The sequence below is a fragment of the Lissotriton vulgaris genome, chromosome 6, assembly GCF_964263255.1.
Source record: "Lissotriton vulgaris chromosome 6, aLisVul1.2, whole genome shotgun sequence".
Lineage (NCBI taxonomy): Eukaryota > Metazoa > Chordata > Amphibia > Caudata > Salamandridae > Lissotriton > Lissotriton vulgaris.
The window spans coordinates 1,175,317,520-1,175,389,608 of NC_141694.1; the positions used below are offsets into that span (position 1 = coordinate 1,175,317,520).

A 72,089-nucleotide genomic window follows, 5' to 3' on the forward strand; every position below is an offset into this window, starting at 1 on the left:
ATCTTTCAGGTCTAGGAAGGCTCTGATGCACTCCTTATCCTAGCAAATTGGATCAACCTCAAGAGAGGCTTTGCCAGATAGTGAACTTCTTTGTGACAGTACTGTAGTTAACCTGGAGACAATTTATGTTAGTTTTCTTCCAGGTGATTCAATAATGCAATTGTGTCTATTTGCTTGCTTCTTGTGATTCTGAAGCAACAATGAATCATCAATATATTGTACAGGTGCAGAGACACATCGCATTTGCAAAGACTCAAGATTTTTCTTTAGGATCTGATTAAAAATTAGAAGATCACTCAGTATACCCTTGAGGAACACAACACCATGTGATTGTTCTCTGTTGGAACACAAATGAAAATGCAAATTGGCTATCTTCATGCAGGGACACTGAGAAGAAAGTTTGGAACAAATCAATGTCTGTAAACCATTCAGCAGTACATGGAATTTGGAAAAGCACAGTAACAGGATTTGGCACAACTAGACAATATGGAACCACTATCTCATTCAATTTGCACAAATCCCATACAATTCTATACTTTCCATTCGAATTTTTAATTCCCCTCATAGGAGAATTACATGGACTGCCAATTAATTCTCTTAATATACCTTTCTGAAGAATATCATTAATTACAGGTTGTATTCCAGCAATCGTTTCAGAGGGCAATGGATACATGGACTGGTTCTACACCTTTTATGAGAGCAATGTCTTTTCCTGAAAAAAACAGCTTTCAGTATTCACTGTATCTCTGAGACTCTCCGGTAATTCAGCAAATGTTAACAAGCTAAACATTCCTGCTTCAAAATGTAATTTCATTAGTTTGAAATCAACATCCTCCTCATGAGTCAAACAGGCAACACCATCCAGTGTGCAAAAAATTAGTTAGTTTAATTTGCACAACAAATCCCTTCCAAATAAATTTACTGGTCTGGAATCACAAACCACAAATAGGTGTTTTTCTTCAAATGTCCCAATTCTGACTGGAATCTCTTCTGAAATTGGATATGGCATTTGTTTATTTGTAGCCGTTAACTACTTGGATTGTTCTTCCTGAGAGAGGTAAGTCTGGAACTTCCACTGTTCTAACTGTGGATCGGGTAGCTCCTGTATCAATCAATAACGATACGTTGTGACCATATACATTTGCATCTACATTTTTTTGAACACATAGGGGGTTATTAGGATTGCGGATTTTCCGCATCCTCTGGGCCGGCAGAAGCCACCGCCGGCCCGGAGGATGCGGGAAATCCGCAGCGGACCCCCCAAAGACCCACCGGCACATTAGGATGGCTGGTGGGTCCTGGTTTCCGTCCGCAGCTTTTCCGCCGCGGCTGGCTTACAACTGCGGTGGAAAAGCTCTAATATGGTGACGGTGTCTGTCAGACACCGTCCGCCATATTAGGATGGCCTGTTTCAGATGCTTTTCCGCGGCGGGTTTTCCGCCGTGGAAAAGCATGTGTAACTTCACTGCGGGGGTCCGTTGCGGGCCCCCTAGGTGAAGGGGGTGGGGGGTGCACATGGGCGGTACCTATGGTACCCCCCTGCATTTGTATGCGGAAAGCTGCAGGCACCGCGCGGTGCCTGCCTCCTTCTGCATACAAATGCAACACCTGCATTTTTAACATTGCCGCGGGTGCAGCTTGAAGCCGCACCCGCCGCAACGTTAAAAATAGAGGATGTGACCGCCAGGGTGGCGGTCACATCCTAATTGCACAGGAGGGAACTCCGCATGCCATGCGGAGGTTCCCTCCTGCTCTGGGGTCGCGGACGGACGCAAGTTCGTCCGCAATCAAAATGAGGCCCTTAGTTTTTATTAATCTTCTGGGTTTGCAGGCGTTTTGTACATTCTTGAAATAACTTTTTGTACATTTTATATAAAATAGTATACATGTACATTTATATTTACTTACAGGTACAGTAGTTTTTGAATTAGCAGTAGCCAAAGCTTGTTTACCGCCAAGTTAGATAAGTTCTCACAAACCAATCTTTGTGAAACAGTGAACATAGATGTGCTTTTCAGTAGATGTTTGCATCTACATATGGGCTACTTTGGTTTACCGCTAGGATTGTGCTATAAACACAATCCTCATCCTCTCTCGGGTGCCGTCGTTGTAAATTTTTCTGAACCAAACTCATCCATTTTAAACAAGGGAAAATGCCCTAACACATCCTGATTCAAATGTAAGACTGTGGCATGACATTTTAATTTGGATTCAGGTTTAATTATGGTAACTGGTTTATATTCCCAAGTCTCCTGGTCCAACTGGTGTCATCTGATTCTGACCATGCATTTGATTTTAAAACTGGGGTATCTGCATTCTTTTATCAGTCATTCCCTATGAATTTTGGGCTTGCCATGCAATATTTTCAGTATTAAATCAACATTCTTGCTTCCAATGCCCCACCCTATTGCAAATGTGACAGGCAGTAACTTTCTTTAAAGCTGAGACACTGCCATTTCATTTGGATTTGCCTTTGGGGCAAGAACTTGCTGCATCATACCCTGACTTTCAGTCAATGACGGAACTCGAAAGACTGAGCCAACTTTGTCTGAGCCTACATGAATTTCACATTAATCTTTCTCTGCTTCATGTCCAATTCATCACTGCAATAATTAGCATATCACAGGATTTCATCTTCCGATTTTGACTGCCAGCAGATGATATTATGAGTGATGTGTGAACTAATCTCAGGCTTCAATCCCGGAACAAACTATGACACAAAAATCCCCATATTCTTCTCTTCAGGATATTCACTTCCGCTATGCTGTTTGAAAGGATCACTGACAGAACATCGACAGACAAAATATCGAGAGGACAAAATATCGAGGTCAAAATATCGACTGCAAAAATATCGACTTCCTATCTTCAAACAGGTAAGTACAAAAATATCGACTCCAAAATATCGAGTGTAAAAAATATAGACTGTCAAAATATCGAATTTTTTAAATGTCTTAAAAGTAAATTAAAAGTAATATATTGATACATTAAATTAATTTAAACATATTTAAAATACTTAAATAAACGTAAAATTGAGAAATAATAAATGTAACTTTTAAAAAATATATATATTCTTAATACATATATATATATATATATACATATTATTTAAAAAACATATACAATATTTGTACCGTAGGATAGCGAAAGGGTTACATTTACTGTAACGACTCCAGTGAGTGCAACAGTAGGGAAAGCATTGAATAGCGTAGGGGTAAAAATTACTATTCCCACTCCAGAGAGAGCAACAGTTGGGAAAGCGTTGGATAGCGTAGGGGTAAAAAATACTATTCCCACTCTAGAGAGTGCTACACTAGGGAAAGGGTTGGATAGCGTAGGGGTAAAAATTACTATTCCCACTCCAGAGAGTGCAACAGTAGGTAAAGTGTTAGATAGCGCAGGGGTAAAAATTACTATTCCAACTCCAGTGAGTGCAACAGTAGGGAAAGCGTTGGATAGCGTAGGGGTAAAAATTACTATTCCAACTCCAGAGAGTGCAACAGTAGAGAAAACATTGGATAGCGTAGGGGTAAAAATCACTATTACCACACCAGAGAGTGCAACAGTAGGGAAAGCGTTGGATAGCGTAGGGGTTTAAATTACTATTCCAACTCCAGTGACTGTAACAGTAGGGTAAGTGTTGGATAGCGTAGGGGTAAAATTTACTATTCCCACTCCAGTGAGTGCAACAGTAGGGAAAGCGTTGGATAGTGTAGGGATAACAATTACTATTCCCAATCCAGTGAGTGCAACAGTAGGAAAAGCGTTGGATAGCATAAGGGTAAAAATTACTATTCCCACTCAAGTGAGTGCAACAGTAGGGAAAATGTTAGATCCAGTGAGTGCAACAGTAGGGAAAACGTTGGATAGCGAAGGTGTAAAAATTACTTTTCCAACTCCAGTGAGTGCAACAGTAGGGAAAGCGTTGGATAGCGTAGGGGAAAATTACTATTCCAACTACAGTGCAATAGTAGGGCGAGTAAATAATTCTTATTTAAATATAAATATTATAAATAATAACACCAATTACAAATTAATTAAAATATTTTAAAATTGTGTAAAATATATTAAACCATCAATTTAAAATACAAATAAAAATTATTTAATAATAAATATTACCTACTCATAGTAATGATTTACCTATTAAAAATAAAATATTTAACAATTTAAAAGTATTTTTAAAAATTAACTCAATACATTGACAATTAACTCTCAATAAATACCAAAAAATTAAATTACATATTTAATTAATTATAATACAATTACTTCCCACCCTATTCCCCTATAAACCCACAACCCGCTACATAAAAAAAATTAATAACATTAACATATTTATCAATTAATCAATTAAAATTAATTACCAATTATATTTTAATTAATTGCCAATTTTCAATTAATTAACAAATAATTCTAAATAAATACTAATAACTAAAATAACATTTTTAATTTATTATAATTAAATTACTTCCCGCCCTATTCCCCTATAAACCCACAACCCGCTACAGAAAATAAATTACAAAAAATAAAATATTAATCAATTAATCAATTAAACTTAATCAGCAAATATATTTTAATTAATTACCAATTAATAATTATTTAACAATTAATTCTAACTAAATACCAATAAATAAAATAACATATTTAATTAATTATAATTAAATTACTTCCCACCCTATTCCCCTATAAACCCACAACCCGCTACAGAGTTATATTACACAAAAATTAAACATTAATATTAACTTACCTTAAATTCGATATTTTTGTTGTCTATATTCTGTCTAGTCGATATTATGTCCATTCTATATTTTTGATTCGATTTTATTGCTATTCTAGTCGATATTAATTTTTTCTAGTCGATCTTTTTGTAGTCTATATTATGTCTAGTCGATATTATGTCTATTCTATATTTTTGACTCGATATTATGTCTAGTCAAAATTAAAAACTCGATATTTTGACTAGTTATCATTTGGAAATCTACAACAACCTTTCATGCTGTTCATGAACAGTTTAGTTTGGTTCCTGAGTGCTATTAATTTTCGACCAGTCTATGACTTTAGGAGGAAATTTCCCCTTCAGAAAATGTATTACTGATTTGTATTGCTCCATCACTACAGGTGATGGGGCACCTGTTCCCTTTTCTTTCAGTAGATCTGCTTTTGGCCATTATACAGAAATTTTACACTCAGGCCACAAATCTGCTGGAACCAAAATGCCAAATAATGTATCCAGAAATTGTCACAACACCTTTGAAATTTTAATAAATCTTTCCACCTGATCATCCCACTGTACCGGCTTGTCTCTCAGCTCTCAGAATTAGTTTTTTAAATGCAGTGAAATCACCTTTATTCCATGGAACATGTACCTAAGTACCCCCAAGTACTTCTCTCAATGGATATTCTGCCGCATCTCCCACGTCATCCTGTCTTGCTTCTGTTTTCCTCTTTTTCTTTTCATGCTTCCTTGCTTCTCCACATCCTTCCACCTACAGATGCATTTTATAAATTTTGTAATATGAGCTTGCATCACTAAAATCCTCAAATTCTCAATAGCTTGGTCATCCAATTCAACTCGATCATTTTTATTCAAATTCACATTATTTGTAAGATCCACATCATATTTCTTTGCTATCCCGGCTAAATAACTGTGTGTATTAGCTCCTCTGCAGGTAGTTTCTTTATAGAAAAGGATAAGTTTAGGTCTTTCCTGTTGATCTAAATGATCAAAATCCAAACATCCACTAATTAATTTCTCTAAATCAATTTTTTATTTTGGAATGTATAAACGTTTATCCTTTTTAATTTCTGCACCCTTTGGTGCTTCTGCTCTTCTTTCTCTGGTCAGTGCCTCAATCCAAGCTGGTAATCCACCATTTCTACTTCCAGGTAACTCGCTAGACCCTAAAGGGGTCATAAAAACCCCTTTGTTGAGGTCTCCACACCACTAGCTGTGTATTCTGTGTAGTTGGTACTTTGACAGCTGGGGTTGACTTAACCTGTAGGCTTCATTCGATTGGGGGTAGTGCAGTAGGGATTACTTGTGGCATATCTAGATAAGTGTCAAATGAAACAACAGTTATTGTTGCCTCTTTGCTGATGAAGCAATTTGTAGAACCTGGGTCGCTCAATTGAAAGTAGTTCTAATTGTACAGGCACAATTAGCACAGTCTGATTCGCACTAATGCTTATCTCTCCTGGATCAGTATAGGTCACATGAGTTGGTCGGGATAACAGTATTTCATCCAGTATCTCATCTCCTAAATCAGTATCTGATTCTTCCCCTTCTTGCTTAACTGCATCTGTGTCCTTCTCCTTAACTTCTTCATAAGAATCGGATACAGTCAAGTTCCCTCGATAATTCCCTTTCTCCATCTACACTATTCTTCATCCCATTGGGCATTTGCATAATTCTTCATTGCTCTACCTGCTCTCCTGTGATATGTTTCCTTTTCGTTCTCTCTTGGAATCAATTCCCAAATTTGTAAAGCTTTATATTGCATGAGTCGAGGTGGTGGCTACATCTCATACAATTTTCCCTTCAAATGGTCTAAAATTCTGAAGTAAAAGTTCTCTACCTCTATTTCACTATTTCAACCACGAACACAAATTTAATCCATGCTCGATAATTCATTATGTAAGCTGGGGTACTCTCAGGAGGCATCTCCTTGCCTTTCCAAACAGGTATGGCAACATCTCCCTTCACAAATTTCTTACAATCATTTAAACATAAAATTTTTGTAATTCAATTGACCAAATTGATATTTGTGAAACCATATGTTTTGATTTTCTTCCGTATTTGTCAAATTTCAATAACCAATCTAATAACAGTTTTAAATTTCAGTAGCCCTTTATCCAATCCATGATCCAAACTTACAATGTCAGCCCAACTTGAAACACCAACTGCACAATACCAGCACAAAACACACCAACCAGCCAATCCCAGGGCGAACAGTATAACGTCAACCTCTCACCGTTTGCAGCCTCAACTCTCCTTCACAATTTTCTCAGTTATTTTGAGCAACAATTTTTGATCAATCATGTGTGCGTAGTTCATTATTAACAGAAAGTATTTATACTACATTCCATTAGCAAGATTTCACAATCTCAAGTGACTTCAAAAGCAAAACTTTACACTAATTAATGCAGCTGCACCCTAGTGCACAATAAGGTTTCCACCAGCATAAACAAAGTTAATCATTCGCCAACACTTGTCCCTACTGTTACTGGTGGAAGTGACGGTACCTCACACTCCACATCTACTGATCTCTTTGAAAAACAAGATTAATATCCCACAACCTTTTGACTTCGTGGAGCCTTAAATCAACTTCTTCACAACACAACTATTTAATACTAGTCCTGTAAATATTGATTCATCCAATTATAGCACACCCACTCTACTCCCACAATCACAACAATATTCTCCCTATTGATACTCACAACTCCAAACCACAATCGCCAAGACTGTAACTGCTCGTCACGCCATCTGGATTTGTGCTTTGGAAACTGGAAGTGGGACTATTAAAATATAGTTTGAGTAATACTTTGAAGATCTATTCTGGGTGTTTAACCATCAATGTACCACGAGAAACTGCTGGAGCCCAAAGGTACTCTCCAAGAGGGTTCAGACCTTTTACATACACCCACTTACAAATGTCACCACGGAGAACCCTAAAGGCTCCGGAGAGGTCAATGGACCTTTTCCACCATTTGGAGAATTAAAGCTTCCTTGAACAAAGTCATTAAAACATCGTGGAAATTTAGAATTTTCAATCAGTCAATGATAAGAGATTGGAATACTTTTATACCCATTATTCATCATGAGGATAGAAATTCTAATTGTCTTTGTACAGTTTAATAATGTACAGAAATTAAAGACAGAGTTAGAAATCAGCTTCAGAGATGCATTCTGTAAAGAAACCCAGGAAACTAGCCAAAGAGACCTATTCTAAACAAGAACCCATGAAGATTTCCATTGGAAAAGAGCGGAAAGTGAGGAATAAACCTGTCTTGAAGAGCAGTACTGGGAAACTCAGCCAAGTTTCGTACAATTGCAATATCAACTGTATTTAGAGTAGCTATCTGTGCAGTAGCATTAATCATAAATTATAGAGGCAAATCACCTCAAGAATATCTACAGGACTCAAATCTCCATAAAAAAGAGTCTTGGGCAGAAGAGAAATCCAGCAGCAGGACCACCAGTCGGGTAAATGAAATGTAGAGGTGTGTCTAACTAGCTAGTTAGTTTTCTCACACAAGTATCAATTTCTGAAGGAGTCTTCACTCGATGTCCAATCAGAACAGTCAGCAAGGTGGTGTTGTCGGTCATCCTATGCATCTTCTTCCGATTTCCACAGTCTGCACTCTTGTCATCTGGATTGATACACTTTTCTAGCGTAAATGTTACTTGAGGAAAGCTTCCCATGAGATCTCTTTTCTAAGCTAAAAGATGCATTATAAGTAAGGCTCCCTGTTTTCTGTTTTTACAGATTTTTACAGATAAATACAGTCAGGAAAACATGTATTTTCCTGTCTGTATTTATTTCTAAATGTGGATAAAAATGGAAATTGGATTCGTTTTTAAGTGAATCGAAATGTTGTTAATCATGACTGCCATGCTAAAAGCTGTGTAGATTAGCAGGCAAGGGGATTACAAAATATATAGGGATTTTAGGAAGGAGCATTAAACAGCAATAGATTTGAAGATCCTTGATACTAAAATTACATTTTTTTTATAAGTGCACATTTTACCATCTGAGTGTGTATATGTCAGGCGTTTAGGCACGAGTGTATATTAACTGGTTAAATAAATGCAGAAATATACACATTTCAGCTTCTTTTTTTCCCAAAACATGAAATAAATATGGATAAATACAGGTAAAATTTGAAAAAAATAAATATGGATAAATACAGACGAATACTACAAAAATATAAATACCATAAAACCGGGAGCCCTAATTATAGATGTATTGCCTGGCCACAGTCTTGTCAGTAATGTGAAAGCCTATATCAAGTTATTCGGAAGCAACATTTATAAAATCTTTTTCACCATTTATTCTTTACAGTTTTAAAAAGTCTATAATATTTTATTCAGATGATCTAACATGGGGCGGCATATTTACAAGCCCCTTGCACTGCCGGTGCATCACATTGCGTGATGCACCGTGGCGCAGCCGGCTAAGTGATATTTACAAGAACAGGTAAAGTCACCCTGCGTGACTTAACCTGTGCTTGTAAATATCCCCCCTGTTCACGCAACACTGCATGTTAGGGTTCTGACATGGGTGTTGCTGTGGGTGTTCCCACGCACCACTCATGTCCACTTATGCATTTCCAGACTTATGAGAAATTGTAAATCTGGAAATGCGTCAGAATGCTACGCCACACTAGGGGTGGCCTAGCGAGGTTTTCTCCTGTTTTTTGCCTCGTTCAATGCGTGCTGCATTCTACAGCACACATTGAAAGAGGAAATCACCTCAATTGATTGTTTTTGTGCAGGAAGGTGCCCCTTCCTGCACAAAAACAATCTCCCCACAACGCAGGCATACTTGCACTATGGTGCAAGGGTGCCTGCACCGGCGCATGGCAGCAGTTTTTGCGCCAGGACAGGGGGAAGCACAGAGATGCGACATATTGTTGTAAATATGTCACATCCCTATGCTTCGAAACTAGCGCCGTGCAGCAAAATGACTTGCGGCACTGCACTGCGTTAGTTTCTTGTAGACCTGCCCCGGGCGAGGTACTAAATGAACATGATATGAGAGTCAGCACGTTTCTAAAGACGATATCAAATGTTCAGTAGTGGCAAAGAATTCTTTACTATGTGCAAAGGCTGGAAAGAAAGTTTTGGGAATAGTTACCGCAGAGGTCAAAGTATAGTTGCTTGGTGCAATATTTTGAAAAAACACGCATTTATAAACAAAGGGCCTCATTTATGAGGCCTTGCGTCAGTTTTGCGCTGCTGATGCGTCATTTTTTGTGACACATTGGCGGCGTAAAACATGCGCCTTGTTGCGCCATATTTAAAAAGTGACGCATCTAGGTAGATGCGTCACTTTTTAAACCCCTGCGCCACATTATACCTGCGTCAGGTATAATGTATGCAGAGGGGGCGTTCCCCCGCAAAAAGCCTCGTAATAGTGACACAGTGAAATCTATGAGATTTCACTGCGTCACTTTTAGGACGCTGTTGCGTCAAAATCTTGCGCCTGCCTCACAGCAGGCGTAAGACTGACGCAAGCCCTTTCACATGGGGCTTTCCCCATGTGAAAGGACTCATTGCTGGAGTTGCGTCACTTTTGTGACACACTTTAGCAATGCGTCACTTTTGCGCTTACAGATACGTCAGAAATACTGACGTATCTGTAACTCCTTACGACATGATGCGTCATACATTAAATATGACGCATCATTGGTGTCACAAGGAGGGCGCAGTGAAAAGTGACGCATCGCTGTTTTCACGCAGCGATGCGTCACTTTTCATAAATGAGGCCCAAAGCGTTTCTAATGACATCTGTAACATCTACCCTAATTATAATGCAATATAATGTATATACTCATTAATATTCTAGCAAAGTGATTAAATTTTTATGTGTCCGTTATTTTCTAAAACGAGCATTTTGATAGTATTTAAACGTGTTCTAAAATAAATTTCTAACATAGTAAGTACATCGATGTTCTAAATGTATGGACATTTTTCACAACTTCTTGAGGCCCCAAATGGTTATTTGTCATACACAAATGGAGGACGTATTTCATATATGTCCTAGACTCCAATGGAGCTCGAAATGGGCAAACCCAGAGACAAGCTTTTAAGGCTAATGATGCAGGATTGCCTGTCCCAGGATAAGCAGTATCCCTTAGATTTTTTACATCAAACAAACTTTGAGTTTATTGGACTTCCTGGAACTGTTCACTAGTACTGAGCTAATTAAGGCTGCCTCAAGGGATATGGCTTTTTTAATCATTTCGAGAACATCACAGGAAAATGTAAAAGCCAATGCGAAAGCCCATCGTGTGCTCATGACCTCTGCAAAACTCCAGCACTCCAGCACATAAAATCTATGTTGGCGGTTACTTAGAAGTAGATTCTAAGAAACAGCCAACATAGATTTTATGTTGGCGGTTGGCTGGTGTCAGACCCGCAGAACTCCCCAAGCTGCCCGTTAAGTAATAAACACAAAGCACACTGCACTTTATACTCGTCCGTAAATTTGATACTGCGCCGAGAAAGCGTTATTAATGAAATTTGTAACATCTACCTTAATTATAATGCAATATAATGTATATACTCATTAATATTCTAGCAAAGTGCCATTACATTTTTATGTGTATGTTATTTTCTAAAACGAGCATTTTGATAGTATTTAAACGTGTTCTAAAATTAATTTCTAACATAGTAAGTAAGTCGATTTTCTAAATGTATGGACATTTTTCCCAACTTCTTGCGGCCCCACATGGTTATTTGTCCTACACAAATGGAGGACATACTTCATATATGTCCCATACTCCAATGGTGCTCGCTAGTTCTGAGCTAATTAAGGCTGCCTCAAAGGTTAAGATGGTGCTAATCATTTTGAGAACATGAGAACATCACAGGAAAATGTAAAAGCCAATGCGCAAGCCCACCTGTGCTCATGACCTCTGCAACTCTAGCACTCCAGCACATAAAATCTATGTTGGCGGTTACTTAGAAGTGGATTCTAAGAAACACCCAACATAGATTTTATGTTGGCGGTTGGCTGGTGTCAGACCCGCAGAACTCCCCAAGCTGCCCGTTAAATAATAAACACAAAGCACTCTGCACTTTATACTCGTCTGTAAATTTGATACTGCACAGAGAAAGCGTTATTTATTACCAGTATCTCCTTCTTCTAATACGAATCTGTGCAGACCGGCATTGTTTTAATTACAAGTCCTTACGTCTGAGGCTACTTGCATCGCTGTAATAAACTTTATGTGGAGTGCAAATAAAACAGGAAAGAGTAGAATTGATGTCTTGTAATGACTACCTGTCGCTTTAGCATATTATGTTTTGCAAATTCCGTTTGTGGTTTTATTGATTGCTATTTTATAAAATGATGAGTTGTACCACTAAACATATGTCTATGTGACTCTTTTATAGTCAAATTAAACCGAATAAAGATCTTAGAGAAGAAGATGAAGTGTCCATAAGCCCAAACAAGGTAAAAGGGCTTTTTCATGCTTTCTCAGTTTTCTGTGAGTATCCTGTGTGCATTAGAGACAAATTGGAAGGTGGCACTGTTCTGTCAAAACTGCGGTTGGATAGGACCTAGGCCTACTTGACCTTCAAAAATGTACAATCAGTGCATAGACTGCAAAATAATTCATGTTTCTTGCCTCTGACCTGTTTTCTTTTTTTTTTTGCAGTTTCATATACTGCAAACTCGCCCCGAAGGTATCAGTGCGTTTCATAACAGACAGACACATTTCTTTTATTCTTAGGCAAAGGGAGATTTAGGGGCATATTATCAAGGACGGCGTTAAAATTATCGCCGGTTTAGCGGCAGAAAACTGCTGCTAAAGCAGCGAAATTGGGCTTGATAATATGCCCTTGAGAATTCCAATAGAAGTCCATGTTCTGGTGTGAACATGGGCTTCTATTGGAATTCTCCAGGGCATATTATCAAGCCCATTATTGTCGCTTTAGCAGCAGTTTTCTGCAGCTAAACCAGCGATAATTTTAATGCTGTCCTTGATAATATGCCCCTAAATCTCCCTTTGCCTAAGAATAAAAGAAATGTGTCTGTCTGTTATGAAGTGCACTGATACCTTCGGGGCGATACAGCTAGAGCCCTATTACCAAGGGCACTTTAAAGCCTGGGCCGAGCCGACTTTGCATGTCTGCGATAAACATCGCTAATGACATGCAAAGTGGGCGTTCCCACGTCCAACCAAATGTAAAATGTGGTTGAAGGTGGGAACACCCTAATACCAAGGCAGGCGTTGGGAGACAAAAACCTGCGATAAACTTATTTATCACAGGTCTCCCAACGCCTGCTCCGACCAGGCGTTACGCATTGTTAACATGGGGGTGTGGGTCATTAAGCTGAATCCAACCCCCCATATTATCAAGGCCCACATTAGCGAATGAAAACAATGTTTGTTTTCATGCGCTAATGTGCCATATCGCCGACTATCGCCGGATTTCTAATTGCCTGCCTGATGCGCACTGATAATTGCGCGCTAATTAGGCGAAGAAATCCGGCGATAGCCGGCGATACGGAGATGTGCGTTGTGCGTTTTGCAACGCACACCTCGGTAATATGCCCCACTATCCTGGTTAATTTCTTTTACAATGAATCTTAAGATCCAAACTCCACTAGTTTGATCTGCATAAATGATAACTTCCTGCAGTTCCTAAATTAGTAGGTCCAACAATAAAAGAATAAAACAGAAGACCTGGAAATTGCAAGCCACCCTTTTCTTATTTTCTATTCATCTTTATTTAAGACAACCACATACCATTAGAACCCCAGATAAAGCTCACTAGTTTGTCCTGGATTTTCGCCACTTATAAAGCTCTAGGGTATAGTTTTAAACAAAAAGGTAATTTTGAGAAGAATAGTCATTTGAACCAAGTTGATTCTTCCATAGATTGTAAAGGAAAGGTTCAGCTACTTTTGTAATAGTGGTTCGATTTCTCTGGCGATTTGATCCAAATTTCAAGATGTGATTTTGCTAATTTCTTGAGTTATTAAAATTCAGAAGATACTTCATTTTATTTAAATTAGTCTGTAAAGATGCCTCAGGGTGAATCCTCCATTCCATAACCTCTGTTTTAATTTCATTTGGTTAAGATAACCCACAAAATTCCGGTGCTAGTTCTCAATTAGTGTTTCCACACTTTTTGGATCTGCTGTATATATAATGATATCATCTGTAGAGAATGCACCTTTCCTTTTGCAATCCTAGTATTTGAAAGGAGAAATAGTTGTCGCTTTTCCTAATCTCTGAGTGAAAGTCTGTGCATACAGATTAAAGAGCAGGGGTGAAAATATCAAGGGGCTTTACTTATTAGAAACTTGTTAGACAAAGACCTATTTACTAAGTTCTCGCAGTAGGTGACCTTATAAACATTTTGAATCATCCTAAAGACCTTAGAGGGGATATCAAATTTGAATAAGCATTCTCAGAGAAAGGCCTAGTTGACCTGGCAAAAGTGATTGCTGCATCCAGAGTTATGACTGGTAATGGAGTTTCATACACAACTGCCAGATCAATGGTGGCAATTAGCAGATCAGTTCAATCGTGCAGATACCTGCCCTTTATAAAACCTTTCTGATTCTTGTCAGAAACCCTTTCAGAGGGCTAAGGGGCACGCAGGGGCATCTAGGCCCAATCATGGGGGCGGAGGCATTTTACTCTTGTTGTCCCAGGGCCCGATTTACTATGAATTCTGAACAACTAGGCCACTTACCCCTTCTGCACTTGACTCTCAGGGTTAGCATGGTCCGAGCAGTCCAAGGCTCCCTCGAGGGGGCGACAGTTACAGTGAAGTAGACATGAGTTCACAACTCAAATTGTGCACAGCAGCAGCACTACATCATTGTCCAGCCAAACACTCACTATTCTAAAAAAAGAGAAGTATTTTATTTCTATTACTAATAACATCTAGGAAAAAACGACATGCACACACAACTTCACAGCCCCTTGAGATCAGGGCTCTAGTGTCTTGTTAGGTGGTCCCCCCAGGTCCCACTCCTTCTTCACTCCTAGCGATAGTGGTTATTCCCCATCCACTATAGGCAACATCCAGGGTATGCCCCACTAATAATCTGAGTCTGAAGAGTCCACTTTGACTCTAATTTAAAGTCAATAATGTTCCAGCACTGCACTGCTAACCAGCACCAAGTTTCCCCATGGCTGACAGGCCTGAAATCAGTCCTATTCGCAATGGTGGGCATGAAACATCTAGAGTTCCTGAGCGTGCCCTGTCTGTGGGCACTTGGAGTGGCAGCAGCTGAGTTTAGGTGAGCTCACCTATGCATTAAATAAAATGACCTGAAAATGACCTGCCCACAGTGAGAGGACCTCATCCTTTCATAGACTGATTGGGGTAGTGGGAAGTGGACCCCTACGTTTTCTATTTTCCATGAGGCACTGTGCGCACGATGCCAGAGGTATAAAGCGAGCACGCTTTGCCTATCAGATGATTATCTTCGACCTTGAGTACCCTAGTAGCTCCGTGCAAGAATTGAGTTAAGTGCTCAAAGAACAGATTGGATTTCTTTTGAACCTTAACATTAGGACTACACACTATCTATCCTGTTTGTCCTGAAGAAGACCCACGTTTGATTCTTACTTGTAGCACAGATTCATACGGGTTGAAACATCGACGCAGAATTAAGAGCATCACATTCCACTTTGACTATTACAAATCGATCAGAATTAATTTCTAGGTCATTGAGAGAATATATATGTTTTTACTCTGTACTTGATAGTTTATGTCATCTATGTATGTATCCAATGCATTTGTTTAGATTTATGTACATTATACACTTTACTTCACCTTGTCTCACTTATTTGCACCATAAATGTGTGTAGGACCTGTTTTTTCAGACAACAAAAACACCTTTGCTTAAAATAAGGTATTGAATGACACAATTAGTTTGCGCCTTTTTCTATGAATATGTGTTTGGACAGTTTTGAGTAAACATTTAAGGTTATACCAACGGCGAAAGGAATAAACAAAACTTACAAATCATTTAGCTTTTAAAAGTGTGCTGTGGCAGAACAACTGTTTGTTTCTTGCAATTGCCCCCAGGTTCGGCACTATACCGGGTATCTCCATTGATTAATATTGTATTTCAAAATGAGCGGTAGGCGAGACCTCTGCTGGTCAGCCTCAAATGTCTTTGGTTGTTGTTCCTACTGGGGCGTTTGTGCGCACTCCCCTGTGGAAAACCGATCAGAGCCTCCTGGCTGATAGTAACCAGTTGTAGCCCTGTGTTCTCAATCGGCTGTGATGGTCTTTTGCGACCTGTCTACAAGGGCTCAACTGTTTTCCTTCCATTTGGAGGGCGTCTGGGAGAGCCCCTCAAGTTGCAGACTAACAGTGTTTGTAGGTGCCTCCAATTGGATTGCATTCCTTGATCCGATACTTCTCTTAATGTTCCTGTGAGTCCCATGGGACCAGTTGTTTCACTACCGATTGTGGTGGGAGGAGCAACTTGTCCAGTTACTGCACTTACCAAGAGGTCCATAGGGGGTACTACACTGGAAATTAGGGGCAGAGATTTTGACTTGATGAGTGCGGCAAAAAATAGGAAATCTTTAAGTGAAATCGTATCCTCCTGGACATTGGAGGTTATATGTATGTATGTATGGAATTTATAGAGCACCAGAATCACCCCTATAGGGGTATCTCCACACTACCAGAAAGAGAGTGTACAGGACAAGCACAAATCAGTCCCGAAATAGTTCAGTCTTCAGGAGTTTCCTGAATCAAAGAAGACTGGGGCATTTGATCAGGACCTCTGGCAGAGTGTTCCAATACTTCGAGGCAAGGTATGCAACAGTTCTGCCACCTGTTCCTAATTTCCTGTAGCGGGGGCCACAAGTAGCCCTTTACCTTCAGATCCAAGCAGTCTGCTCAAACAGTAAACTTTAAACTTGTCCACCAGATAGCTAGGACTCATACCATAAAGTGCTTTATGGGCAAGGCAGCAAAGTTTGAATTTAATTTTCTGGTGGATATGAAGCCAATCAAGCCATTTCAGTAATGGCCCAGAGGAGGTTGGAGGCAGCTTTTTGAGAGCCAGGCGTGCTGCAACCATCTGGACTATCTGCAGTCTACTCAGAAGAGATTTGTTTGCTGATGCTAACAGAGCATTGCAGTAATCAAGACAACCAATGCCTGAATCAAAGTTCTTCGGACAGATAGGGGCAGAAACTGGAACACTCTGCGCAAAAGACACAGGGTGTGGTAGCTGGTCCCTGGTGTTTTCAAGACTTCATCCCTCATAGACAATGAGACATCCAGATGGACCACTAGATTTTTTGCCAAAGATAAGGAGGTTGGGGCGGGGCCTAAACCACCGACCACCAACTAGGGGACCAGGTTTGAGCTGAGCCAATCAGCAGGATTTCGGTCTTGGCCACATTCAATTGGAAAAACAATTCAGTCATTCAAGCTGATATGGCTAGCATGCCCTTGGCAAAATGATGTTTAAAAAACTCTATATCCTTATCAAAGGATAAGAGTAGTTGCGTATCATCAGCATAAGAGTAAGGAGTAAATCCGTACTCCCTAATAATTTTGGCAAGGGGGGGCCACCTAGACATTAAACAAGGTGGGACTCAAACAAGAGCCCTGGGGCACCCCCTTAGTAAGCTTCAAAGTTTGAGAACGAAAGGGACCTAGATTGATCGTCCGGGTGCTCTGATCTAGAAAGCTAGTAAGCCAGTTAAGTGCCTGTCCCTGAAAACCAGACGCTCCAATTTAATTAATCAATTTCTGATGAGACACAGGATCGAAGGTTGCTGTCAGATCCAATAAAACAAGCAGCACTGCCTTATTGTTATCCAAAGCCATTTTTATATAATCTGTGAAACCAATGAGGTTAGTTTCTGTAGAATGGTTGAGCCTAAACCCAGACTGGGAAGGGTCAAGGGTACCTAGAGATTCAAGATAGCCCATCAGCTGAGTGTTGACATATCCTTCCACAATTTTGTTCATTAGCGGCAGAAGCAAATTGGGGCGATAGTTGGCAATCACTTCGGCGGGTAACTGAACTTTCTTCTTAATTGGTAGAACTTGAGTGGCCTTCCAATCAAGAGGGAGTACCTCTTCAAGCAGAGACATGTTAAGCATGTCACAGATGGAGGGGGCCAGGAGAGGAGCTAGTAGGGCAAATACATGAGCTGGCATAACATCTAGAGGGGATCCAGATCTCGCTGCTCTTAGCATGGATTCAGTCTGAGATGTCTGAATCGCATTAAAATGCTGAAGGCCTTCATCATAACTTCTTAGAGTTGAGTGTCATGAATTTTAAAGAGCCAAGGAATTGGGCTCCTGATGAAAATAATTGTAGATTAAGTTTGTTTTTTCATCGAAATAATTAGCTATACTGTCACATAGTCCCTGGGAGGGGATAATCTGCTGGGAACAGGCAATAGAATTGGCGGAGGTTTTGAGAATTTTAAGAGTTTCTTAGTTGAATTACCTGCCTGATTGAGCTTTAATATAACATTGGTATAGGTTGTTTGTGCATAATTGAGCATCTTTCTAGTAAGCGCTGTTTCTTGGTTTACTTCTTTAACCTTATTTTTGCCCTCCTTGATGGAATAGAAAATGATTGAGAAATGAGGACTGATGTATTAATGGAGTCCGCATGTGGTCCCCTTGCTTCGGAAGGCTCTTTTGTGTAATATTGGGATGCCCTCCTCTTGCTGCTCCCTGGCTATCTCTCGAGTTAGGGACTAGCAGATTGCAAGTTCCCTGTTCAAAAATGTGCAGAGATAACATTGTGAGTTTATGACAGTTTGTGATGTATCGGTGCTAGGGAAGATTGGATTATGGGCCTCGGGAGAGGGAGGGCTTAATGTATTGGCCTGTAGCTCTGTTCTCCATGCATTTGCCTTCATTCTACCAACTAATGCTCCTAGTATCTCTGGCAAGGAGCTTAGCTTGTTAATGAATGAGGAGAATGAGCATGGTTGTTCCTTCTCGATGGCTTTTACTTGGGAATCCAGGCATTTTAGCTTACCCCAACTTCTACTAGGGGATGGCCAATGACTGCTTCAGGTCCCTTTGTAGTTCCATTTTGTTTAACTGCCAGAGAAGGGCCCTAGCTATAGTGTCCTTTTAGGCTCTTATTGTGACCAATGCTTGTGTGTTAGGTGTGGGCAGTATGCCAGGGGCTGACCCGTCAACCTTTTCTCCTGTTCTTCACCCCACTAACAGAGTTTGCTCAAGGGTTTCATTTATTTGCACTTTTATCTTGGAAAGGAATCGATCTGACAGGTGCGTTATGGTATGTTAATATAGCTTATTGAGCGCACAAATGTAAGCCCAAAAAAGATCATGCATTAATTCTGAAGTAGCAATGTCTTAAGACTCTTTCTAAAGGAGGCTAGTGAACTTGCCGACCTGATATGCATAGGAAGTGTATTCCTTAGTTTTTCCGTGCCATAGCCAATGCTTCGTACCCCCCAGCTAGAGGTGTGAATCCTTGGAACCATCATGAGTTTGGTACCAGTAGAGCAAAGCTGTCTACCTGGAAGATACCAGGAAAAGATGTTTCTTAGGAATACAGATCCTGTATTCAAGGCCTTAAAAGCTAGGCATAGCGTCTTAAACTTCATACGACTTGCTAAAGGAAGCCAGTGCAGTCTTCTGATTTTAGTTGAAACTGATTCGTACTTGGGCAGGTTTTGGAGGAGTCTTGCGGCTGCATTTTGCACCATGTGCAGTTTTTTTAGCTGTTGTTTCTTCATGTTCAAGTACAATCCATTGCAGTAATCTAATTTTGATAGTACCAGAACAGTCACCACTGTCTTCCTAGAATCTATTGGGATATAAGAAAGGACCTTCCTCAATTTCTTGAGAAAGTAAAACGTGGTAGAAACGGAAGCATTGGTTTGCTGGGAAAACGTACATTTCTTGTCAATCCAAATACCAAGATGTTATTGCTTTTTCTACTGGTTTTGTCAATTCTCACATCTCTGTAGGCCACCAAATGCCATCCCATCTGGGTTGGAGGTTGTCAAAGATCACTATTTCGTTTTTCTCCAAATTAAATTTGAAGACACTGCTTGCCCATCCAGCTGTTAATTTCCCGGATATCGTTTTGAAATAGCAATATAGGGGAGGCTTACTCTTTATACGCAGCTACCACAATCTGAGTGTCATCGGCATATGATGTTAAGCTAAAGCCAAAATGCTGGATAAGCGAAGCCAGCTCTGACACATGGATATTAAAAAGGGATAGGTTAAATGATGTGACCTGTGGGACCCCACATGGCAGAAAATAGGGTACTGAATTAAAGGGATCCAGGGTCCCTGTTTGTCTTCTTTCTGTTAAAAAAATGAAAACAAGTACAGGGCCAGACCCTTTACCCCTAACTTTTCCAGGCGTGATCGCAGCAGGTGATGATTAACAGTGTCAAACGCCACCAACAGATCCAAAAGGTTTAGGGCAGCGGCGCCACCACTGTCCATCACAGTCCTGATCTCTTCAGTAGCCTTTATCAAGGCCGTCTCCGTACTATGTTCTGGACGAAATCCGAATTGAGAGGAGTCAAGTAGGTAATTTTCTTGTACAAAATTGAGCCAATTGTTTATTTATGATTTTCTCTACAATCTTAGCAAGAAAGGGCAGCTTGTCGATAGGTCGGTAATTACAAGGATCTGATGCATCCAGGCTTGGTTTTTTTCAATGGAAGGATTGATGCATCCTTCCAAAAGACGGAAAAAATTCCTGTGCAAAACATGGTATTAAAAATTTCTGTGAGAATAGGGCCGACCTCATATATAGTGCTGCGGGAAGTGGCACATGAGGAGCTCACCCAGGCAGCAATCGGCACCTAGGGGGATGCTTCTGTGGACCTTGGGCTCCACCTCTCTCATGGAACCTAGCCCACAATACCCGCTGTTCCCCACCTACATAAGCAGCAGGGGATAAAGATTTCCAATGCTAGATTTAGTGGGCTACCTGTTCCAGTAACACTTAGGTCCTTCTTGTTTTAATGTTGTACCCCTTGTCCCTTGTGGCTTCAGCAGGGGCTTTCCTCTCCCCCTTCAAAATCAGTTCTTGTCACGCAAAAAACAGGCAGTTAAACTGCTTTTCATGATAATGACTCCATGTCTCTCAAGTGCTCAGTTTGCTTTGCAGCTGTGCTAGCATTGCCTAAGCAGCCCCGGAAGTCGAGCCCTTGTGCAGACTTACTGTCCTGTGTAGGAACTGAGCTACTCTAGGCTAGCTTACCAGCTGCATGTCACATTGGGGATCCCTCTCCTCGTGGGCAGACATGCAGGGCAGAAGTGAGTCAGAAGGTAAAAGTAAAGTATGTTAGGTGCAGTACGGTTGCTTTCGAGATGTCCACATCATAGAGACCGCTAATCTATTTTCCCAGATAGACGGGGGCATAGCTCAGTCTCTGCAGGACTCTTAGTCTGCCACACGACCCCCCCAACAGGCCGGTTAGTAGTTTTGTTTCATACAGTCACCTTAACTGGGCACATGCCCTTTTCAGAGAACATGTGTTCATAGATGTTTATCTATGTTTGGTAGAATTAACATTTATCTGAGTTACTTAGGAGATGGGCGTCTTGCAGTCCCTGACATACCTTTTCAGGGCTTTGTCATGCTCTTCATATTCTGCTCTGAAGATGAAACTGTCATCAGGTCAATTGAAAGCTCTGTCCAGTCTCTTCTGCCCAGCCTCAATAGAGTTTTGAACTCTCGAATCCTGTGTCTGTTCCCTCCCACAGGCCACTGAGTGACTTTCTAGTGTCCACAAGGGTGACTACTTCCTTCATGCGACCTGAAAGCTCTATCAAATTAAACACTGTCATGCTAAATGTTAATATTTTCAATAGTATAGTCTAATATCTCAGTCTCAAGAGCTGCTGCACTCAAAAACGGGCACAATACTTGCCTTATTGCTAAAACTGCCCTCCAACCTTCTAATCTTTATCTCAGGAAACTTGATTTTCTGCGTTCAACACTGGCACAAGACTTGAAATGCAATGCCCCATTCCCAGCATCATTCGGTAATATTTTAAATTTTTCCCAGAAACAGTTCACAAATTGTACGAATGGGGGGCATTTACGGTTCATTTATGACTTTTACTTGTTTTTTTATAAACGCCTTCAAGACAAACTGCAGTACGAGAACACGCGTTTATCTCTCTGCCCCTCAAATCTCAGATGAGCTTCAATTCCCTTACTGAACTAGACAACACAGGTCTCTTATTTATTATAGATAAAACTGTCAGCATGTCCTTCTGTCCTAACAAAAACATCCAAAGGTACAGAGATGGTGAAAGCAGCTTACGTCATTTAACCAAAGTGACATTTAGAGGGCACATAAGGTAGAGAATGTTCATCATATTTGTATTGGCAAGATTTTAAGGCAGGAAGCACACATTGTTTACTCTCCCTTGTCAGGTCCAATCCATCTTCAAATTCAATTATTTTACTCTAAAACGATGACTGTCCAAGGATTACTACTTGCTAAGAGATGTGACTCCTTCATAGGTAAATTTAAAAAATCCACAGGCAATATTTAAAGGATTGTATAGTATAATAACTGCATTGGCAACTCCAGCTAGTGGGCCTAAAAGGAATTTAAAAAACCTCCAGAAATAGTTAAATTGTAAATTAGCTCTCACTGGAAAGTAATTAAATTATGATTTCATGGTCAAGACTGAGAACTATTTTATCAACACAAGACAAGTGTATTAGAACGTATTTAAAATTTAAATTGTATGAGGATTAGTAATCAAGGTTGAACCAGCAACTGATATACTGAAAGCAGAAAGGAATATGCATTTTGAAAAAATATCGCAATCTACAAGCGTTTTCTACATTTTGCAAAATATCTATGCAAAGGTATGATCTCCAATTAGTTTCCTACCAAGGAATAAGTAATCCCATAGCATCTAAGAGGTTCTTAGTACATGAATAGGATTTGTCCTGGGGGGACCTATGTGAGCAAAGTTAGCCTTCTTCAATTCTTCAATTTCCATGCGACTTGGGATTCACATAAAGGTTTTCAGATGTTTGGGTGAAAAGTTAATGCATTTAAAAAGACAATACGTCCCAGCACTAAGAGAAATGTTATAGAGGAATATTTGCGAGTGTGTTATTCATCCTGGCAGAGATCGCCATTTTAGACTCAGCTTTAATAATAATAATGATACTTGGATTTGTAGAGCACGCTTATCACCCATGAGGGTATCCAGGGTTGTCCATAGGCACGGGGAGATTAAGTGATTTCCTCAGAATCACAGGAAGTTGAGGAGACCCCGAGACTCGGATGTGGATCCCCAGTGCCACAGTTAGCAGCTCTTGTCATTATGGCACACCCTCTCCCCTCTTTAATGATTCCCTACCTTTATATATTTTCTGTAGAGTGAACATTCCGCTGGTGACTGCTTCCGCCCGCCACCCCGGTTGACTGTCCCTTTTATAATATTTACTTTCTTAATCTATCATAAATATGTGAACACGGCTATCAAGTGTATTTTCCTCAGTTTTTTGTTGTATCAGAGCGGAGAAAAGGACATCTGCAAGTGAAAAGGAAGTAGACCATTCTTATTTGGAGGAGGCCAATGACATGGAACTGAAGCATAGTGTGGCACTATGACCTTTCCCTAAGGCAATGGGGGTGTCTCCTTTTGTCCTGCCCAAGCCTGTCACTCTTTCTCCTGTGTGATAACTCCTTGGCAGAGGCTTTTTGTTGTTATGGGGTGTCCTGCAAACTTCCTGCTTTTCAATTGCCACCGCTCAGGTCGACTCACCCCCTCCTATTGTAAGGTGGCAGCAGTTATGGTGCTAGTATATGGAGTGACCTGACAACAGTAGAATCTTCCACGTGCTGTAAGGAACTGACCACACATATATGTGGCAGTTAAACTATAGCCTTATAGCCCGTCGTAGCGGGCTATACCAGCTATTAAAGGGCCGCTGAATCGTTAAAGGCCCGAGCCGAAGGCGAGGGACATTAACGAAACAGCGGGACTTTAATAGCCGTTATAGCCGTGCTACGAAGGGCTATAAGGCTATTAGAACATTCTGCCACTAGAGGGCAGAATGTTCTAAAAGATTAAACAAAGGGTTCTCGAAGCTCGAGGGGATATAAATCCCCTTGAACTTCGAGAAGCCTTTGTAGAACATTGGAATGTTGCTCTGCGGGCCTTTACCGGCCCGTAGAAGCAGGGAGCCCTTCATTGTCTGCAATGGAGCTCCCAACATTCCAATGTTCTAATTATGTTTCACGCAATGCAGGAAGGTAAGTTGCAGGCTGCTTTGCATGAAGGAAAGAGAGCTGAACTGTGCCAGATTGACAAAGATATGGAGCTATTCAGCTCTCTCTCAGTGCTGGTGCATTTGTGGTTGCCTAGCGCCAAGGTATATTACTCTTTGTATAGTGGGTTTGCGTGGCTTGGTAAATACTGAAATATATTTGGTCTCCGAGCTGCATCAAAAAAGTGGTGCAACATCAACACATAATGTTAGTACATCGGGTCCCTGATTTGTTTAAGCTACTGGAAGGAGAACATAAAGGACAAAAGGTAAGGAACAACCACTGCACTAAACAAAGGACTGCACTGCATTTAATTATTGCACTGTAAATAGATAAGTTATTCCATAGCAGCGATCATTATTTAAGACGTAGGTGTGCCAGAGAAGCTTGCAAGGTATATTTCCATTAGTTTAAAAAGCATAAAGTGATGCATATACCATCGAGGCTGAAATGAGTGTCTGTGTAAACACTTAGGGGCGGATTCCGATCAGGAAAAAAAACGCTGTACGATTCGTATTTGTAGCAGAATCCGTACGAATGGAAAAGAACCGTACGACCTGCGTAGTACGATTCATTACCGTCGATTACCGTCCGAAAATCATCGCACCGTATGAATCAAAGTCGGTGACCCGTACGAATTAGATTCGGAAATCCTTCTGTACGATTACTAAACATGCCGTACAACAACACTAGTACGATCCGGTGTGGAAAGCCTGCACGCGATTCATACGGGCCAAAGTAGTCACGCATGAAGACTGATTCGTACGGAAACATACCAACTGTGTACCCCTCGATGAAGCGAACGCGACCCCCCCAACGGCCCGTACAAGTCACCCGCACGCACGCACACCACACGCACCCCCCTCAAGCGAACGCGACCCCCAACACCTCCAACGGCCCGTACAAGTCACCCGCACGCACGCACACCACAAGTGCACCCCCCTCAAGCGAACGCGACCCCAAATGGCCTGTACACGTCACCCGCACACACACCCCCCTCAAGCGAACGCGACCCCCAACACACCCAACGGCCCATACAAGTCACCCGCACGCACACCAAACGCACACCCCCCTCAAGTGAACGCGACCCCCAACATCCCCAACGGCCCGTACAAGTCACCCGCACGTACGCACACCCCCCCTCAAGCGAACACAACCCCCAACACCCACAACGGCCCGTACAAGTCACCCGCATGCACGCACACCACACGCACACCCCTCTCATGCGAGCGTGTCCCCCAACGGCCCGTAAAAGTCACCCGCACGCACGCACACCCCCCCTCAATCGAACACCCCCCAACGGCCCATACAAGTCACCTGCACGCACGCAAACCACACGCACACCCCCCTCAAGCGAATGCGACCCCCAACACCCCCAATGGCCCGTACAAGTCACCCGCACGCACACCACACGCACACCCCCCCTCAAGCGAACGCGACCCCCAACACCCCCAACGGCCCGTACAAGTCACCCGCACACACGCACACCACAAGTACACCCCCTTCAAGCGAACGCGACCCCCAATGGCCCATACAAGTCACCCACACGCATGCACATCCCCCCTTAAGCGAACGCGAACCCCAACACCCCCAACGGCCCATACAAGTCACCCGCATGCACACACACCACAAGCACACCCCCCCTCAAGCGAACGCGACCACCAACACCCCCAACGGCCCGTACAAGTCACCCGCATGCACGGACACCACACGTACCCCCCTCAACCGAACGCGACCCCCAACGGCCCATACAAGTCACCCGCACTCACACACAATCCCCTCCAAGCGACCGCGACCCCCAACACCCCCAATGGCCCGTACAAGTCACCCACACGCACGCACACTACACGCACACCCCCCTCAAGCGAACGCAACCCCCAACACCCCCAACGGCCCGTGCAAGTCACCCGCATGCACGCACACCACACGCACACCCCCCTCATGCGAGCGTGACCCCCAACGGCCCGTAAAAGTCACCCGCACGCACGCACACCCCCCCTCAATCGAACACCCCCCCAACGGCCCATACAAGTCACCTGCACGCACGCAAACCACACGCACAACCCCCTCAAGCGAATGCGACCCCCAACACCCCCAATGGCCCGTACAAGTCACCCGCACGCACACCACACGCACACCCCCCTCAAGCGAACGCGACCCCCAACACCCCCAACGGCCCGTACAAGTCACCCGCACACACGCACACCACAAGTACACCCCTTCAAGCGAACGCGACCCCCAATGGCCCATACAAGTCACCCACACGCATGCACATCCCCCCTTAAGCGAACGCGAACCCCAACACCCCCAATGGCCCATACAAGTCACCCGCATGCACACACACCACACGCACACCCCCCCTCAAGCGAACGCGACCACCAACACCCCCAACGGCCCGTACAAGTCACCCGCATGCACGGACACCACATGTACCCCCCTCAACCGAACGCGACCCCCAACGGCCCATACAAGTCACCCGCACTCACACACAATCCCCTCCAAGCGACCGCGACCCCCAACACCCCCAATGGCCCGTACAAGTCACCCACACGCACGCACACTACACGCACACCCCCCTGAAGCGAACGCAACCCCCAACACCCCCAACGGCCCGTGCAAGTCACCTGCATGCATGCAAACCACACGTACAACCCCCCTCAAGCGAACGCGACCCCCAACGGCCCGTACAAGTCACCCGCATGCACGCACATCACACGTGCGCCCCCCTCAAGCGAACGTGACCCCCAACGGCCTGTACAAGTCACCCGCATGCACGCACACCACACGTACACCCCCCCTCAAGCGAACACGACCCCCAACGGCCCGTACAAGTCACCCGCAGGCACGCACAACCCCCCTCAAGCAAACGCAACCCCCAACACCCCCAACGGCTCGTACAAGTCACCTGCATGCACGCACACCACACGCACACGCCCCCTCAAGCGAACGCAACCCCCAACACCCCCAACGGCTCGTACAAGTCACCGGCACGCACGCACACCACAGGTACACCCCCCTCAAGCAAACGTGACACCCAACAGCCTGTACAAGTCACCCACATGCACGCACACCCCCCCTCAAGCGAACGCGACCCCCAACACCTACAATGGCCCGTACAAGTCACCCGCACGCAGGCACACCACACGCACACCCCCCCTCAGGCGAACCCCAACACCCCCAACGGCCCGTACAAGTCACCCCCATGCATGCACACCACACGTACACCCCCCCTCAAGCGAACGCGACCCCAACTGCCCATACAAGTCACCCGCATGCACGCACACCACACGTACACCCCCCCAAGAAAACGTGACCCCCAACGGCCCGTACAAGTCACCCGCATGCACACCACACGTACACCCCCTCAAGCGAATGCGACCCCCAACGGCCCGTACAAGTCATCCGCACGCACGCACACCACATGCACACCCCCCTCAAGCGAACACGACCCCCCCAACACCCCTAACAGCCCGTACAAGTCACCCACATGCAGGCACACCACACATACACTTCCCCCTCAAGCAAACGTGACCCCCAACGGCCCGTACAAGTCACCCACACGCACGCACACCACACGCACACACAACGAAAACCCCAACACCAACACATGGACAATTCAAACTAGTCGCACAACCACACTAAACATGTCTCCTGTGTACACATCATTGACAAACAGAGGGCACAAGCCACACACCCCCATATAACACACACCCCACCAATTCAAACTAAGCCACACCCACAAATGGACCAATAAAAGTGGACACACATACAACCCAACATCCCTTGCAACATACCTACTTGTAAAAAGAGGAGCCTGCCAGCACATCACCAACTGCACCCATTAATCTTCACACATACAACCTATTACATATACACCCACATCACCCCCTTCACAATCAGACACACACACCCTCTTACATACACACCATCACCCTCTCAATCACAGACACCACACACCATGACCACACAAAAGAATCCAAAGTTCACCAACCCGAAAAAATGAGATCCTTGTAGATGAAGTCATCCGAGTCGAGCCCCAGCTGTTTGGCGCATTGGTCAGACAGACCAGCATTGCTGACAAAACTCGCATGTGGGAGAGGATCGTTGACAAGGTCAATGCTGTTACACCCATCAGGCGCACCAAGGCAGAATGCCAGTCCAGGTGGTATGATCTGCGGAGGATGGTCAAGAAGAAGATGGACCAGGACAATGCCAATGCACACCACACTGGAGGTGGTGGTCCCCGCAGACCTCCAGTATACCATCCCTGGGAGGAGAAAGTCATGACCCTGCTGCCACCGGTGGGAGTACACGGAATAGAAGGAGTCATTGAGCCTGGTGAGTATACAACAAACACATGTAATATGGTGGAACTCATCACAGTGCACAGCAGTATGGGGGTGGGTGGCCATGAGTCACAGCTCTGCAAGACTGTATGGGGTAGTGTAATGGCTGGATTTTCTGTTTAGATGGGATCAGCCCCCAGGGGCCCCTGTGACCCAGCCAAAACGTACTCACCTTCCCTCCTCAGATCGTATTCACAATGAGTAGATATACAGATAAATATACAGGTCGCACCTAAGGATGGGGAATGACAATATATGTATGTACGGATTTTCTACAATATCTTATTCACATCAGTTGGTCTCGCGGCCACCCCGACCCAGACCGTTCTACCCTAGGGCAGATCTGACACACAATCCGGTGTGTCTACACATGGGCCTGCAGAACCCAATGCTCCCTTTTCCAAACTGTTCGCAATCCGGCGAAACTAAGCGCCAGTATCCTCCCTGGCGTTCTCACTTATTCAAGCCACAATCCAGTGGGTATCTACGTTGGTCTCCCCCCCAACGCTCTCACTAACGCCGCATATCAACGACGACCACATTCCTATGAACAATTATTGGGATGATATCTCAGCGATCTACTCGGGACAAAACTACAATAATAACTTTGAATATAGTTCCAGATTGTATAGTGTACTCCCTGCTCTTGGCATCAAAGGTCCACTCTCTCCCTCTTTATTCAATCACCATTTACCTGATCGGGATTTCTCATCCGTTCACCTAAACAGCTTTCGACTAGGAATGCGGTTTACCAAGATTGAACATAAGCACCAGGTACACAATAATTCTATATGAATTAGGGTATTTATTAACAATAGACATAAATCACATTACTATGCAGCATAACTTTTGCAAGAAAAAGGTAAAGATTAGAGTGCACATCCTAGTTAAGTTAGACAGATATCACCTTGTTAGTGGGAAGTCTGGACTCGGCAGTCATCTAGGTTCCCTTCTCGTCTCTGTATCCTGGCTCGCCTTGCAGTCACCCTCAGCCGTCACAAGTACACGTCTGCACCGCTAGGCTCAACCTCGTCTGCTTCCCCTCAGGACACCGGAACCTTGCTGATTATTAGCTACCGTCTCTCTCTCTCTCTGTATCAGTGCGCTCCGCGCTACTTCTCGTTTAGTCTTTCTCAGAGAGTTTCGGTCTTAAATCTTTCTCCGACTTCAAAGATGGCGACTTGTCCACCATGAAAATGAATAATGGCAGAGATGCTAACGGCTAGATGCCGCCTACGGACTAACTGACAAACTGACTAACACCTTCGCTAATATCAAAGCCCGTTCCTTCATGGAAATTCACGGCCAGTAACCTGCCGCCCACCAAATTCTTGTACCTCCCCGTACCAAGGACACTTTCCCAGCCGGCCGGCCTGAAGTTGTGTCTTCGGAGTGGAGAAAAATACATTCCTTCGATAAGGGTCAGCCTGAACCGGTTCTCTCCAAGCGAACAACAGCTTGAAACTAAAACATTACACTTCACCTAGAAAGCCTTCTCGAGCTACCGGGCAGAAAGCAAAATGGAGTCTGTCTCGTTTAAGGCCTACGGAGCCCATAATATGCATAGCTCCATGGAAAATAGCCCAGCATGTTAGCAAATGAGCGAATCATGACTAATACTTATATATCTATCCCCTAACTTAAATTCATAAGCCTTACTCTAAGGAAAATAGTACGAAAATGCCCTTATATATGTAAGACAGGGTCCCTGTCTATCGGCCTAATCCCTATGCTATGGGGGTGATAGGCTCGAGTCACTCTCCATCATTCTCCTTCTCCAAAGAGCTAGCAAAAAGACAGCCATAACATTACACCCCTTGACTCCAGTCTATTAACCACAAACTAAATGGAGCTAACGTCAGTAGACGAATAATATTAAACAAAATTAACTGATCTACGACCCTTACTAAGTCTAAAAAATTGTAGCAGGGAAGGGATACACTGAATAAAGCAACAAATAGCTATTAGGATACAGATAGCAACAATAACCCCCCCTAAAATTTGTCGTATGAAATGCATGTCAGGGAGCCAATTAAAAAGCCAGTCAAAGAAACCCTGATCTATATGTTCTCTAATTTCTGCAGTCAAGTCGTGGAGTTTGTTAATGTGGGACTGGATAGCTTTAGAATGGTCAGACAAATTAAAGCAGCATAGACCTTCAAAATCAGAACATTCATGTCCATGTTTCAACAATAAGTAATCGATAGCGGCGCGATTCTGTAAAATAGCTCTACGTTCACCTTGGGAATCTAATAATAAATCAGATAAAACAGTAGATGTTTGGTTAATGGACTTGACCATCCAGCAGGCCATTTTGCCGATTGTTTTGGCATTATAAACGGCCAATGCTGGCACTCCAATAATAGAAAAAGCTAAACCAAGATATTCTGATTTGGAAAAAAGATGAACAGAGGAATCACAGTCTTCATGTAATGACATTGAATCACGTACAATACGGGAATGTGAAGTAGGATGTGAGGAAAACATTAGTAAACTTAATCTAGTGATGGCACATGGGCCACCAGAAATATTCGCAGGAATATAGGGCCAAGATGAATTCCCACAGGAAAAGAGCCATCCAGCTGGCAATAGCATTGAACGATAATGGCTAGTGGCTACTAATAAACGTTTACATGTCATGTTATTCGTAACTGAAAGACATGAATTAGGAAGTCTCTTCGAACATAACAAACGTTGATGAGATGAAAAAGTAGTAGCGGCTTGGAGCTTCAGCCGCAAGCACTCAGTAATAGCTTTAGGGTTACAGGTCATAATGAAGCAAAGATCTCCAGGGGTAATATTAAAAGTAGTAATTCTGGAATTAATAGGGACATCAAGGTCTGGAATAAGAGTACATGAGGGACAGAATTCATGGGCCGCGAAATCACCCAGAATAACATTAGGTCGGGCATTAGATACATTAAAGATATGATGAAGAGTTTCAGTGGATGCAGGGACAGCTACCAAACAGGTCGCTAAAATGTCAGTAACGCTCTTCATGGGGGTAAGGCAAAAATGCGGAGAGTTCGTCACCCGCCTTGCGAGTGTGATCCAGAAATTGGAAGATTTCTCCCACGCAGACCGCAGGGCTCTTATTATCCCATCAACCGGCGTCGGTGGATCCTCTCCTCTCCCGGCGTAGCAAGCCAAAAGGAGTCCAACGCCGACACATCCTGCAGCAGCAATCCAAAGAATGATCTGAAAGAATACAAATACAGGCCTTAATCATTCTCGTAAGTAACATTTATCAGCTGGGACAGCTTCCCAGCCATCTTTCCCTGGCTTCATCACCAAAATGGTGTTGTCATGACCGGTCGCAATAATATCAGCCTGTTCAGGAGGATTTTTAGGCGATTGCACCCATATTTTAGCTCCAGGAAGATCAGACGATCCGAAGCCTTTTTGTCCTCGCACAGTTAGCAACGTTGGAGCAGAGCCTTTTTTGATCTCACCACTGAAGACAGGCATAATCAGTAACTGAGCAACACGGTCAGACTTTTTGATGAACAAATCCGTCTCACTGCTATTAAGCAGGAGAACCTTAATCTCTCCCTGGTAATCACTGTCAATTATTCCTCCGAGTACTTGTACACCTTTCAGGGCCAGGCCAGATCTAGGGCAATTAATCCAAAACTACCGGCAGGTATACAGACACCAATGCCAGTTTCAACAATGATTCGATCTTTTCCTGGAAATTGTGCATCATTTAAAGCATGCAGGTCGAGGCCTGCGGAACCTGGGGTTGCTCTACATGGAGCCAAAGCACCGGGGGTAATTTCCCAATACATTACAGTATGTGATATAGAATTTGGTTTTGCATCAACATGTGGAGGAAACAAACGCATCAAAGGAGATTCAGCATGTAACAAAGGACGATTATTTAAAATTAACAAAGCTTGAAGTAGGACATCTCTCCACTGGCTGTAACGGTCATCAGTCAACTTGCGCAACTGTTCTTTCAACAAGCCATTCATTCTCTCAATAAGTCCTGAAGCTTGTGGATAATATGGAATATGAAACACCCAATCAATATTATTTTCCGTACAGAATTCCTGCACCAATCTTCCACGAAAGTGGGATGCATTGTCTGATTGAATCTGGAATGGGACACCATAGTACAGAATAATGAGCTCCAGGGTTTTAATAGTATTCACTTGGGTAGCGTTCTTGCAAGGGAAAGCGACCAAAAGGCCACTATAAGTATCAACCACTGTGCAAATGTATTGACAATTTCTGCTCATAGGGAGCGGACCAATATAATCAATCTGCCAAATTTGGGCGGGCAATTTACCTCGATGTAAGTGGCCTCGAACAATTTGAGGCACCTCTTTTTTCCTAGAATGCTGGCAAATGGGACAATGTAGAATGACATCTTTAATTAAAGAAAAGGGAATATGAATTCCTCTATCGGCAGCCCACCTGCTAGTGGCTTTCTCTCCAAAATGTCCTGCTTTCTGATGGGCCCACTTCGCCAATCCCGCCAAATCAGAATCCTGCATGTCAACCACTGCCTCAGAAATTTTAGACTGTTCATCTGCAATATTATGAAAAAATTTGTCACGGGAGTCAATTGGAGTATGAGCATCCACGTGAAAGATTGTTACAGTACTCTGCGGGAGCAATTCCCAAATTTCTTGCCACAACTCTTTGCCCCACAGCTCCTTGGAATGCAATTCCCAATTATGAGAATGCCATGTTGGTAACCACACCGCTAGTCCATTTGCAGTGGACCAGGAATCAGTGAAAATATGACATGTACCAGGTAGTTCCTGTTTCAAAACTTGGTAAACTGCATAGAGTTCAGCATATTGACTACTCTTACCGTCTCCAGTTGTGCTTAACAATTTCTTTGTAATCGGATTAAAAGAGACAGCTTTCCAATGTCTTTTGTCACCAATGAACTTCGCAGAACCATCCGTAAACCACACATGTTTTCTATCCTCCGCGGACAGATCATCAAATGATTTACCCCACTTCACGGGAGACTCCTGCACTACGGGAACCGAACACTCACTTTCAGCCTCATTGGAGGGCGCCTGCGCCACTCGCTCATGTAAAACCGCCACACCTTTCGGACCCACACGTGCCCTGTCCTGAATGTACCATTTCCATTTAATCACACTAGCCTCCTGAGCATGTCCAATTCGATGGGACTTCGGTGAACTCAAAACCCACTGCATAATGGGAATTTCAGGCCTCAAAATCACAGCAAGGCCTAGGGTCAATTGCTCGGTATCCACCAGAGCCCAATAACAAGCAAGCAACTGTTTTTCAAAAGGTGAGTAACGCTCACCAGCCTCGGGTAACTTTTTGGTCCAAAAACCTAACGGCACTTTTTGTCTGCCCTGCTTTTGCCACAAACTCCAATTGGCATACAGGCCTTCCACGGACACATTCAAATCCACATCACCTTCACTCACAGGCCACAAATCCAAGGCATACTGAATAGCTTCTTTAGCCAAATTAAAAGCAGTCTGTTGAGGTTCACCCCATTCAAACGCATTCTTTTTACGAGTGACTCGATACAGTGGAGCCAAGATTTGACTCAAATGGGGAATATGCTGACGCCAAAATCCAAACAATCCAATAAAGCATTGAGCTTCTTTCCTGTTTCTGGGAACAGCAAAATCAAGTATTTTTCGTTTAACCTGTGGAATCACCTCTCTGTGACCCTCATGCCAATTAATTCCTAAGAATTTTACGGCTTGGGATGGAGTTTGTAATTTGTCAGGATTAATTTCCCAGCCTTTCGCTCGCAAACAGTCAATAATTTGATCTAAATGGGACTGTACCTGGTCTTGCGTTTCACCTTGAATCAAAATGTCGTCAATATAATGACAAATCTGAACTTGTGGATTCGTGGGCACTTCAGACAAATGTTCCGCCACCAGCCGGTGACAGATCGTAGGACTATGTACATAGCCTTGAGGAAGACTCCGGAACGTCATTTGACGTCCATTCCATGTGAAACTGAATTGTTCCTGACATTCGGGGGCAATCGGAATTGAAAAGAACGCATTAGCAATATCAATGGAAGCATACCACGTACCTGGATGCTTTTGAATTCTCTGAATCAGTGTGACAATGTCAGGCACCGCAACAGTCAATTTAGGTGTATTTTTGTTCAATTCTCGATAATCAACAGTCATGCGCCAAGAGTTGTCACTTTTGCGCACGGGCCAAACGGGATTATTCCAAGCAGATGTGACCGGAGTAATGACTCCCGCGTCAACCAAATCCTGAATCGTAGCGGTAATTTCTTCATGACCACCTGGAATGCGATATTGCTTTTGAGAAATCACTTTCGTTGCTAAAGGGATCTTAATAGGTGGCATGCGTAAACGGCCAACCCGTACGGGTCTGGTCGAAATGTACTGTTGTGTACCAAATTGATAGTATCCATCATCCAAATGCAAAGTCATACCTTTCAAAATGTCAATTCCAATAATGTATTCCAAAAGTGGCACAACCAACACAGAGTATTCTCTACGAGGAATTCTACCAATTTTAATTTCGAGTGCAGTTTGAACCGCGGGTGTCTCTTTACCACCCAGACCGGTAATTGTAAAAGACTGTCCATTAAATTTTCTCGACTTACCATGAATTAAAGTGGCCTCCGCCCCAGTATCAACCAACGCTCGGGCCCTTTGGATATTACGATGTTTCCAAAAAATCTCAATATCTACATAGGGTCTGTAATCTCTGTGGGCCCACTTGCGTACCGGAGCTTGACCTATTTCCTAGTCATTTTTCCTGAGTTCTGTCAACCAAGACAAATCAGGGTAAATGTTCTCAGTTTTCTTTGGTATTAGAATGTCTTGTTCATATCCGTCTCCAGTACGAAACGGATTAGTGTCAGGTTCAAAAAGTTGTGAGTTACGGTCAGGGAGTCTGTTACGATCCTCCCTTTTTCTTACGTCAGGGGAATAACTCCTTGCATCTCGTCGTCTGCTAGAAACACGATCATCTCTTCCCCTCTCACGATCATCCTCTCTCCCCCTCCCATCATTACGACGAGGGGAGCCATCACGTTCATAGCGCCGATCATCACGGCGATCAGAATTCACACGTCGTCTCTCATCACCACTGTCATCCGAACCACGATCATACTCATTCTTTCGCACACGACGGGCACCCTCCTTTCGATCCAAACCACACTTACGAAACATGTCCCATAAGCGATTATTAGGCTCGCCATCAATGTCTTCCCTTTTGACACCATCAGCAATGAGAGCAAGAAACATGTCACGTCTAGAGAACTTATAGTCCCCACCAGTACGACCCTCAGGTCGAGATTGTCTTTCAGGTTTAAACCATTCACCCAGCTCACCAAGCTGACGAACAGACTCAAGCACAACAGACAAAGGATTGCCAGTTTGGTTAATCAATAATGTCATCATGACCTGCTTGTAAGCAACAGGAGAAGAACGGATAATGCGATTACGCACAGAAGATGTTAAAAGACCATCCAATAATTTGTCAGCAGTACTAAGGAAGATACACGTTTTCATGACTTCCTCTTTTAAATCGGATTAAAAGAGACAGCTTTCCAATGTCTTTTGTCACCAATGAACTTCGCAGAACCATCCGTAAACCACACATGTTTTCTATCCTCCGCGGACAGATCATCAAATGATTTACCCCACTTCACGGGAGACTCCTGCACTACGGGAACCGAACACTCACTTTCAGCCTCATTGGAGGGCGCCTGCGCCACTCGCTCATGTAAAACCGCCACACCTTTCGGACCCACACGTGCCCTGTCCTGAATGTACCATTTCCATTTAATCACACTAGCCTCCTGAGCATGTCCAATTCGATGGGACTTCGGTGAACTCAAAACCCACTGCATAATGGGAATTTCAGGCCTCAAAATCACAGCAAGGCCTAGGGTCAATTGCTCGGTATCCACCAGAGCCCAATAACAAGCAAGCAACTGTTTTTCAAAAGGTGAGTAACGCTCACCAGCCTCGGGTAACTTTTTGGTCCAAAAACCTAACGGCACTTTTTGTCTGCCCTGCTTTTGCCACAAACTCCAATTGGCATACAGGCCTTCCACGGACACATTCAAATCCACATCACCTTCACTCACAGGCCACAAATCCAAGGCATACTGAATAGCTTCTTTAGCCAAATTAAAAGCAGTCTGTTGAGGTTCACCCCATTCAAACGCATTCTTTTTACGAGTGACTCGATACAGTGGAGCCAAGATTTGACTCAAATGGGGAATATGCTGACGCCAAAATCCAAACAATCCAATAAAGCATTGAGCTTCTTTCCTGTTTCTGGGAACAGCAAAATCAAGTATTTTTCGTTTAACCTGTGGAATCACCTCTCTGTGACCCTCATGCCAATTAATTCCTAAGAATTTTACGGCTTGGGATGGAGTTTGTAATTTGTCAGGATTAATTTCCCAGCCTTTCGCTCGCAAACAGTCAATAATTTGATCTAAATGGGACTGTACCTGGTCTTGCGTTTCACCTTGAATCAAAATGTCGTCAATATAATGACAAATCTGAACTTGTGGATTCGTGGGCACTTCAGACAAATGTTCCGCCACCAGCCGGTGACAGATCGTAGGACTATGTACATAGCCTTGAGGAAGACTCCGGAACGTCATTTGACGTCCATTCCATGTGAAACTGAATTGTTCCTGACATTCGGGGGCAATCGGAATTGAAAAGAACGCATTAGCAATATCAATGGAAGCATACCACGTACCTGGATGCTTTTGAATTCTCTGAATCAGTGTGACAATGTCAGGCACCGCAACAGTCAATTTAGGTGTATTTTTGTTCAATTCTCGATAATCAACAGTCATGCGCCAAGAGTTGTCACTTTTGCGCACGGGCCAAACGGGATTATTCCAAGCAGATGTGACCGGAGTAATGACTCCCGCGTCAACCAAATCCTGAATCGTAGCGGTAATTTCTTCATGACCACCTGGAATGCGATATTGCTTTTGAGAAATCACTTTCGTTGCTAAAGGGATCTTAATAGGTGGCATGCGTAAACGGCCAACCCGTACGGGTCTGGTCGAAATGTACTGTTGTGTACCAAATTGATAGTATCCATCATCCAAATGCAAAGTCATACCTTTCAAAATGTCAATTCCAATAATGTATTCCAAAAGTGGCACAACCAACACAGAGTATTCTCTACGAGGAATTCTACCAATTTTAATTTCGAGTGCAGTTTGAACCGCGGGTGTCTCTTTACCACCCAGACCGGTAATTGTAAAAGACTGTCCATTAAATTTTCTCGACTTACCATGAATTAAAGTGGCCTCCGCCCCAGTATCAACCAACGCTCGGGCCCTTTGGATATTACGATGTTTCCAAAAAATCTCAATATCTACATAGGGTCTGTAATCTCTGTGGGCCCACTTGCGTACCGGAGCTTGACCTATTTCCTAGTCATTTTTCCTGAGTTCTGTCAACCAAGACAAATCAGGGTAAATGTTCTCAGTTTTCTTTGGTATTAGAATGTCTTGTTCATATCCGTCTCCAGTACGAAACGGATTAGTGTCAGGTTCAAAAAGTTGTGAGTTACGGTCAGGGAGTCTGTTACGATCCTCCCTTTTTCTTACGTCAGGGGAATAACTCCTTGCATCTCGTCGTCTGCTAGAAACACGATCATCTCTTCCCCTCTCACGATCATCCTCTCTCCCCCTCCCATCATTACGACGAGGGGAGCCATCACGTTCATAGCGCCGATCATCACGGCGATCAGAATTCACACGTCGTCTCTCATCACCACTGTCATCCGAACCACGATCATACTCATTCTTTCGCACACGACGGGCACCCTCCTTTCGATCCAAACCACGCTTACGAAACATGTCCCATAAGCGATTATTAGGCTCGCCATCAATGTCTTCCCTTTTGACACCATCAGCAATGAGAGCAAGAAACATGTCACGTCTAGAGAACTTATAGTCCCCACCAGTACGACCCTCAGGTCGAGATTGTCTTTCAGGTTTAAACCATTCACCCAGCTCACCAAGCTGACGAACAGACTCAAGCACAACAGACAAAGGATTGCCAGTTTGGTTAATCAATAATGTCATCATGACCTGCTTGTAAGCAACAGGAGAAGAACGGATAATGCGATTACGCACAGAAGATGTTAAAAGACCATCCAATAATTTGTCAGCAGTACTAAGGAAGATACACGTTTTCATGACTTCCTCTTTTAAACGTTGCGACGCATCGCGCAGAGTGTACCACGGTTTTTCATCAATAGGCCAATCAGATTCAGTTGGATATTTATGATTACAGCCATCAGACGCAAGCTGGAGCAAAGAAATTTGACCAGCACCATTATAATTCCGAAAATGATCCTGAATCGTAGAATCAGAACTCAAAGAGCAAAAACGTAAGCAATCAACAGCATCGAGCATAATACCGGCAGCGCCAAGCTCATAAAGACGCACCATCCAGGTAAGCAAGGCCTCACCAGGCCGTTGTCTAAATCGTTGCAGAATGTCACTAACCTCCTGCTGAGTAAAATCTTCAATACAATCAAGAGCTATACCACCCGGATTACCAGGGGCCTGTTGTAATTTTCGTCGAAAAATCGGGTGAGCAGAAACTGCGGGAAGAGCTTCCGAGGAAGCCCGCATCTTAGATTTAACAGCACAATCAGGGCAAGCTACGTCATCCACACGGGAAGAACGAGCACGGTCACAATCGGGAGTTGAATCAATGCATGAAGCAGATTTACAATCACGTCCGGAGCGAGAAGACTCGCGCTTGTCACCCTCCTCTGCAGAGGAGTCAGAAGTATGAGAATCCCAGATATTACCGTCCCACTCATCGGGGTTCCAATCCATTCCAGCTTTTGCTACAACCATACGCACTTTGCGGGAAGACACACGTCCACGACGATGTTTATATTTATATCGTGCAATACGGACCTCAGCTCTTTCGGCAATGGTCTGATATGTTTCAAGTTTGTCGGCAAGCAATTTATTTTGACAACGCAACAAAGTATGCGCATTTTGCAACTCAACACACTGTCCTTCCGAATCTTTAAACTGTTTCTGTAGTTGAACAAACCTCTCATGCAATATTCTGTATGCATTAAGAACAATCCACCCTCTGCGTCCTAAAATAGGAAGCTCATCACCCTTCACTACTGGCGCTTTCTGTAGGCACGACACCACATCGGCAGGCTCCGCCTGCTCCAAGCATGAAGACCAATTTTCACTCAAACCAGTAGAATCAGCCCACTCACGGGCCAAGGCCTCGTAAGGCGTAGACTCCCAGCCGGGAATCTGAATCGGTAATTTGAAAACCGACGATGATTTTTTCGCAAACATAATGACACGCAAAAAATTATATACACAATTATAAACAAAATTTTATACGTACAAGCCGAGCGCAAACCAACGAGATTAAAACAACACAATGCACACAGGCTTCGTAAACAGTTCGTGACGCCAGATGTAATGGCTGGATTTTCTGTTTAGATGGGATCAGCCCCCAGGGGCCCCTGTGACCCAGCCAAAACGTACTCACCTTCCCTCCTCAGATCGTATTCACAATGAGTAGATATACAGATAAATATACAGGTCGCACCTAAGGATGGGGAATGACAATATATGTATGTACGGATTTTCTACAATATCTTATTCACATCAGTTGGTCTCGCGGCCACCCCGACCCAGACCGTTCTACCCTAGGGCAGATCTGACACACAATCCGGTGTGTCTACACATGGGCCTGCAGAACCCAATGCTCCCTTTTCCAAACTGTTCGCAATCCGGCGAAACTAAGCGCCAGTATCCTCCATGGCGTTCTCACTTATTCAAGCCACAATCCAGTGGGTATCTACGTTGGCCTCCCCCCCAACGCTCTCACTAACGCCGCATATCAACGACGACCACATTCCTATGAACAATTATTGGGATGATATCTCAGCGATCTACTCGGGACAAAACTACAATAATAACTTTGAATATAGTTCCAGATTGTATAGTGTACTCCCTGCTCTTGGCATCAAAGGTCCACTCACTCCCTCTTTATTCAATCACCATTTACCTGATCGGGATTTCTCATCCGTTCACCTAAACAGCTTTCGACTAGGAATGCGGTTTACCAAGATTGAACATAAGCACCAGGTACACAATAATTCTATATGAATTAGGGTATTTATTAACAATAGACATAAATCACATTACTATGCAGCATAACTTTTGCAAGAAAAAGGTAAAGATTAGAGTGCACATCCTAGTTAAGTTAGACAGATATCACCTTGTTAGTGGGAAGTCTGGACTCGGCAGTCATCTAGGTTCCCTTCTCGTCTCTGTATCCTGGCTCGCCTTGCAGTCACCCTCAGCCGTCACAAGTACACGTCTGCACCGCTAGGCTCAACCTCGTCTGCTTCCCCTCAGGACACCGGAACCTTGCTGATTATTAGCTACCGTCTCTCTCTCTCTCTGTATCAGTGCGCTCCGCGCTACTTCTCGTTCAGTCTTTCTCAGAGAGTTTCGGTCTTAAATCTTTCTCCGACTTCAAAGATGGCGACTTGTCCACCATGAAAATGAATAATGGCAGAGATGCTAACGGCTAGATGCCGCCTACGGACTAACTGACAAACTGACTAACACCTTCGCTAATATCAAAGCCCGTTCCTTCATGGAAATTCACGGCCAGTAACCTGCCGCCCACCAAATTCTTGTACCTCCCCGTACCAAGGACACTTTCCCAGCCGGCCGGCCTGAAGTTGTGTCTTCGGAGTGGAGAAAAATACATTCCTTCGATAAGGGTCAGCCTGAACCGGTTCTCTCCAAGCGAACAACAGCTTGAAACTAAAACATTACACTTCACCTAGAAAGCCTTCTCGAGCTACTGGGCAGAAAGCAAAATGGAGTCTGTCTCGTTTAAGGCCTACGGAGCCCATAATATGCATAGCTCCATGAAAAATAGCCCAGCATGTTAGCAAATGAGCGAATCATGACTAATACTTATATATCTATCCCCTAACTTAAATTCATAAGCCTTACTCTAAGGAAAATAGTACGAAAATGCCCTTATATATGTAAGACAGGGTCCCTGTCTATCGGCCTAATCCCTATGCTATGGGGGTGATAGGCTGGAGTCACTCTCCATCATTCTCCTTCTCCAAAGAGCTAGCAAAAAGACAGCCATAACAGGTAGTTGCAAGGGGGAGGCAGAAAGGGAGTAAGTCATAGGGTAGGAGGCTGCTCCCATCCCATATGACCCAGGTACACACACAAGCACTATGCTGAATGCACAGGGAGTGTGAAAGGACAGACAAGACAGCACACCACACAAAAATATTATTTTCAATGTCCTTGAGACATGTTTTGTAGACACATCATTTGGTGACACAGTAAGGTAGTGTAGCAAGCAAGTGAGGCCAAACCACCTGTCTCCATCCCTCTGTTGCCCTCTTACATCTGTCTGTCTCCCTCACTCCGACAGTCTCCCTGTGTCTGGCAACCTCTGTCTCCGTCCCTCTGTCTCTGTCCCCATCCAACTCCGTCCCCCTCACTCTCCCTCTGTCTGTCTCCCTACATAGGTCTGGATTGCACACCCTGTCACCCTCCTCCCTCTGATTACACCTTCAGTTATCCTCCCACGGTCATCTCACCCCAGTGACCTGGGCACACACAGTCACACCCCAGCACTTCATAGGTCCATTAAAGAACATACACCAGATTGTCGAGGGATGTTACTCAATTACCAGCAGTAATGTGCCAACTGCCTGAGACACACCCAGCATTTGCAGGTAACACAGTACTGTTACAGGACACACAGTCTGTATAGCTCTGTAGTCAGAACAAGGCACTCCTGTGAACATTGCAATCAAAAACTCCAGGACAAGGTCAGACATCCTGTGTAGGAACCCTCAACCACGATCAAGGTAGCATGTCTCATGAGGGCACAGCCAAAACACAAAAAAGATGTAAGATTGCTACTGACATACCAACTACTACCATGGCCCGTCACACATCCCGTACAGAAAGTAATCCCATGGGGACAGGCAATGGAGTGCTACACTGTCACAATGGTCATCTACCACAACTAAACAGTTTCAGATATGAATACACATACAACAATAACATGCACAGTGCAGATGCTCAAGTCCATTGTGCCTCTCACACAATGCACTTGGCCCATAATATGAACGTTATGCATGCACTTAAGTCCCAACATGGACATACGTATTGGCAAGGTGATGCCTCTAGGACAAGTGCCACGTCTTATTGCCATGATGCAGAAGTGGGTGTGCAGGTCCTGGGGGGTTGGCATTGCTTCGCCATCACGGAACAGCAACAACTATCCAAAGTACTGGAATGTATCAGTAAGAAATAAACTCAGTCTCTTACAAGAACCTGCTGCATATGAACTCTGTGCATGCCTGACGCAGCCATAAGGATTGACACTGTATCCTGAATGTAGCATCAAACAGTGCAATGCTGTATATGTGTTGTGGTGGCAAGACAAGACACAGCAATGGCTGTGTCACTCATTGTCAAGAGAATGGAAGAAGGAAAAAATACTTAACTACATGTCAATTTGCTAGCACTACATACACAACTGAACAATGACAACAATGTCAAGCTTGTGGAACAGTGATGCTGATAATGGTTAAAAAATAAATATGTTTCCTGATAGTGCATTAACTGTGTCTGTTTGTCACACACACAGGGCAACGTGTGGAAACCACCCCCAACCAGGGGGGAGAAGGATCCCAGTCCCAGGCTGAGCAGGACTCTCACCCCACTGACAGCAACGCCACTCAACGCACTGTGGATGACCCCAACCAACCTGGCCCCTCTGGATCCCAAACCCCTGCAGCAACTGTACCAGCTACATCCGTGCCAACTACCGGACCCATTCCCACCACATGCCAGCAGACAGGTCAGAGCCCTGCCCATGATCCAACAGACAGCCAGTCTGAAAATGAGGGACATTCTTTGACGGATACTCTTGAGGTGGCAGACAACATCCACCCTGCCAGCACTCGGGGATCCCGTCGATCGGATGTGCCCACAAGCGCAGGCCGTGCTCGTTTGGGTCAGGGTGGTGGGAGTGGCGCAAGGCGGAGGCGAGATTCTGGCCAGTCAGCTGCAGGGACCGGTCTGACTGAACTGACTACCATTCTGGAGGCATACCGGCGGGACACCAGGGAGGTTAGCCAGGTAGCGGAGGCCCTCACCGAACTCAAACAACAGCAGGCTGAGCAACATGCCAGGCAAGAACAACATTATGGACGGGTGGAGGCAACACTGGCTGAGCTCTTGACGGTGCATCGGGACATGAGCCAATCACTACGTCGGATTGCTGGCAACATGCAGCACCCTCCCTGTGTCACCAGGCCAGGAACATCAAGGCAAAGTGCAACACCAGCCACAGGGAGGGAGGAGGAGGAGGAGGAACTGTCTGACGTAGCGTCCCATGCATCACCCAGGCCTGCACCTGAGGGTCCCCCAAGGAAGAAGGGTCGTCCACGGCTAAGACATTGAGAGGCAGTAGGTCATGCACAACTCCCAGGACACCTGACCTGGCATATTGGCCTTGGGTGCAACAACATCACCCATCAGACTCTCCCACATGGACTTGCTGGTCACAATCTGCCCAATGATGCCAAGCACTGTGTGCTGGACTCTGTTGACTTTAAGGGCAAGGCATCTCATCCCCAGCAGTGAACGTTGGATTCCCCCCCTTTCTGTACAGCACCTACTCACGTTTGCTGCACAAGATCACCTAATAAATCAAGATTTCATCACACACATTTGTGTAGTCATCCTGTAACCACAGTACGAAGAATATGTGTTTGCAAATGTATGAAATGCAAGAGTACGCAACACACTGTAGCCATCCACACACTTGGATATGAGACTGGATGAGGACACACATAGGTAACAATATTCCAACAACTAGATACATGGATGGAAATACACACCTGTGATGGTATGTAAATGCTGGAGGGTGGTTTGCCTCTCATAACTGCTGTCAATGATAGGCACAGGAAAATAATTTGTAGGTGTATAGATCAGGGCTATAAAGCTAGGTGGCCACGTTGGTGGTACCCACAACTGTGTCCTCAGGCATGTCAACTATCATCAGCATGCTGCTGTCCTGTGGATGTGATGAATGGTGCACAGGCAAAGGGTGGCAGCACAGACAGTGGCCTATGGTCTTTATTAGTCTACAAAAGCTCACCTGATCACGTGACATCCCCCTATAGAGTTACAAGTACACAACTGATGTGATGTGTGCAACGCCCACAGAACATCTAGCCACGTGTGACAATTATCCTCACCAGAACGGCCACATCACACCACACCCATGAGACGTGGTAATGGTGTGTGTACCTGGTGGCTAATCCACTGGCTGTGAGGGAAATGTAGAATAGGTCTGCCAAGGGAGTGTACTGCCACGTTACTGTAAGGAATGTAAGGTGTGCTGCTGTGGTGCTGACAAGGTAACACTGTCCATATGTTGGTGGAAGGAAGGTGTGTGTGCCCTATGAGGCACCTTACCTGGTTGCACGTCGACACACTGTCATGTGTCTCTGCATAGTCTTGCCAGTATGAGTTGCACACACAGGCAGATGATGTCTCATGGGTGAGGTTGAGGTCTTCAGATACCAGGTGGATGATTGTCTGGTGTTCCCTGTGTGCAGGATGGCAGGAGTATGCTCTCCTAATGGCTTGAAGGAGGGGTAATCTGTAGGCGTGTGTGGTCCTGGATCTGGGTACTGTGCGCAACATAGTGGCTGTGTATGCAGCAGCAGTGATGAGTGAAGAGATTACGGCTGAATGTGTGCGTCAACTTCCACAACAAGCACATACCACAAGGGCGTTGTCAAGCCACTAACTCACATGTGTATGTGGAAGCAGGAGTGTCTGCGTCACTCAGGGTCAGTGCATATTCAATTACACAGTAATCAGCAAAGATGACAGTCACAGGACCTGACCCCTTAGGGACAAGTGGGGCACAGGACACACACCATTGGCAAGTGTAGTCTACATGTACTGTGTCCAAAGCAAAACAGCAACTACACACCCATCTACCTCACACACAATACTGTACTTAAGCCTCAACCTACACCATCCATGTTGTCACAGTACACGTAAACACCTATCATCAATGATCCTACAATAGTTCATAAATCATACATGCACATTAGCAGGACATGTGCATTGACATCAAGGATGCACAATATTTACTTGTGATTACTTGTCATGCACTACATGATGATTTACCTTGTGAGGCCATGGAGCAAAATCCAACATACATGGTCAGTGCCATTAACCAGTAGACAAAATAAGTCATTGAATGATCTCACCTTGAATGCAGACTGCCAGGGACTGGCCATACCTTACTCCATCAGAGTGGTGTGATGCTCAAAGGGTTCCACCTCCAAATAGCCCCTTGCTCTGAGTACAAATGACAGACACAAAAGGGGGATCAGGCGAGGGAAGGAGAGGATGGGAACTGCAGGGAAGGAGACATGTAACAGAGGCACACAAGCATTAGGAGTACAACCTCATGTCACAGACACTACAAATACCACATGATATTCACTGTACCAGTCACACCTGTGAAGTATACCGGCTGCAGCCAATTAGAGATCAGTCATCATGCTATCACATAAGAGTAGATGCCGTAACACGGACACAGGAAACCTAGGACAGCCTGTCACCTATTTCAGCCTTGGGTAAAGGTGGCAATTCTGCTACGATGCAATGAGATTTGTGTTCACAAATAATCATTCAAAATCTATGATGATGTGTCCCCTGCAAACACATCTGAACATATGGAAGTGGTACTTACGCAAAGTGTAACTTCTGTATATGTTCATGTGTACCCGTAAGGGCCATGAGGGCAGACTGTACATCACCCACAACAGCTGTCAGCATCACATATGATGTGGAAGCTAATCACCTAATTGCAATACAGGCACTCAGTAGCAGGTATTTTGCTATAGTAACTGTGCCTCACCATGGTAAACATGACAAGCTGGTGGAATAATAGTCAACAACAATCAATGAGGAGCCAAGCCACATAAAGAACCCGACTGTCGCACATAAATGCTGCACGGGACTAGAGAATCATGGGAATTACCGCACCCCACTGGTGGCACAGAATATTGAACATGTGCATCAGCACACCATTGTGATGTGATCAGCCCAACATACATGGCAACAGGTCAATATAAACAGAACTCATACTCACAGTGAAGGCTGGTGTAGCGGTACTCACAACCTGCAGTGAGGTAACGACACAACAGCGACATGACATACTGCAACAAGGGGTGATGCATCCATGCGAACAGAATCACAGGACAGTTGTCGTAACATGTGGAACTTGCACTGGGCCACACCTACACAACATGGTTGTTATGTACCAAACTGGACTGGTCCACAAGTTGGAGGTGATGATCTTGATACATTGTAATGCACACAGTGAGGCTGCAATCCCCCACAGAGTCTGTGGTTGAGACCTCCCACACAATGTCAAACCATGGTATATGCAATGTCTCAGTGTCAATGTCAACCCACATTAATACTGCCATCAGAGTCTAAAACAAGTACAGATGACTGTCAGGTGGGGTGACTATCCTGTCATGGGAGTGGGCCTACATGTAATAGGAAACATGATGTGGTTACATGTATGCATGGTCAAACAACATGAGCAAGAACATGTACCACACTATTGAAAACATACCAACGCTAAACAGCCTTATATGAGTCCTTACCCAAATAGACTTTCCACATGTCCATGCATGCTCCCTTGATTCGGCTGACGTTGCAATCATGATGAGCAATAGCAGGATGACCAAGATGGCACCAGCGGACAACAGGCAGGGCGAGCTGGGGATGAGAGGCACACAAGGGGTCAAGTCCTGTAGAAGGTCATTCTGACATATTCATGTTAATTACGCTGATGTTGTAGTACACTTGTACATTTCAAGTACACACATAGCACATATGTGTGTTGCATTACATCTGCACCTGTGTGACACTGCACATCAAACAAAAAAATGACATTGCATGCAGTCAGCTGCATACACAGCATGCTACCCATGCAACTCTGAAGTTTAGGTTTGGACTATATTCACCTATGACTCACCATCATGAAAAGAAGTTGCGGATGAGGTGACTCCGGATATCATCTTCCACCTCCTCGTCACTTGCATCCTGGGCAAGGCCTTCATCCTCAACGGGCGGATGTTCCAGCTCATCAGGATCGAGGATGAGTGGCACAGCCTTCTCCACTGCCATGTTGTGCAGCATGCAGCACACAATGAAGATGTTACATACCTTGAGTGGGGTGTATTGGAGTGCACCGCCTGTCTTGTCACCTGAACCTGCTCTTCAGGAGTCCAAATGTACGTTCAATCACCCGCCTGGTCTTCCCATGAGCATTGTTGTTGTTGTACCGTTGGTCTGCAGCTGTCCTGGGATTGCGTAGGGGAGTCATTAGCCACGACATGTTTGGATATCCTGCGTCTCCAGCAAATTGACATCATGTGGAATATGATGCCGTTCATGAAGTAATGACATACTGACATACATGGCTAACAGAGTACACCCACCAACTAGACATGCCCGATGGTTGTGCAGCTGCAGCATCATCTGTGGTATCCTGCTACGCCTCATGATGAAAGCATCACAGCACGATCCTGGAAAGCGAGCACAAACATGTGAGATAAGCATGTTGGCAAGAAACACCACCAAGGCATTTATCGAGTGGTAGTGTTTCCTGTTACAGTATGCTTGCTCCTGAGCCTGTGGTGGCACCAGAGTAACATGTGTACCATCAATTGCACAAATTACATGTGGCATGCGGCCCAGGGCATAGAATTCCCCCTTGACATCTGTCAACTGTTCAGGAGTAGGGAATGTGATGAATTCATCAATGTGCAGCAACATTGCATCCAATACATCTCTTAATACCCGGCTGAACATTGTCTTTGACATCCCTCCCACATCAGCTATATTAAATTGGAACGTACCTGTGGCAAAGAAATGTAGTGCCGCCTTCACCTTTACCTTGGGTGTTAGCGCAGTCGGATACCTATGTCGTGGTAGCAGGTGTGCTTCCAGTCTGTCCGTCAGGTCCTGAATCAACTGTGCTGGGAAGTGGTAACGCCGTATGCAATCACGTTCCCTCATGGCATCCAAGTCTGGCAATGGCCTTGGCAGAGGGGGGTGCCCTGCAAAACATTTTCCAGTTACAAATTGTGTTCAACTGTCAGAACAATGAAATTACTATGTACATGGCACAAGCAACAATGCTCAACACATCAATACAATTGTGAGTGTGGCGTGGGCTACACACACATGAAACATGTGACAGCTCCAAGACACTCCTACATGTAAAGTACAAGACCTGTGGTTTGTGGAATGGATATGACATGCATACAAATGATCTGATCGGAAGGTCTGAGTGAGCGGGAGAATGTATCTTGTCAGTCGCACACATCACGTCATTTTCATTAGGAGGTCGTCTGCACCTCCAGACAGCTGACATCAATGCACACACCCACAACACATGTTCCATCATTTGCAATGATCAGACATATTCTCTTAGCGGTGTGGCATTTCCAATAGTCAAACATAAGCCTCATCAGAAAGCCTACATTTATCTTATTTGTGTATGAAGCCATCCCACATATGGATGGATCATTGGCACAAGTGGCATGGTGTGTGTACATGGGACACCCTCTCATCACAGCAAGGACACATCATCTATGCTCCTACAGCAGATATACTTAACAGTATGAACAAGTTACTTACCTTTAGTAACGAATCATCAGTAAGTAACACTAGGCTGCATCAGATTCCTATCTTGGAAAACATACCCCAGCAAGACCAATGCCTGTGGTCGGTCTAGAAAACAATTATCACACAAGAAAATCCTGGAGGACGGAGCCGCCAAATACGACATCCCTCCGGACTTGGCTGTCCAGGCAGTAGTGTTTTCAAAACGTGTGCATTGAGGCCCACGTAGCTGCCTGACAAATGTTCTGCAAGGGGACTCCCCGACCAAGGGCAGTAGTAGCCACCGTGTCCCGAGTGGAATGGGCCCTCAGCCCAACATGAGTCTACGTATTTGGGAAGGGGTACCAAGCCTTAATACACCAGACAACACACAGAGAGATGGTCTGCTCGTGTACCGGCCTTCACTTTACAGCATACACGTGACTGTCTAAAAGGTGTTCATCCACAGGAACTGTTGTGTGCGATCCACATTGTAAGTGAGCACACATTTTGGGTCCAGACGGTGCAGCTGCTCCATCTCCTTTGGGGATACGTAGGCGGGAATAAGGTGTACAAGGTGAAAGAGTGGCCGATGTGGAAGTCCGTGTCAAACTAGTGCTGGAAATAGGGTGTATTCTGAAACGCAAACTGGTCCGATGGTCTGAAAGGTGAGGAGGTTATGTAGAAAGAGCCTGAAGCTCACTCACTCTCCTGGCAGTGTTGATGACAAAGAGAAAAGCAGTCTTCAAAGTAAGAAGGTGGAGAAGAAAAGTGTGCTGTTGCTCAAAGGGAGCACACTACAGAAATGTAAGAACCATGTTGAAGTCCCACTGAGTCATCACATACGGAACATGATGACACGTGTGTCTGATGCCTTACAGAAAATAACTCACAATAGGGGACCAGTACAAAGAAGGTTGATCAGTCAGCCTTAGTATGGGTGTAAGGCCATGAACGTAGCCCTTGACAGTGGCCAGAGCAGAGCCCTGCTGGCCATGAGTAAGTAAGAAGAGATGAAATTCATTAAGAGGTGCAGAATGAGGGTCCACAGCCTTTGGTGTGCACCATGCCACAAATCTTGTCCAACTGCAGGCGTATTCCAACTTAGTGGAGTGACACCTGGCAGCATGGATGAAATTACAGACTTGAGGATGAAGGTCAAATGGCCTCTACAGTCGCCGCTCAATCTCCAAGCATGAAGGCGGAGACTGTACAGGTACGGGTGGTGGACTGTCCTCTGATGCTGCAGCATAGGGTCCTCCAGGAGAGGCAGGTGAACCGGCTGGTCAACTGACATACTGAGAACTCTGGATACCAGTACCGACATGTACATCTGTGTTGCGCAGCTAAGGCCAAAGTGCAGCTGGGAAACTGTAAGTGCTTGTGGCCTAACGTGAACCGCAGGTAGTGCCGGTGGGCCAGCAGGATGGGGATGTAGAAATATACATCCTGGTAGTCCACCGCTATCATCCGGTCTCCTTGGTCCAGGGCAGGTAGGACCTGGGCCACTATCAGCATTTTGAGCGTCTACTTCCGGAGAAAGCCATTGTCATTACATGTGTCCAAGATAGTGGGTACGCCCCTATTGGCATTTCTGGGTAGCAGTAAGTAGTCAGAGTAGCAGACACACCCTATTTTGGGCCCAGGAACGGTATGCTGGCCACCTTGGCCAAGAGGGCTGTAACTCCTGCATGCTGCAGTTGCCAATGATCTCCAGATACGCTTTTGGATAGCGGTGGCATGGCTTCAGTGGTTGCATCAAGGGTGATGGAATAGCCGCTTGGGATGATTTCTGCACCCACCTGTAAAATGTGACAGTGCGCCAGTGGTGGAGGTGTTGGCAAGCCATGCCCCCCACTGGTGTCACATGCCCATGAAAGAACAGAGTAGGGGGTGTGTTGGCAGATGTTGCAGGGGAGGTGTGGACTGACCTCCCGTTGTCCACGAACACCGCCACAGCGGTTACCTCCGCCGCCACTGCATTGGATGTTAGTCAGCGTTGTGTGGCTGGCAGCACATGTGTGTGTGTCACTTCCTTGGCCACAAAAAGAGCAAAAGGTATCAGTTTGCTGGTGCAGGGGCAACAGGCCCATGGACCTGCCCGTAGCCCTGGAGTACTTAATGTGCTCCAGCGCATGGTCTGCCTTGTTGCCAGAAAGGCAACTTACATCAAACGGCATGTCCATGAGTGTACTCTGAACATCGGGTACAAATTGTTTGGACTTCAACTAGGCTTTGCTACAAATTGCCTCCGTGGTTGCCATCGCCCTGCCCAGTGAGTTAATGCGATCCAGCCCACACCGGATCAAATGCCATGCCGCAGCTTGGCCTTCCACAAGGGCTTGTTCAAATTTTGCCCGTACGGACAACGGGCAGCAGATCCGCAACCGTACCCCGCAAAGAGTGGGTGTAGAGGACAAAGAGGCATGTGATGTTGGAAGACCGCAGTTCCAGACTCAGGGACGATGATACCATCTTGCTGTACTGCTCATACCTCTTGGATACCCTGTCCGGCAGGGCAGATGGGAATGCGGTCTATGAATTGGAGGCCTGGATGCCCAGGCTCTCTGGGGTGGGGTGGGAGGACAGGCCACATGGGTAGTCCTGTGGTGGGTGCTGGCATCTGCCCACGTGCCTATCCACAGCCAAACCTGCATCGGGACTGGACCTAGTGCCCAAAATAGTGTCAGACAACGCCTCGTGACACGGATGCAGAGGCTCAGCCGAGCCTGACTGCACTTTAAGAACCTCAGTGAGGAGGTTGGTCCTCACAGCCGCAACAGGGAGACTAAGGGGCAAGGCTTTGGCCGCCCATGTCAACACCACACTGTAGGTTGGGCCCTCCTCCGAAGCCACGGTTGGATTTGTAACAAAACCGGTGTGTGACGAGGTGTGCAGACCACTCGCATCCCCCAGTCCACCTGTCCATCCATCTTGGGATTGACACTCACGTGTCAGTGGGTCTTTAGACCAATCACAATACTCCTTATCACCCATTCCATGATTATCAGGGTTGTCGAGAGATGTGGCCGGCTCGTCTACTTTATACTCCCCATGCGTCATCTAACGCGCCGTTTGGCTGCGCCGTTCCAGCGCAAGAGCCATTTAGAGTGTGGTATTGTGGACGGCACCACCCGAGGACGGCGCCGAGGGTGAAACCTGGGGGACTGTAGACGGTGAGTGCGTGAGGTCAACCAGCGAGGACCAGAATCAAGTTTTGGATCCAGTGTGGCCCAGCAGCACAGGGCCGAATGCACCTGCGCCGTCTGAGCCAATGCACCAGTCAGCTTCAGGCCCGGAGCACAAGACCCAATACGGACCCTAGACGTATCCTCTGGGCCCAATGCCGCGGCATTGCCCGTCAGAGGAGTGAGGGACAGCATGGCCATGAGGAAGCGCTCAAACTCATCCTGCGTTGCATGCTGGCCATGGACCGGAGGATGTGGGGCAGGTTACGACGCCCGTGACTCTGACGGAGCCGTGTGGGCGGTGTTACACAAATCCCCTGCTGCATTGCACGTGCATTGTAGGGATTTGAAAGAGCGGTGACCTCTCTGACTTCTTGTGTTTTGCAAACGACTTTGCCACAGAGGTGTGATGCTGACTCCCGGGCCTCTGATGGCTCAAACCCCACGCCCGGTCCCTCGACATCCGTCCAAACCATGACCTCTTGCAGTGCAGGGCAACTGCTGGAGTTGGAGCCGCTTGCAGGACCACTACCCCCTACATTACAAAGTCAGGCCCCGTCAGTCGGAGCAGCTCTTGTTGTCGTGTTTGATGTTGAGACAGTGTAGACACCGATGGTGACATCAGTCGGTCGCAATCCTCACAGGCTTGACATCGGACATCCCTATTGGCACCGTCCAGATTAGAAAATTGAAGTCTAATCAGCAAAAGTGATTGAACAAAGTTTCTAATGAAAAAACCTAAGGTGACACTTATACCAGAACTGCGCTGCTGGGGTTTAAAAATTCAGACCTGACGTCAGCACACGTAGGCGGTGTCTGAGTACTCAGACAACGTCATGACGGCGCACACAACGCCAATGACACACACGGAGCCACAGATGTTGCCTACAGATGCACAAGGGTACTGCTGGGCACAGATTTGCAGATCCTGTCTGACGCTTCTGGTTATTGTAAAGGGAGGAATATGATACTGACCTGTTAATTTCATATGCTATCAGTATGCACAGTGTCGCACATGGCACACACTTGAGGTGGTCACACAGGGTCATGCTGTGCGTCAATTTCACAACTGTGTAAGTGGGCATGTCAATGTCATGATGTGACATTTCCATGTACTGAATGGTGTGCCCTTCCAGTGTTTATGTGGATTACAATATGTTGCAGACGTTACTCAGCTGATATGTGTTGTATGTATGTGAGACACATGTGCACCATGATCATTGACATGTCTCAACAGCTCTTCACACATCAAGTGAGCCACAAGATGATATTTCCTGTGCTACATCACTGTCTGCCAGACCTAGGGCCTGCTGATGGAAGGATGCCATGCGCATGTATACATCCACATGCTCAACATGAGTGTACACTACATCCCTGCCATGTGATTTACTAGGTGCACTCTCCCAATGTTGACATGAATGAGGTCATGGACGCAGCCTACACAACCATTCACTTGAGCATGTCTGACGCACTGTATGGGACATGCGTGTGTAGGCCTCTTCCTCATTTCCCCAATGCATTGTAGCCATACGCGAGCAGAGTGTACCCCATTCGTACGTGCGTGTGTACGCCTGGTTTCCACAATGCATTGTAGCCATATGCGAGCAGAGTGTACCACAATCGTATGTGCGTGTGTAGGCCTTGTTTCCCAATGCATTGTGGCCATACGCGAGCAGAGCGTACCCCAACCGTACGTGCGTGTGTGCGCCTCGTTTCCACAATGCATTGTAGCCATACGCGAGCAGAGCATACCCCAATCGTACGTGCGTGTGTACGCCTCGTTTCACCATTCAATGAGTTGCATTTGCGATGGCAATCGCACCGTACATGTGTGTACTTTCAAAAATGAAACATACTGAACATCTAGGGGAAGAGTGGTAGGATTAGAATGCAGCCAGGTTGTCATGGTTACAGAGATTTGAGAGTGTCCTACAGGTGATCTTGAAAATTCAGTTGGGCAAAAGTACACAAAGTTGCAAAAGTTGTTGTTCAGCTCTGGCTCACTTTTCAAACCATGCATATGCGTGTCATGGCCTTTTGTGTCATCGGATTGGATGGAACATAGGATGCTAACTATTGTGGCCTATCACACACTACTCCTTGAATTTGAATTTGAATTTGAATTTTAACAGATTTGTAGAGCGCGCTTATACCGGGACGGTTTCATGGCGCTAGGTAGCGGTGAACCAGTGGACATAAAGACGGAGGCTAGACTGCTAGGGATCTGGAGAACAAGAAGGTCTTAAGATGTTTGCGGAATTCCGCATAGGAGGTAGAAGCTCTAAGGGCAGAAGGGAGAGAGTTCCAAAAGGATGGAGCTAGGACCGCAAATCTTGTCCCCCCGGACCTCTTCTTCCTAAAGCGGGGAATTGTCAAGAGGGCCTGGTGAGATGAGCGGAGCTCTCTGGCCGGAAGGTAGGGTGATATGACATCACAGAGGAAGACAGGGGCAGTCCCTGACCTAGCCTGATAAGTCATGCAGCCCAACTTGAAGAGAGCCCTCTCCTTCACCGGTAACCAGTGCAGAGATTGCAGCAGAGGGGTGGCATGATGAAATTTAGGGAGCCCGTAAATCAGGCGGGCAGCCTGATTTTGAATCTGTTGAAGGCGACGGATCAGGTAGTCTGGGGCGCCATTGTAGACCACATTCCCATAGTCAAGGCGCGATAGCACCATGGCCATGAGGATAAGCTTAAGGGCGGGAACAGAAAACAAACGGGAAATCTTACGAATAGTGCGAAGTGAAAAGAAGCAAGAGGACACCACTGAGTGAACCTGCGTGTGAAGGGAGAGCTGGGAGTTGATAAAGATGCCCAGGGTTTTAACCTTTGGAACCGGGAGGGGAGGGGGACCAAGTGAGTCGGGCCAAAAAGACGGGGACCAGAGACTGCAACCACTCCCGGTCAAAACCAGTTCGGTTTTGTCGGGATTTAGTTTGAGGTGGTTGCAGTTCATCCAATCTTGGATGAAGAGCATCACCCTCTGGAAATTCTGGGCAGAGGAGGGAGAATGGGAAAGGTTAAAAATAAGTTGGAGGTCGTCGGCGTAATTGAACACCGAGACCTCCATCTGCTGTAAAGAAAAAATAAGGGGTGAGATGTATAAATTAAATAGCAGGGGAGACAAAGAGGAGCCCTGGGGAACGCCGCATGTCACTCTACGAGGAGGGGCAGCAAAGTCGGCCAGATGGACAGCCTGCTCCCTGTCCGTTAGAAAAGACCGGAGCCAGGCATGGGCCGTGCCCCCAATGCCCGCCGCCTCGACACGGGTCAACAGGATGTCATGAAACACAGTGTCGAACGCGGCGGACAGATCTAAGAGGACCAGGGCCTGGGGGAGGCAGATGTCAATGCCCTCCCTCAGTTTGTCCATCACCGAAACTACTACCTTCTCGGTTGAGTGCAGCGGGCGAAAACCTGCCTGACAAGAGGAAAGGCGGCCGGTAGACTCCACAAAGGAGCTCAGAGTTCCGGTGACATGAGCCTCTGAGACCTTCGCTAAGTAAGGGAGAAGGGAAATGGGACGATAGTTAGCGGGCAGAGATGGATCGGCACCTGCCTTTTTCAGAATCGGAATGATAACTGCTGATTTATGGGCGTTTGGGACGATGCCAGTTTTAAGGGAGTGGTTGATTAATGTGAGTGGAGGGGAATAACAGCTGGAGAAAATCTCTTTCAGGGCAAACGCCGGGCCGATGTCCTGGGGTGAGCCCGATTTTAGCCGAGCCAGTATGGGAAGGAGGGTTTCTCGTGTCAAAGGGGGAAGCTGAGTGAGGAGTGGAGCAGCAGGAGGCAAGGGAGCAGTGGACGGTGTCGGGAGTGAGGGAGGGATGTTGGCCTTAATGAGAGCTACCTTCTCAATAAAGAAGGAGTTGAGGGAATTGCAAAGCGATTGAGACGGAGGAATTTTGGAAATCACCCTGTCGGAGGCAGCGAGCTCGTGTACCGTGGCGAATATTTCCTTAGGTTGATTTTCCGCTGCCAGAATTCTACCAGAAAAGTACTCAGTTTTAGCTTTTAAAATGTCCCTTTTATATTCATTGAGTACCAGGCAGTACTTTGCTCTAAGAAGGGGACAATAGGTGCGTCGCCATGCTCGTTCTGCTCTGCGCGCCGCCAACTTCTTGTCCCTGAGGAGAGGAGTGAACCACCTGTTGGCAGCGTGGGCGCGTTTAATAGCCACTCTCTTAAGGGGAACAACACTGTTGCATGCCTTTAGCAGCCAGTTGTTGATGGCTGTGAGCTGAGTGGGGAGGGATAGATCACTAAGCTCAGGGCTAGATGCCGCAAAGGAAGAGCAGACTTCAGGAAGATCAGCCTTGTCCCACTTTCTAACCCAGATGTTTTTGGGCAAAGAAGGTTTAGGCGGCTGTCCAAGGTTTAGTGCAAAGGAGATAAGGGAGTGGTCTGACCAGGGACAGGGCGAGGTGATAGGAGAATTGGTTGGGATGTTGAGGGTCCATATTTGGTCAAGCTGATGACCTAGGATGTGAGTTGGTGTAGCAAGCTGGGGGAGGAAGTTGAGACTAACAAGCAGGGCTGTGAACTCCTTAGATCTGGCGTCCTCCGCCGGGTCATTTGGCCAATAGTTTAGATCTCCGAGAACCAGGACCGCTGAATTGTTCACTACTAAAGTGGCCAAAAGGTCCTCAATGGAAGTGAGAAATTGGGGAGTGGACTGAGGGGGACGATAAATAAGTACACAAGTCAGGGGAACCCCAAATGAAGTGGAACGGACTGCTAGACAGTCTACAGCGGGAATAGGGGAGGAAGGTAGTGTCTGGAAGTGAAAATCAGTGCGGGTTATCAGGGCGACACCTCCTCCTGTCTTTCCCCCGGAGCGATCCATTCTAATAGCCGAGTAGGTCGGGGGCAGCATGGCTAGAAGGCTCGGAAGTGAATCATCCCTGAACCAAGTTTCTGTGAGAAACAATAGGTCGGGATGACGAGAGTCGAGCAGGTGGAATAGCTCAAGCTGATGCCCGACCGCAGACCTGGTGTTGAGGAGGATCGCGGTGGTGGTATACTGGGGGCTACAGGGGGTGCACGGAGGGGTGTAATCGAGAGTAGGTGCCTGATGATCAAGGGGTGGTGGGGCATGAGGCCGCTGGTGTATTGACAAATCAAGACGTGATTGCACTCACAGACCCTCAGCAGCACAGATATAAGGCAGCATGTAGCTGAGGGAGGGCACTTGCCTGCACAAAATTGGAGTGGTAACCACAGCTGCTGTCTCTGTATCCTCTGGACCCTGATTAGCTGACCATGGAGAGGGCACCTGCATTCAGTGAGGGGGAGAACAAGGCCCTGCTGGATGCCCTCCTGCCTAACTACAGCAAGCTGTATGGGACACCAGAGGATCAGGTGAGTGATGTGTGCGTTACCTTGGATTGTGCACCTGTTGTGTGTGTGTGACACTACAGCCATTGTGTATGTATATTTGAGAGATGCAATGTTGTTGGGAGTGAGTGCCGGTGTGCACAGTATTGTCTGAAGAGGGTTATTTGCTGTAGTGGGGTGTGTGACAGCATGTCACGTGCTGCAGTGCACCCTGATGTGGCATATATTGCTCAGTGAGTGCCATGCTGAATGAGTGGTTTGCACCCCTTATGTCATCTGTAGCCTTTCAATATCATGTAGTGCTTTTCTGTTTGCTCACAGGCCACAAACTCCTGGACAATGATGCAAGTGTGTTCATCATCCTATGCCCTGTTGTCCTCAAGTATTTTGTGCATATGTGTATCTTTGGGACATGGACCAGGTGTACTGATGTTCTTTATCTTTACATTCGTGACAGGTATCAGCCTATGAGAAGGCTGACATCTGGCTGGACATCGGCAGGGCTGTCAGGAGAGAGGGGGGGCCTCGCAGGAGGCTCAGAAACATCAAGAAGAGGTGGCAGGACATCCAGTGCTGGACCCGCCGCATCGCCAGAGTACAGATGAAGCTGGAAGCTCTGCGCCGGCCTGGCGGCACCCGCCACCTCACCCCCCACATGCTCCGGGTCCTGGAAGTGGTGTTCCCAGACCTCCATAGGCAGTTGCAGGGGAGACAGCAGCAAGAAGGGGGTAGGTACATGTCTGTTTGTTGTCATGTGTGTCACATGCTAACTGCAGTGCTCCCAGGCATGCTAACACTCCCACAGTTGGAGTGGTGTTGTCAGACAGCCACTGCATTCATTGGCAAGAGAATGGCCAAGTTTCAGCTGATGCTTGTTTACATGCCTTGCCCGACTCAACATTTGCCCTTCTCTGTGCCCAAACTTTTTCTTTCACAGGTACTCGTAAGGTGCTATGTGTTAGTATGCATATTCCTTAGCACATCATAATGTTGGAGGGAGGTCTGTGACACCTGTTGTTACCTTTCATTTAGCACCACATGTGCACTGTGTCTGCCCTTCTACATATTTTCGCTATGATCTGGAGTCTCAACATGTATTTTCAGCACGAGTCTGCCTCAGGGGCCTTTGTCCATGGTTTACTTTCTAATTGTCATGTGTTAGCTACAGGTGCACACTGTACATGTATAATACTTTTGGGTTGTGCATAGTCACACTGTGCAGTGTGTGTGTGCATATACTCAAAATTAGTTGCATGTTGTTAAGAAATCTTTATAGATGGACAACCACACAATGTGAAATTGGGGGTAGACATCTGTAATGCCAGTGTGAGGTGAAGGTACACTTGGCTCCAGGTCCAAGAATGGCATCATATGGGAGTTCATGAAGGAGTTTTACCATGTGGCACGGGGTCACAGCAATTCAACCATAACTAGGTCTGGATTTGTGTGTCAGTGTGGGAAAATGAACAGTGAATGATCATCAGCTATCCAGTTGTCATGCAGTCGGTCATCAATGAGTCCCTCTCTCATACAAGTTGTTGCCTTGCCTGTTACTTCTACTCTACTATACATTGTACGTGGTTTCTCTTCAGATTGCCCAAGAGTAGGTTTAGCATTGTGCATAGTTCAGTGTATTGGGACTCATGATGCATGCCATGTTCAGAAATGTTGGCAATTTGTTACTAGCTGATTTGTCAAATGTGTACAGGTGACTGATATGTTTCTCTTTTTCTCCTTGCCAACAGCAGCATCACCACAATCTGGAGGAGACACAGACATGGACCAGACAGAGGGACCCAGCGACAGTGCCACCTGCTTTGAGGAGTCGGAGGGAGCCAGTGGCACAGAGGGTGAGGAGAGTCTGCAGGCCGGACCCCATGTGACCGACACCTCCTACAATGCGGACGGCTCTGCATCAGACTCTCACGAGGAGGGGGAATACGCAGAAATGGCCTCTTCTTCATCTTTGGCTTGCCTCTCCTCCTCCATTACCATCTCCACCCTCCAGTTGTTAGGGTCCTTAGGGTCCGTGCTAGCCCCGTATCTCCTTTGTTCCCGGCACCGCAGCACCTGCCCCTGTGTCCCCTGCTGCCCTCAGTGCTGAGTCTGTGGACCTACTCCGGCTGCTTGTTGTAGGTCAGACATTCATGTTGACTGTCCTCCATGGACATACACAACTCATTACACAATTGGTGTCGTTCATGGATGGCATGTCATCTGGCATGTCTGATCTATGTCGGAGTGTGGCTGCCATAGAGTCAATACTGACGGCAGCTCTGTCCACCCAGCAGCATCTGCCCCCCCATCCTTCTGACCCATCCACCTCAGCCTCTCCCATACCTTCCCAAAGTACACGCAGACGCCACAGGTCAGGCACAACAACAGACACACCCAGCACACCCACACGGCAGAAGAAACTCAAATCACCACGCACCAAATCTCAAGGGGATGTAGGCACACCCACAGGGAGAGGGGACACACAACACACATGCATCCACAGACCCGCGACCACACACTCACAACTCTCTACCTCCACCCCCAATGTGTCCCCGGTTTCATGTGGTAGCTTTACAGAACTGGCTGAGGTGTGCAGCCAAGTTTATGTTGCTACTTTCTGCAATGCACCGGCCAGTGTGGATGGATCCACGCAACCTGCACCCACTACACCTGTCCTTCCCTCTCCTGTGCCTGTGGTGCAGGGGGATTCCACAGATGATGCCACCGCTGTTACCATTGAGGATTGAACTCCATGTGCAGGCATGTTTGGGTGTGTCAACATCCATTGTGGCCCAATCTGTTTATCTCACTTGTTTGGACTGGCCATTGGCCTTCATTGAGCAAGGACTCTTATTTGCATTTGATTTTTGGATCCAGCTGAATAAAGCTATTTATTTTTTTTCTGTACTTTTGTTAGTCTGATAATGTCTTTGAGTGCTGTGTGCCTGGGAGCTGGTGTGAAGTACAAATTTGGGTATGGTGACATGTGTCTATTTTCTGATGGTGATGAGGTTATCAATGGTATGTTCTGGCTTTTACTGCTGGGTGTCTTAGCCACACACACACACACTCTGCTGCTGGGCACTGCTGGGCACTGGTGGGGGTCTTAGCCACACACACACTCTGCTGCTGGGCACTGCTGGGCACTGGTGGGGGTCTTAGCCACACACACACACTGATGCTGGGCACTGGTGGGGGTCTTAACCACACATACACACTGTCATGCTGTGCACTGCTGGGCATTGGTGGGGGTCTTAGCCACACACACACTGTCATGCTGGGCACTGCTGGGCACTGGTGGGGGTCTTAGCCACACACACACTGTCATGCTGGGCACTGCTGGGCACTGGTGGGGGTCTTAGCCACACACACACTGTCATGCTGGGCACTGCTGGGCACTGGTGGGGGTCTTAGCCACACACACACTGTCATGCTGGGCACTGCTGGGCACTGGTGAGGGTCTTAGCCACATACACACTCTGATGCTGGGCGCTGCTGGGCACTGGTGGGGGTCTTAGCCACATACACACTCTGATGCTGGGCACTGCTGGGTATGTTTTCTACACATCACTTACTCTTGCATTGAGACTGCAGACTTATGTCCCACACGTCTGACTATTACACTGGTGAAATGCGGTAGTGTACTGTACCCCGAGATCAATGATGTTGGTGCGGCACGTCTGACTGTAACACTGGTGGTATGCGGGAGCGTACCGCACCCCGAAATCTATGACGTAGGTGCGGCACGTCTGACTGTAACACTGCTGGTATGCGGTAGCGTACTGTACCCCGGGATCGATGACGTAGGTGCGGCACGTCTGACTGTGACACTGGTGGTATGCGGGAGCGTACCGCACCCCGAAATCTATGACGTAGGTGCGGCACCTTCCTGTACATACACAAACCATGGCATTTTGCATTTTCCATGTGTGCTGGACAAGGCAGCACCATAGAAAATGCAAAAACAAGTAGAAATAAAGAATTTCTCCTCGTATCGCCAACTTAAGACCAGGGTTTTCCTGGTCTTAAATTTGGCGTTAGCTCCTATTTACACTGCCCTTGTGAATAGGGCGCAGCGTAATTGTCAATGGGTGTTGCGGTGGTACGCCCACCACAACACCCACTGCACACCCCTTGCAAACTAAACACAGCAGGAAAGGGGGCCTATTCACAAGGCAGCTTTAAGCTACGTTAAGTGGCTTAACGCTGCCTTGTGAATAAGGCGAGGCCCCTATCGCCACCACAACGTCACTGAAAGTGACATTGTGGTGGCGATAGGGACTTGTGAATCTGCCCCTTATTGTCAAGCAGCACAAGCCTATAACGTTTACTTAATGGCAAGCGTTTCACACAGTCAAGGCGAGCAACTAGATGGTGACGCTTTGTGCACTAGTTTCTGATGCATGCTTAATGCTTTCTGGGGTTATGCTAAGTAGTTGAATGCCCTTTGTCCGGAAAAACTTTATCTAGTAGCACTGCTACCAGTACATGAACCGGTGAAAAGAACTAGTGGCTACCACATTAAAGTCACTGGCACCCTGGCTATATAATCAACATTTACTATATTCCCCCTTCATGCCCGTATTTCTCACAGACATCAATTGTCTATACAATCTATGAACAAGACAATGCATTTAAAAATAAAAGAGTTTATATTCATTTGTTGACATAGGGTATGAGTAGCAGTAGACAGAATCTGGGTATTAGTGAAGGTCCCTAAGGAATCAAAGCTCATACTACTTACAGGCCAGAAAGAATTGTTATCTGGGGCAGAGAAGTAAAATCCCTCAAATAATTGCAAGTTAGCTTAACTGTCTCCACATTCCAAGTCCTTTAAGAGAGTTTTATTCATTACAGTTATAAAAAAATATTTCCATATTTAATGAGACTTGGCAAAGCTGCGAAGGCTTTTTGATACTTGTATATCATGGCCAAAGCCCAGCTGGCAGTGACAAATCATGAAGGGGTGTTCACGAGAACGTCGGGTAGCATCACCAACCACAGAACAAAACAATACAGATGCCTGTACTGCAGTAGCAGAGTGTTTGTATCTAGAACTTCTGCAGAGATAGTGGTCCAACCTTGTTATTGCAATATATCGACCTGTGGGAATGACACCGACACAAACACAACAATTAGCTGCATAAACCTTTCCAGTGATAGATTTTCATCATGTCGGTGTGTTCATAACACAATGAAAAATGCATTTCTTAAAAATGAATTAGCAGTGAATTCCGAAGGACACATGTTCATTAATCTAAATAACAAACCCTAAAGTGCAGGCGCAAAAAAAGAATGATTTCTACTACATGAGATAACCAGAGCAGGTAGCAGAATGGTCTGGTACAGGTCTATGCATTTTCTTACTACCCCTCATCTGTATTTAGCATTGTCTGTCTTTGTGAAAAGAGCTAAAAGAAATAAGTAATTTTCCCTTTTAGGCTCTTAATTATTTAACCCACCTATAATCAATTAGGGAGCACTTAACCAGTTTTTTTTTACCCTAAAAGATGTTTATTCAATAAACCTAATCTACAATAAATGATAGTTTCCTCTTTAAAATTTATAAATGTATTCTTTATTATAAAAATACAATTTATTACATTCACAATATTCACATTAGTACATGATTATAAAAATGTAAAAATACACTGATTTGATATATTTCAAGCAATGTCCATTGTTATCTCTATTTATTTGTCAAGTTTTCACCATATATTACACTTGTCTATGGTACCTAAATGGGTGACCAGACAAAATATCGAGATTTTAATATCGACCTACAATAATATCGATGTCATAATATCGAAGGGGCAGAATATAGAAGGTAAGTAATATCGATTTTTTTAATATCGAAGGGACAGAATTTTAAAGGTAAGTAATATCTATTTTGTTAATATGGATGTAAGTAATATTGATGTTACTAATATCGATGTAAGTAATATCCAAGTTACTAATATCGATTTTTATATGATTTTTATGTATATTATTATGTATTTAATATGTATGTGTTATTTTTTTTAATGTTATTTAAGTAAATTTTGTATTTTAGTACCGTAGCGGGTTTTGGCTTTATAGGGGAATAGGGTGGGAAGTAATTTAATTATACTAAATAATTATTCATTTTTAAGAATTATTAATTAATTTTAATTAATTTTTGTGTGTAAGTTCTGTAGCGAGTTCTAGGTTTATAGGGGAATAGGGTGGGAAGTAATGTAAATGTAATTAAGTAGTAATTTATTTTTATTAATTGGTATTGTTAATTATATTATTGTTAATTGATTTTTAATTGGTAATTACATTTTATTAATTGGTAATTCATTTTAATTAATTGATTAATTGCTAATTATGTTAAGTGTATTATTTTATTATTTGAGTTTGTTGTGTGTTTATAGGGGAATGCTGTGTAAAGTAATTGATATGTAATTAAGTAAATATTACATTTTGATTGGCATTGATAATTAATGAATTGGATATTAATTGTTAATTGGTAATTATTTAAAGGTATTTTTTTGGTATGCACATTACTTTATTGTTGTTGTTAATTGGTAATGAAATATTACTAAATAATATTTATTGATATGTTAATTTATTATATAAATACGTAATTATTAATTGGTAATTAATGTTTGCTAATTAATATTTTTGTTATAACAAATTATTTAATTGTTCAATATTAGTTAATTGGTAATTACTTTTTAATAATTAATCTTTTTGTGTTAGAAATTATATTTGATTGTTCAATGTTTATTAATTGGTAATTAATATTAATTAATTATTATTAATTGGTATTTATTATTAATTTATTGTTATGTAATTATTCATCGTTAATTATGTTTTTAATAATTATTTATTGGTATTTGAAAATAGTTTAGATTTATTTATTAATTAATTGATAGAATTTTTTTTAAATAATGTATTTATAAATATGTCATTTTTAACTTCTGCGCTATCCAACCCTTTCCCTACTGTTACACTCTCTGGAGTTGGACTAGTAATTTTTACCCCTACGCTATCCAACACTTTCCCTACTGTTGCCCTCTCTGGAGTGGGAATAGTATTTTTTCCCCCGTCGCTATTCAACACTTTCCCAACTGTTGCACTCTCTGGAGTGGGAATAGTAATTTTTACCCCTACGCTATCCAACAGGTTCCCTACTGTTGCACTTTCTGGAGTTGGAATAGTAATTTTTACCTCCATGCTATCCAAACCTTTCCCTACTGTTGCACTCTCTGGAGTTGGAATTGTAATTTTTACCCCTACGCTATCCAACACTTTCCCTACTGTTGCACTCTCTGGAGTGGGAATAGTAATTTTTACCCCTACGCTATCCAACACTTTCCCTATTGTTGCACTCTCTGGAGTTGGAATAGTAATTTTTACCCCTACACTATCCAACACTTTCCCTACTGATGCACTCTCCGGCGGGGAATAGTAATTTTTAGCCCTACGCTATCCAACACTTTCCCTACTGTTGCACTCTCTGGAGTTGGAATAGTAATTTTCACCCCTACGCTATACAAAACTTTCCCTACTGTTGCACTCTCTGGCGTGATATTAGTTATTTTTACCCCTACACTATCCAACACTTTCCCTACTGTTGCACTCTTTGGAGTGGGAATAGTAATGTTTACCCCTACACTATCCAACACTTTCCCTACTGTTGCACTCTTTGGAGTGGGAATAGTAATTTTTACCCTTACGCTATCCAACATTTTCCTTACTGTTGTTTTTTTTTTTAGTTGGAATAGTATTTTATTCCCTCTGTTACTTAATATGTTTTGTATTGTTTTAGTCAATGTAGTATATAATTAATTTTAAAAATATTGAAAGTAAATTTAATGTTTTTAATTTGTTTTGCATACTTATTTTATTTTTATTTGTTATTTTACGTGTATAGATGAATTTGTAATTTATAATATCTTTAAATATTTATGTTATTAAAATAAATATTAAAACTGATTATTAAGTAAGTATATATGTTATATATTATATGTATGTGTTTAATTATTTTTTTATTAAATTATGTATATTACGTATTAATTTTAAATATTATAAAATATGTTTAACTATGTTTATTATATTTTTAAGTATTTAATTTATTTTAAAAAAATTTAAATTTTAAAAAAGGATATTTTTTAAAAACTGTATTTTTGACATTGATATTTTTTTCTCTATATTTTTGTACTTACCATGCTGTAGATAGGATGTCCATATTGTTGACATCAATATTTTTGCTCCGACATTTTTGTATGTTGATATTCTGTCTTTCAATATTTTCATACATTCGCCTAAATGTGCAGACCTTCTGGTATGCCCTCACTGAAAACAATTTAATGGACATATATCAAATAAATACAATTATAATCTTCATAAAGATTTAGTATACAGAAAACATATAACAATTCCTCGTGAATGTAAACATCAAACAAACGTTTGATTAAAATATATTATGTCCTTAATATACTTATTACGACGCAGCGTTTTTGCGGATCTTAAGATCAATTTCCCACCTTATTCTGGACAAATTAAAAAAACTTATCTCATTATGAAAACAGTAGTAAATCTCTATTTATTCTTGTCTTATAATAGTAGGAATATTCTAAGTTGTACATCAAATCACAGTCAACGAGATCTCAACTTGATTCCACCTGATACGAGGACAATGGTGAATAAGTGGATTTTTCTTAGCGTATTTTTCCACTGATTACCACCCCTAGGAGTTTACATATGATTCAATCCCTTATAGGTATAGAATAGTCCTTATTGTACTGTATGGATTATTTGTGCGTCTTTTTCTCAATTATCAGACAACCCCCTGGTTTTGTACAATCCAGAATATTCTCCACCTTCATGCATTCATTAGAGGGCACAGCTCCTGGCAGAGACCCTGTTGAGGGGGCTCCAAGAGAACAGACTCTGTCACAATACCTGCGTGGGCCCCAGGGAGAAAGGGAAATCGAGTGAAAAAACAGGGCTATAGTGTGCATTGCTTGGCGGCTATGCTTCCCCACCATCACAAAGCTGGGCGGCACCTCTGGCATTGGGGATGTGATTTGGGATAGGTGATGTGAGCGGTGCAGAAATCGATCCGACGAGCCAGTCTCTCCCCGCCCTGCAACTCATATCAGGGGGACTGGGTGAACTCGTCCGGGACAGGCCACCGATCCAGGAGATCCAAGCGAGATCCGGAAACCATCAAGCCTGGAAGGCAGCAACTAAAAGTGAGGGAAGCTAGCGACTTGTGTTGGATTCGAACTGTCAATGAGACCTTCCCTGGGGACCAGCAACAAAGAAATTAATTAAGAAACAGTACTGACAACAGTGGCAAAAGACCCCACTCACGTTATAGAGACCTAAATCAGGGCTGGATACCTTCAAGCCGGAGACCTAATGCAACAAGCAGTGATCCTGCTCCCGGGGAAGAAGGCTATGACTGAGACGGGCTAGCCCCTCTCTGAGAAACAGAGGACAAACACAATTAGCCCTTAAGGACCCCACGATATAGCAGCCAGAGGAGTGAAGACAAAGACAGACAACCACAGTTAACTGTAGAACTGTGAGGGCTGAGCCCGATGGAAAAGGATAAAGTCTTAAAAAAGCAAAGGCCGTGGAAAATGGATAACTATGCCAAGGACATGGGTGCCACAACGGGAACAGCAGGGGCCACGGCAGAAATACCAGATAATCCAATATTATTACAAGCAATTCAATCTTCCAGATAGGCTCTATAGAGCAAGATTGAAGAAATAAGTATGGATGTCAACCTGCTGAGACAAGATCTCCGTAATATCTCTGAAAAAGTCACACTAGCAGAGCAAGGAATATCGGAGGTAGAAGATACCTCACACACCTTGCTAAAAGAGGTTACTTCCCTAATGGGAGCGATGAAGGAGGTAGCTTGGAGGGTGGATGATGCAGAAAATCGCTCACGCAGCAACAACCTGCGACTCATCGGTTTTCCGGAAACAATTGTAAGATCAGAAGCGTCCACCTTCCTGTGCAAATGGCTTACAGAATCCCTCCCAAATGAGCAGTTCTCCCCTTGTTTTGTGATTGAAAAATCCCATATGATACCAAGTCAAAAACCTCCAACAGGGACTGCACTCAGACCTTTAATTGTGTGTTTTTGGAATTACCAAGACAGAGACCTCATACTCTGAGAAATGAGTCAGATGGGGGAAATCGGTGTCATCAATACAAAAATAATGGTTTTATCGGACTATTCAAGAGAGGTGCAAAAACAAGAGAAAACATTTGATTCAGTGAAAGAAAAACTACGAAGTCTCCAAATACAGTATGTGCTGCTCTTTGAGGCCAATTTAAAAATAATATACCAGGCCAAAATGTTCTTCTTACAAATACCAGAAGAGGCATGTCAATTGATAGAGGAATGCCATCTCAAAGGAATACAAAGAGACGAGACATCACTCGCAATGGGGGCCCCTACCTGGGAAAGTAGGCCTAAATCGCAAAGACTAAAACTGAAAAAAGACTCGGGACATTTGGGTGATCTCAATAGAGCAACTCCGTACAACAAAAGGAGGACGACGGAAGTGGTGTACCAGGCCTCAGACTCTGACGAAACTCAATCGCAAGACAGAGAGGGAATCAAGACTCTACACAGCGACACTCTCCGGACCACAGAGAGAGAGAAATATCAACAGACTCGGACAGTGATCACCCACTACTGCAAAACATTCACCCCCTGGAAGAACCGATACCAGGCACAACGGCACGTGAACCACTGCAACAGACATGACAAGGTGGAAGCGGAGAAGGATCAATTACACTGGGCCAATCAATATCCGAAGGTTTACAACGTTTACCACACATTTTTTACCACGCACTACACTTACAACGCAGGCATTACCACACATACCATTACAACGCATTGCGCAGGGGGGCGCTCTAGGATAGGGAATACGTTTAATTTTATATCCAACACCTTCCCTAGTGTCCACGGGGACTGGAGTTGGAATATAAAATTATACTTACCACTATCCAGCACCTCAAAGCACTATGCGTTGTAACGGTATGCGTTGTAAATACCGCGTTGTAATGGTATGCGTGGTAATAGTATGCGTGGTAACGTCATACATCCATATCCGAAGGGATAGTAAGCTGGCATTCAGGTGCCTCTCCCCCTCGTGTGTGTTTTCTCTTTCAGTTAATATCTCTTTTTTTGTCACTTTCTCTTTACCTTTCCTATCTTTTTCACCATTCCTCCCTATCCACAGAGACTCTCCTGACACAGGAAAAGAGACTCGAAATAGACTTAAAAGCTACTCCTCAGATAAGCTGACAAATACTGGTAAACCGGGGAGCTAGGAGGTTAGGGGCTTTTTCGAGATTCTAAAGGAGGGTGGGCAACAGACCTCTCCAAACCATCCATGTTACAATTGGTCATGTTGACCCAAGGGGGAAGGAACGTGTGTGTTGAGGGAGAGTGTGGGGGCCGGGCAGGCAGTGAGTTGGGGCATAGGGAAACAGATTGTTAGAACAGAGTTGAAACCAGGCAGCATTTTTAACAATAAAAAAGTGCAAAAAGAAAGCAGGATACGTAAGAAACACACCAACATATGTCGCACAAGGCCCAAGTGAGCAACCAAGTGATACACCATAATGATAGGTACTCTGTCATCTCCTGGAACATAAATGGTGTGGGAAAGAAAGTAAAGAGAGGCCTTGTAATAGCATGCATTAGAAGATTGAAACCCAAGGTGATATTCCTCCAAGACACCCACCTGAAGGAAACACAGTGTGGATTTCTAGGAAGGGGGCATATAAGACACTGGTGCACCCAGGTTTCTCCACAGGCGCAAGAGGAGTCACAATCCTTTTCAGGAAATACCCACCATTTATAGTAGAACACACTTGGGTAGACCCGAACAGGATGATTGTGGCTGTGAAGGGGATCTGGGACAGGAAAGACATTACATTGATTAGCGTCTGCACACCCCGCGCTTACAGAAGAACACTCTAGGAAAGATAACAAATATCCTCCTGTAGACAGGCTCAAGCACTCACCGAATAGGGGGGGATTTCAATGACGTTATAGACCCCCAGATGGATCGTACCACACCGACTACTGGTACCCCCAAAAACATGCAACTTAAATGATTCACCAAGACACTGGGGTTGACAGATATCTAGCAAAGACATAACTCACACACCAAGGCATACTCATATTATTCAGGAGCGCATAGAGTCTTCTCCAGAATCGGCTAAATCCTAGCCCCGGCCGAGAAAGTGACAGAGATCCACAAAGCTGTATACATGGCCAGAGGCTTCTCAAAATATTCGCCCCTGTGGCTCACAGTGGGTAAGAGACGACATTCAACCACACAAGGTTGGAAACATAATGTGTGGAAGCCCTTTACGGAGTAGCAGACCGAGGACACAACCTTTGTTTAACCATTTGCCGTGAGGGGAACGGCTGTTGAGGCACGTGAACCCAGTGCCGACCTGGTATCGCCGTGAGGGGAACGGCTCTTTGCTGCTGGAAGCGCCGCGGCCAGGGCAGGGACTACAATCCCCAGGTGCCCCAGCGGCCACGGTGCACGAGTGATGCGATTGCAGCGCCCGGAGGCGCTTGAAATACGAGGAGCGCCGAGCGCCTAGTGGGAGCCCTATCCGGAGTAGCAGACAGAGGACACAACCTTTGTTTAACCATTTTCCGTGAGGGGAATGGCTGTTGAGGCACGTGAACCTAGTGTCGACCTGGTATCGCCGTGAGGGGAATGGCTCTTACCTGCTGGAAGCGCCGCAGCCAGGGCAGGGACTACAATCCCCAGGTGCCCCGGCGGCCACGGCGCACAAGTGACGCAATTGCAGCGCCCGGAGGCGCTTGAAATACAAGGAACGCCTCTCGCCCACGCGAGTCGTGCGCGGGAGAGCGCGGGCGAAGCCTGGGCAAAGGGCGGGCCCTCTGTGGCCCTCAGAGGCCAGAGGAGGCCAGGCTGGGCCTATACTCTGACATTTCGGCACGGGCAGCTTGCGGTATATTCTAGTAAGTTGGCATTCATCACTGTCAGGTCTAAGGCATTTTATAACTACTGTCTGCCCTTGTTCATGATTGACATTACTCCTATGCTTAAGTGTCTTACACATTGCCCTTTGGAACCATGGCCTCGAGTCTTATGGAAGGATCATCAACGTTGGCAGGAGGAGTAAATAGAGGCACACTTGACAATTATCTTATTAGGGGCTCTTTTTCAAGAAGGATAGAGAAAGCATACTTGCTGAGCGACGGGCTGAGCGACGCCGCTCAATTGAGTTCATGGAAAGTAATCGCTCGTCCTTGAGCCCCGTTACAGCAAGTTACCTCTCCACACACGAGCCCACACACGAGTCTTCACATTGAAAATGAGGACATTGACATATCTATTAATGACAGCATCCCAATACTCCTCCGAGACACACACCCCTCACCCGATGTGACTAATGAACTGCACATAAATGTTTCAGACTCCCTTAGTAATATGATCCCAGAGGTTGAAGTACTAGTTAAGGCGCCCTTTCCAGTTGTAGAGGTCCTCCAAAAAAAGGCTAAAAAATCAAAGCCACCTAGAGTACAAGGCTCGCCTCCAAGAAAAAGGAGAAAGAGGGGGAGTGGATTACAGAGAAATAAGACTAATCACACTGACTCTGGTAAATCCCCTACAGCCCCCCCATCTAATGCAGTTACAATACCAGGCTTAGCTACCTTACCACATTGTCCGTGACAAGAAACATCGAGTACTGAACTAATAGGAAGTATGGAACAACTATTTAGATCCCTTACATTACCATTAATAGAGAGACTAAAAAGAATAGAGCATTTGCTGGAGATTCTTGAGCAGGCAATTACTACAAATACAGGGCTAATCAAGGACCTAGCGAAGCATGTACCGGTGCCCCCAGCCATTGTACCACCTGTAAATCTTATTGGCCATAAGGAAGCAAATACGAATAAGCTTACAAATCCAAAATCCCTGAGGCCTACATCTCCCAAATCAACACAACAATTGGTACAAAATATTGATAGAGAAGCACAGGTAGGAGAGAAATTACTTCCCCCAGGAAATGCACGAAATAATAAGGGCAGTAAAAGTCCTGTTAGGGCAACGAAGCCAAAGGGACATCAGGACAGAGAGTCAATCGATAGCACCCATAAAATAAACCCATCCTCTAAATCAAAATCCAACATTGCAAATTTGGATAGAGTCAGCTCTCTTGAGAAAAATGGCATGAAAACCCATCACCACTTAGATTTACCCCCAGATTCAGCCCCTTTTGTAATTGTCCTCACGGGGGACCCTAAACTCAAGGAAGGTAAGAGGGAATGCAATCTAGACTTAAAGAATAAGGTAATCTATTGGCTTAGAAACAACAGGCCACTGCCCCCTCACCTAGACGGAGAGATAGTGAACGTGAGAAGGTTGTCCTGGGTGGGACAAAGACCTAAATATCTACCTGGGGATGTAGTTGTCATTAACTT

General features: G+C 44.8%; 1 protein-coding gene across 1 annotated transcript; it reads left to right on the forward strand.

Annotated features, from left to right (window-relative positions):
• The first annotated feature begins 7,893 nt into the window (after positions 1-7,893).
• Positions 7,894-43,966, forward strand: LOC147708604 (uncharacterized). The gene is made up of 4 exons (XM_086925753.1): positions 7,894-8,036; positions 12,116-12,176; positions 12,382-12,409; positions 43,016-43,966. The coding sequence occupies exons 1-4, from the start codon at positions 7,894-7,896 to the stop codon at positions 43,831-43,833; spliced, it is 1,050 nt and encodes a 349-aa protein (XP_086781879.1). The 3' UTR covers positions 43,834-43,966.
• The last annotated feature ends 28,123 nt before the right edge of the window (positions 43,967-72,089 follow it).

Bases quoted from the DNA above. Each gene is read 5' to 3' on its own strand.
- LOC147708604 (XM_086925753.1), top strand. From the start codon at position 7,894: ATGCATTCTGTAAAGAAACCCAGGAAACTAGCCAAAGAGACCTATTCT. The intron at 8,037-12,115 runs GTACAATTGCAA...ACTCTTTTATAG, and splicing joins GGGAAACTCAGCCAAGTTTC to TCAAATTAAACCGAATAAAG. The intron at 12,410-43,015 runs GTATCAGTGCGT...TCACACACACAG, and splicing joins ACTGCAAACTCGCCCCGAAG to GGCAACGTGTGGAAACCACC.